We start from the raw sequence: 62,870 nt of genomic DNA on the forward strand, positions 1-62,870 counted from the left end.
TATAGCACTACTGGAAAAAGAGGGATTGTGCCAATTGTGTCGACACATCCATGTTCCATGCTTAGCAAAGCATGCAGCCTACATCAGTCATCCAATATAAATCAATATGTCATCTGCGTAGTAGTAATTTATGGGTAACCGTATATCATATATAAACAATTTTTAAGGTCCTATTTTAACAATTACCAAGAAAAATTGTGACCAAACAAATTAGGAATTTCAGAATCCTAATATGGTGAAACCATGAGGTACTACTAGCCTAATATATTTTCTTTTGTCAGTAGCTGAAAATACAACAACCCAACCCAACTGGACTAAGGAATTTATTTGCTGGGTCACATAACTGAAATCCTGACAGGTGGTTGACTTTAAGACTTAAACAAACGAGGTTATTAGCACCCGACTGTTCTGGATCTCTGATTAATGCTTCCTGTCACAAGGGCTTCATTTTTGAGGGAGATGTTCTGTCCTTAACAGCAAAAGACTCATAACCTCCCCGCTAAACAAGCTAAAGAATACATGTGACTCTCAACCGGTTGATTCAGTAAGCAACTGTTGGTCTGACAGACAAATATAACAGACAGACAGATGCTACATAGATGGTAGGTAAATAGATGACTGATGATAGCTTATAAAAGACAGAAACATGACAACTAGGTAGAGAATGGAGAGAAGATAGATAAATAGATTATAGAAAGAGGATGGGTGGACAGGAATCTCTAGTTGAGCCACATGTCATTCTTACACAATTGTTTAGGATCAGATGTTCCTATTGGGGTGTCAAAAACACAAGGTGGGTTCGCCCACTGCCACCTCCTTCTTCTGCCACTCCCGGGCTTCTTCAGTGTGGACTTGGTACCTCTTTTGTGAAGTGGCAGCTGAGGAGACTCCAGCACTGACTGTGGCCAATGAGAACCCCAAGGAAGGGTCAAGGCTGAGATCAATAATCATGTTAATTTGAAGGCAGCAAGGCAGGATGATTCTGTGGTGCAGAATAAGGCATGCTGCATGAAATTAAAAAAAAAAAGGCACCATCCCACACTAGTGCCAGCTGCTTTCTGGCCCCTGTAGTCCTGCCACTTCTGTGACTAACCCCATGTAGCAACCGCCCATCTCACGGTTCTCTTGTGTGGATTCTGCTCACATTCCCAGCTATCCACTCTCTGTGGTAAGCAGTCACAAATCCCTGTAACCTGGTAAAATCAAAACTCTAGAGGCTTGTAATTTATCAATTAGATTTATATCAGTAAATTCTCACCCCACAAAATGTACCCACAAGGAACTCAGAACCAAATGATATTGAAATAAACTGCGTATCAGGATAAGACAAATTGTCCTGTAATTATCCCTTATAAGATACTCATCGCTACCTGTGGCTATTTAAGGCCACACGGAATCTGGATCGTCTTTCTCTTCCTCCATCTTCCTTCCTTCTCTGTCTCTCCTGTCTCTCCTGCCTCTCAAAACCTCTCAGCTGGCCCTCCTTTTCTACTGTCCAATAACAGGCTCTAGCCTTGTTTCACGTGCTTCCCGACAGCAATCTACACAGGCACGCGCCACTTAGTGAACTAATGAAAGTCTATTGTGAATGACAGTGTTCGTCAATGAGGCAGAGCAGATTCTAGTTTGATGGATGACCAGTCAGTGACAAACACGCCTGCAGAGTCGGAAATGGAGGATGAAGATATGACTGGTGTGTAATACATTCTCAATTAGAGCTGCAATTTTTTTCACGCTAACTACTACAGCGTACTTTTCTCTATTCCTCCATTTCCCTGTTCCCATTTCTATATTGTTCATAAAGTAACAGGAGTATGTGAACAAGCATATTGCTCTTCTTTTTGCTTTTTCTTCTTAAACTAATGGCCAATGTTCTGTTTTGGTTGACATCAGATGGGGACAGTCTGGGGACAGTACCTGTTTTGTGGAAATATCCCCCTACTTCATCAGTGGCACAGTCATTCAGTTCTTATCTCAGATTCCAGAAAGTTATCTTGCTCTCAATGTTTTAACATAAGACATAACAACATAAAATCCCACATACCTTGTTTAGTTGGGGAATTTTAATGTTTTTCAGTTATCATTCTAAAACCAAGGACAATTTTTATAACTTTTTTGTACGTAGCTGTTACATGTAGGGCAATCTGTCTTTAAGTGGGAATAAATTACTCTTGAACAAAATGATTTCAGTTTCCTCTTCAAGTCAAGTGTCTTGTTGTTTAAATAAACTTCTTGTTTAAAACAAAACAAGGTGAGAAATTGATCATTACTGTCAGATGGACCCATATATGTTGGCTGTGTCAGTTATCAAGGTATTGTTTGTCATTTCTAGGTCTCCTGTTCTTTCTCTGTCTATATTGTGCAGTCAAACCCCGTGAACATGTCTCATTATCTGGCAGATGCAGCCCCAGGTCTTGTCTTTAAAAGGCACTAGAGCCATTCCAGGGCTAATGACCTTTTATTCCTACTTCGAGTGTGATTCAGTGTGTGTGTGTGTGTGTGTGTGTGTGTGTGTGTGTGTGTGTGTGCACATGTACAGCTTCTTGCTTGAAGAGCAGCACTCAGGGAAGCTCACCCACCAGTAAGTTCTATTCCTCAACCCTGGTCTCTGGTTTCCTATTCATCAACCTTGGCAGAGAGCTAAAGTTCAGCTGGGAATCAATACAGCTAGTGAATTCCTCACTATCCACTGAACCACATGCACCCTTATCATGCATGATACCCAAAACCCAGTCTGAGGCAGGCAGCCTTCCATGTTTTTTCTTTGGGGTGGGGGGCTTGCTAAGCCTTGGCATATCATCCCAGTTCTCTTTTATTTGTTCCTAGTATTTACTCTTCTTAGTTGGTAGTCAATAATCCTTTACACTAAATATTATTCTATTTGAATTTCTGCTGTGGAGTCTGTGCCCTAATTAGACCCTATCCACTACACTGGTATTAAAAGCACCTGCGTATTTACAATGACATCGACTACACCAGAAAAGCAGAAACAATCCAGCATCGAGGAAATTTCAGGTCCCCCACTTACATGAACAGTATGCCAAATATTTTTCCAAGATTTGTAGAAATGTGGAAATGTATATGGCAGGCTAAATTTTAAAGTAAATTATGAAGCAATTATGCAAAATAACCCTTCTGTATTTTCTAGGATGCTACAGTTATAAAGCCTAGGACAATTTGCTTCTTTTCCTATTTAAAAATGTTTTAAAGTAGTACCCATTTATTTTAATTATGGAAACATAGATTACAGAATGGCTAATACTAATAAAAATTAGCCAGCGGAATAGGCTTCTAAACTGGGTTCTGCATTAGCTGCAAGCAACAGAAAATTCCAAAATAAGGTTCTAAAACAACAGTGGGTTTGATTTTTCTCTTCTACATTTAAAAGGAACCATGACAGCAGCTAAGTCTAGCAGGGCAGCTTGTATTGTTAAGGACCCATGTTCCTGCCTTGAGTTCTGCCCTCTGTGGCTTCTCTTTCTAAGAATAGACATACTGAGTTCCAGATAAGGCGCGAGACGATGAAGGAGGAAGGGGCTTTTTTCAAAGTTATTTCAAATAAATTTTGTACGTCATTTAAAAAATCTCATCCTTTGAGTTAGCTTTGTTGATAAGCAATTTCTGCAACTAAGTTGGAATAGAAAGAGAAGTCGTTGTGAAGTCTCACAGCACTTTGAAACTATCACTACGATTTGGCCTTTAAAATAGACTATACATTATAGAGAACATTTAGATTGACAGATAAAGTTGGGAGAAAGTCCAGATAAGCTCTATCTTCCCAAGCACATGCTGAGCCTTTCCTGATGTCAGCACCCCACCAGCCTGACACTTGCTCTACCCTGATGGACCTGAATGGGCAGCTCAGCACCTCTCAAGCCCAGAGTTTACAGACGGGTGGGTTCTTTCAGATCATCACTGACGTGCACCCAAAATTATGGTCAAATACAACACGGCTGCGCTATTCCAAAAGATCCTCTGTGTTGCGACTATTTACCTCCCTTCCCTCTAAACCCTGCCAGTCAGTGACCTTTTCCATTGCTCTGTACTTTGCCTTTTCCTGAAGGTCAACATATGTTCACACCTATGCGCAGTATGCAGACTGGCCTCTTTCTCTTAGTAACGGTCAGTAATTTTCCTGTAGTAATTTACCTAACCTGATATAATTTCCTCTTAGTATCAAACGATAATCCCCATCATGTTACCACAGTTGTTTATTCAGCTACTAGAGGATATCTTTCTTGGCTGTTTCCATGTCTTGGCAATTATAAGCAAAGATAATATAACATCTGTATGTAGACTTTTTGTTGGAGTTACATTTAATTTAATAAATAGCAAGAAACACAAAAGTAAGGCCCACTTAGTTTTATGATATGCTGCCACATTGTCTTCCAGAGTAGCTGTGTCACTTTTCATTGACGTCAGCCCTGGGTGAGCATTCCTGCTGCTCCACAATCTCACTAACATTTGGTGTTGTCAGTGTGCTGAGTGATGACTTTTAAAATCACTTAGTGATCTTACACTGGTGTTTTAATTTTTACTTCATCATGTGACCCATCTTTTCATATGTTTAATTTCTACCTATTTAACTTTTTGATGGATGTTTAGTTGAACATCTGTGGATCAAATTTGAACAATTCTGTGAAATTGAAAATTAGGTCATTTATGCTCTTATTGTTGAGTTCTAAGAGTTCTTTGTGTGCATGTATATGTATATGCACACACGAGTGTATACATATTTATGCTTATTTTATGTGTGTGAGTCCAGATTAGCTTTAATTATTTAATTTAACATAACCCAGAGTTATATGTGAAAGTAGTCTCAGTCAAGAGTTTGCTTAAGTCCGATGGGCCTGTAGGAGTGTCTGAAGGGCCTTGTTAGTTGATACAGAAGGGTCCAGGCTACTGTGTGTAGCATCATTTCCTAGACCAGTGGTCTTGAGCTATTTAAGAAAGCTAGCTAAGCATAAGCCAGCAAGTAATGCTGCTCATTGTCTCTGCTTCAAGGTTTTGCTTGAATTCCTGTTCCGACTTTCTTAATTCATGGACTCTAATCTGTAAATTGAAATAAGATGCCCCCTTCCTTTGCTTTATTGATTTTGATTAGATGAAAAAATTTAGCCTCTATGTAACTCGGGCTGGCCTTGAACTTGTATGAACTTGCACTTCAGATCCTCCCGTCTCTACCTCCCCAGTGATTATCCACCACCACAGCCAGTTTGTGAGTGGTGGTTGTCAACCCCAATAGTTTTTCCATTCAAGGCAAGCTCTTTATCAACTATAATACATCCCAGCCCCAGTTCTTTGTACTTTTTGGATAATAGTCCTTTTCAATGTCTTTTACAAATATTTTGTCCTAATGTATCACTTGACATTTCATTCTTTCAGAGCAGAAAGAAAGATAATTTTTTTACTGAAGCCATAATCTTTTTCTTTTTTACGGATTGTGTCTTCCAAATTGCAACTTTAAAAAATATTGGATTTTGGAGCATAGACACAAGCATTAAACACACCTTAGTTTTTTTAAGAATAGGAAAAATAATGTTTGTTCTTATATCAAAATAGAAATAAAGTAGAATTCAGTGATGAATATTTGGGGAAAAACATCTAAATAGTTCAACATGCTTCTATGTTATACCAGGTCTAGAAACTGCAAAGTGTTTTGGACTAAATGAAAATAGAACTCAGCAAAAATTTGGGGTCACAGCCAAAGCATTGTTTGCAGGAACATTTATAGCATGGAACGAATATGTTGAAAAGAAGCACATCAAAAGTAATATGTAATTCCACCCCAGGGAACCCAAACAACAAAGACATTAATTGCAGCCAGTAGAAGAAAAACAAATAGTAAACGTGGGGTGGGGGGAAGTTAAGCAAATAAAGAGAAAAGGAAAAATAATGAAAGCAGCTGCTGATTCTTTGGAATGTCAGTCAATTTGATAAACCTTAGCCAGGCTACATGTTACAGAAAGGGCGACAATGAGTAAGAACGGCAAGAAAAGAGGCTGCTTTAATATTGGCATTACATACAAGTATGTGGATGAAAAGCTCATTGAGTCAGCAGTGAAACTTTTAGAATAGTATGTCAGAGGTTTCCAAGTTTATTAATATGAGGTTAATTGTGGGCACCAACCATAACTACATAGAAATTAAATTGAACCTATGATATTTAAAAAGTAGTAAAATGTATTCATACATAGAATTAATTCTTAGCAACGCATAAAACAAATATAAGGCTTTAATATCTAATGTAACATTTAATGTTTGTTTTTTCTGTGGGTGTCCTGGGGACTGGACTTAGGCAATTTGCACTATAAACTGTTGACATACACTAAGCCCTGCCCTTAGCCCAACACAAACTAGAGACTAGACTGGACAACACTATAAAACCATCTTTTCTTCCTGACTTACTCTCTAAAGTCAATGTAACCCCAATCAACATTCTAGCCCATTCACTCACCTCAGGAAATATATTGAAGGTATTTATAATTTGAGTTACAAAGCCAAGCCAAACTTTGCCCTGTGGTAGATTAAGATGTCTCACAAAACAATAATAATGAAAATAGGTTTGACACTTACCACAGAAATAGAAACAGTCAATGAAACAAATAGAATAGAGAGAAATGACACATTGTCATATGACAAAAGAAACAAAAATCCCTCTCAGTTCATAAAGAAGGAACCTTTACTCATTGGCGGTATTAGCTAAAACAGATTCACTCTATAGAAACCGTTCAAGATGGATCTTCTCCTCTCATCATCTATGAAAGTACAGCTCACAAGTGATGGCGGAACCCACAGAACAGTCTTGTGATTTACAGAGGTTAGAGGATTTTACTATAGGCATAGCTGGGGAGGTACCTCAACTGGGAAATTGCTTGCTTTACAAACATGAGGGCCATCTCCAGAATGCGTGGAAAGAAACAAGGTGAGCTTCAGTGTCAAGAAGTTCATTATCTCCATAAATTCCATAAACCCCAGCTCTTGCACATCCAACACCTTCTGACCTCAACCCATACCCACTTGTATGTGCCCATGTCTCCACATAGGCTCATTCAAATACATAATTAATAGTATATTTTGGGGACTAGGGACATGGCTCAGCAGTTAAGAGTACTTGCTGCTCTGGCAGAGGACCTCGGTTTGATTCCCAGAATCACAGCAGCGTACAAACAGCTATGACTTCGGTGGCAGGTCTGGTGCTTTCTTTTAGCCTTTGAGGGCACTAGGCACATACATGGTTTACAAACACAGGGAATAAAAGTAAGTAAAATCTGTTCTTAAGGGCTGGGTATGGTGACACATGCCTGTGGTTCAAGCACGGGGAAGCGAAGACAGGTAGATCCCTGAAACTTTATGGGAAGTTTTGAGCCAAAGAGACATCAGTTTCAATAAAACCTAGGTGGAAATTATTTAAGAGTAACACTGAAGTTGACCTCTGGCCTTCACATGCATATGCATACATGGGGACCCCAACACATGTACACACACACACACACACACACACACACACACACACACACACACACACCAGGGCTTCACAAACCCCAAATGCAAGTTAATGTGTGGGAATTATGGACCTGACTGATCAAAGAGTTTGCATTTGATGTCTGACACAGTATAAAGCTAAACAGTAGCCGTAGAACGTGTATTTCTCAATCTAACATGGGAAATAATCAGTATTTATAACATAGAAGAGAGTCACATGAATCAAAATGGAGTTGGCCCATGTCTTTGCCTTGAGAATCTTAGTGCTGAATCTATACCCGGAGACCTTTAAAGAGGGCTATGAAGCTAGGAGAGGGCTCGTTGTAGGGTTACCCAGTATCAGGGAAAACAGCCTCTTTATTGACTGTGGGCAATGCCGATGGAAGGTTTGATGTGCTAGGACAGCTGAAGTTACAGGCAACAGTTAGAAGTCATGAAGCATTTGATAAAAGCCGGGGTTGCAATGGAATCATGGATAGATCCTAACTGTATAGGAGTAAGAACTACAAACAAGCAAACCCAGGCATTTCTATTTCAGAGTAGAGTAGAATTTTCTTGAATGGAATGCTCACACATAACACTATGCATATAAAAAGGACATATCAAAAGCACTCAATTGGTAGTCTAAAAACCTCAAGGAAGCAAATGGAATTAGTGTACAAAAAAGAATGAAAGAAACTCAACTTCCGGGCCTTGATGAGTTAGGATGTTGATAAACCATAAATCCTGTAACAATTGCTTCCAAATAATAATTATTTTTTAAATTTTGTTTTATGTGTATGAGTGTTTTCCTACATGTATATCTGCGTGCCACATGTGTGCTTCGTGTGTACTGAGGCCAGGAGTCAGAGCCCATGGAACTGGAGTTAAAAAGCCATGTGGGTGCTGGGACTTGAACTCAGGTCCTCAGCAAAGATAGCCATTGCTCTTAACTACTGAACTATTTCTGCAGCCTCATAAGATTCTTTCTAAGGGATTTCCTTCAGCCTTATTTTAGTTAGAGTCCATTCAAAAGCAGCATCGCCCGTTATTCTTCTGACTCTTTAAAGCTGTCCCTTTAGGGGAGGTGGTCGCTGAAAAATTCAATGTTTGTAGAATGATTTTTATGCCAGATGGAAACAAATGTAAATTATTTTCTGAGTTAAGACTCATGTTTAAGCTCTCTGGAGAATGCCCCAGAATCTTTAATGATCCCTCTCCAAAACTCCTGATGTATTTTCTAACATGCATTGTGATGGAAAATGAGCAAGACAATAGCATTTTTAATTTCATGGAAGAGAGCCTTGAAAACTAGCATTTTTAATTTAAGATCAAGAGCGTTTACTGTTTGGAATCCCAGGAGGAAAGCCTGCTGCAAGCTGATGGGTATGAGTGAGTGTGTGCGTATACGTGTGTGTGTTGAGTGTGTGAGTACATGTGTGTATGAGTGAGGTGTGAGTACACACGTGTGTGTGTGACAGTGTGTACAGGCAAATGAGGTTGATCATGACAGCATTTTTGTTGTGAAATAACTTTTGTTAATGAGTTCCACCCATCATTCGGGACGACTGGGAAGGAGCTTTGCAGATAGTGTGGTGCAGATAGTCTAACAACCCGACTGTTTCTAGCTGACTTTATCTGTCACTTGATCAATTGTCTCTGTTTTAGGTGATAAGAAGTCCTGTTTTGCCCCTGGGCAGATGGCTTAGTTAGAGGGAGAGCCTGCTGTGCCAGCAGGAGAACCTCACTTAAGTCCCTTGCACCTTTCTAAAGAGCTGGGCTAGCCTGTGCCTGCTGGTAACCCCCATGCTGCTGGGGACAAGCACAGGAGTGTCTGGGGCTTGGAGCCAACAGTCTTAAGTCCAGATTCAAAGGTAACCTTGTGTCAAGGAAATAAAACAAAGAGTGGAAGAGCAGAACAGCTCATGTCCTTCTCTAGCATCTTCGTGTTTTTGCACAGGGATTCATCAGTCCCCATATGCGCATGCACATATATGTGCACATGCGCTTACACACACACACACACACGCACACACACACACACACACACGCACACACGCACACACGCACACACATGCACATACAATCACGTTTTACCTTTATCCCTTAATGCTTACTCAATTCTATCAGCACAACTCTTGTAAATTCCATTAAAACTTCTGAAGTTCAGATACATCTATGTGGACTTACAGTTTTATTTCTTTTAAATAATGAATGCACTCTCTTAATTCAGAGTTAAAGTTAAAATTTGGTAGATTCAATTTTGTACAGAAGAGCAAGTCTAAAGTTCTTAATGGTCATTACATTATTTATGTGAAGGACTACCTGGATTCTATCCACGAGTCTTCATTAGAATTTTTAATTTAAGATTCCTTATTTATAATTATTTCTCGAAAGGAGAATTCTCCCACATTGTTATGAGCACTGTGTGTTTTTACGTTACTTTAATTTTTTTTTGTTATTCACTTTACATCCTGCCCACTGCCCCCTCTCAGTCACCCCTCCCTCAATCCTTTCCCCTCCTCTTCTCCTCTGGGATGGTGGGGGCTCCCTGGGTATGTCCCTACCTTGGCACTTCTAGTCTCTGTGAGGTTAGGCACTTCCTCTCCCACTGAGGCCAGACAAGACAGCCCAACTAATAGAACATATTCTAGACAGGCAACAGCTTCTGGGATAGCTGCTCCAGTTGTTCAGGACCCACAAGAAGGCCAACCCCCAGTATAAAAACCTTATATATATATATATTTGAGATTAATTATTTCTTCAACATATAAATAATTTGATGTATTGAGGATTTATTAGGTACTTATTGATAAATATCAATTTATATGTCAATCAGATCATTCTTTTACAACCATAAATATATACATTTTCTTATACTACACCTATGTACATATATATATGTAATTTATACATGTATATGTGTAGTGTCTCTCTGTATCTATTCTACAAATGTACAAGTATAGACAGGTGCTAATTCTCCTGATGCTGGCGGCTGTGAGCCTCCTGATGTGGGTATTGGGAGCTGAATGTGGGTCCTATGTTATAGCAATGTCTTAGTCAGGATTTCATTGCTGTGAAGGAACGACATGACCAAGGCAACTCTTATACAGGAAAACAACTTGGGGCTGGCTCACAATTTCAGAGATTTAGTTCATCATGGTGGGGAACATGGCAACATCCTGGCAGGCTTCATACTGGAGAAGGAGCTGCGAGTTCTATCTCTTCATCTGAAGGCATCCAGAAAGAAAACTCTGATTCCACATTGACTGGAGCTTGAGCATAGGAGAAACCTCAAAGGCCACCTATGCAGTGACACACTTCCTCCAACAAGGCCACCCCTATTCCAATAAGTCCACTCCTCCTCACAGTGCCATACCCTATGGCTAAGTATTGAAATACATGAATCTATGGGGGCCATATCAATTCAAACAAGCAAGCACATTTAAACAATGAGCCATCTCTCCAGCCTTAAAGTTAGAGGAAAGTGGAGCACCCATCTTTTCCTTAAGCTTTGAGACAGGGTTGAATATATATAGCCCAGGTCAGCATGAGCTCTGAGTTCTGATTGTGCAACTTCCACCTCTGGAGTGTCTAGGGTGCCAGATTTCAGAATCCCAAGCAGCATATTTTAGGTGGAACTAGGGATAGAACTCTGGGCCTCTGGGCCTCTGGGCCTCTAGACCAGTAAGACCTGTGGTGCTCTAGACCAGCTAAGCTACATGACCAACTGGTGTTTTTATTTAAAATTAAATTATGCTCTCAAAGTAATTTTATGATCTGTGTTTTCAAAGGGTCATTACCATCTTAACCACTAACCTACAGAATAACCAAGGATCTAATTTGTTATATTTCTTTCTTTGGTGTTGTAAGCCAGTGATTAATTCTGTCTTCCCTTCCATTATGAGATTAGGAGGCTCTGAATATTTTGGGAAACATTAGGGCTAGAAGATCCCAGAAAGTAGAGGTGAGAGATGGGTAGAGGTGTTCTCTTAGACAGGACCAGCAGATGAAGATTCTCTCTTCAGAGATCTTGGGCTCTGTCTGAGTTGAGTAGAAAAGGTATGTGGGTTGATCATCTGTTTGGAAATTGGCAGTAGGGTTTTCTGCACAAGGCAAAACTGGATTATAAGTGTTTCTAAACAAGGTTTGATATTCTTCTGAAGGTGAGAAAGACTATAAGGGTATGACCCTAGACATACATTCAGGTCAGATAACCTTCATTCTAAGGGATAAGGCAGCTCTGGTAGCCTACAGAGCAAGTGATGAGAGTCATCATATCCACTTTGGGAGAACTACAGAAGCTGCTGTAAGAATTGAAGTGGTGTAGAGGACAAGGCTGGCCTAGTCCCCACAGTGAACAGAGGGCCCATGTTGCCAGATCTTCTGACGTCCATGTATCTGCTCCATCAGCAGTTGCAATTGAATCAGATTGGAGGACTGTACAACACGGAATCCTACAAATACCCAAGACCCCAAACTCCTGCTTTATGGGTTTTAGGATTAATACAAAGAAAACTGATTGCTTTGTCTAATGTACTTTTATGGCTATCTTGGCTAGCTATTTGTTTTAAAATCTACCCACTCTCTCCTACTATTGTCTCCACCTCTTTCCCTCTGCTCCTCTCCCCTCCTCTTCTTTCTTATATCTTTTCTCTCTCTTTTCTCTTTCCTTTTTTGTCTTTGAAACAGAAAGCATAATTTCACTATATTATACACAGAAGAAAAATATCTTAAGTAGAAAGTCCCTCAGGCAGGAGATTTTATGATTCTGTGGGTCTCAGAAGTGACTTCATGGTGGAGCTCTAAGGAAATTAAATGAAGGTGTCATATCATTTTACTGGGTTGACTAAACTCAGCTTGTTTATTAAACACTGTTGGAGGTGATTCTGAGCAGAAGAGATCAATTTAGATTTATCTTGAAAGCAGATGAACAAGTGACATCTGGCTTTGTCATTCTTTGACACATGAAGGAATCATAGTGATAGCTGATTGTAGTTTAAGACCTCTATGAGGTGTGTTGTACAAATAGTACAATGTAATACTGTGTAAATGCTATATGGATATATTATTGTATATAGCAACTTGACTGCCTGTTTACTTGATCAAATGGTAGTCTAAGGGTTTATGCAATTTTTAGTGCAATTTACATTTACATAGGTGAAGGTTAAATAAAGCACATAAGCCTCTGTGATGTGGTTAGTGTTCTCATATAATCAGGCCTTAATAGGATAAAATTAAGTGGCCATATCTTAGCAACCCAAAGTACCTTTAGACTTTGTCTGCTTCATTATTTCTTCCTAGGTCCCCTTAAGACTGTCTTTGGATGCAGAATCTAGGGTTGGTTCTCCGAGTCTCTGCTTCACAGATGTCAGGCCTCTCAGCCTTTATAAACATATTAGCAAATTTCTCACAGTAGATCTTATCTGTCTGTCTATTCACCCACCCACTTACCTATCCACCTGTCCATTCATCCATCCCATCCATCCATCCATCCATCCATCTACCATCCATCCATCCATCCATCCATCCATCCATCCGTCATCTATCTATCTATCTATCTATCTATCTATCTATCTATCTATCTATCTATCAAATTAGTTTTATTTCTCTGGAGACTCTCGACTGAGATATCTTGTTATGCTCCTGTCACAGATGATGAAATCGATGCTTGGAGAGTACAAGCCTGTACTACAGATAAAATTCAAGTCCATTTGATTTCACTGTCTGACCACTGAGTTTTCTCTCCAACTTCCTGTGGACATGAAACTTAGAAGAGATAAATCCAGAATTACAGATCAATGAATCCTTCCTCTAGTCCTGACTTCCAGTTTTGGCTTCAATTCCCCACTTCCACTCTCTACCATGTCTACTGTCATGTTCTCTGGTACTTGCTCTTGGATGGAAATCCTCAGTACAGAGTATTACAGACTGTCTAACCCTTTCCTGACTGACGTATATTAGATCCTGTGTGGGCAGGACTGTACTGCTGTGGAGTCAGTCCCTTCTTGTCCTTCATCGTCTGCATAAATACACAGGGGAATCACTCTCTCTATGTGTGCCCTCTTGGAGGTTATCACCTAAGCAGTATATTTGGTTTTCAAATCAAGTCATCTATAAAAACCAATTTGTTAGACTAATAAATTCAATTCTGAGTCACAAAGCACTGCAAGAGGGTTGGAGCTCTGAAATCTTATTTTTAAACAGTTCATCTGCAGCCCTGAAAGGAAAAGCCCTTTCCGCCCCCTCAAGGGTAAGATTGTGTCATTCCTCTGATTCATATTCATCTTTCAAGATACAAGGTTTTTCATAGTTCTCTTCCTTTTGAAAGTAGGCGTCTTTTTTATATCAAATTTAAACAATAACTTCACATCCTAGTGCCTGACTGTTTCTAGAAATCCATTACATTTCACAAAACAAGTCATCAAAGCATACAGTCTTGTACAATTTCCATTTTAATATCTCTACCTGAAATTTGGGTTTATATGACTATAGTCCAAAGCCTAGAATATTCTGAATTTTGTACACTGTTCTTTTCTAGCAGGAACACCTATTTGGCAAAACATGCTTTTTAAATTCATGCTTTGTTTTTGGCAAATGCAAAAAAAATAAATCTTAAAAATTCCCCACTTCTCCAGGGCTTTGAGTTTGTTAGAAAAATGGGCGAACAAGATCACAAATTGCCTAAACTAAAAATACAACAAGAAATTCATTTTGAGGAAAGATTTATGAGGCTCTCGAGGCCTTAAGGAAGCTGCAGAGTGCCATCAATCACCAGTGGGGTTTGTAGCTTTTTTTCCCCTCCTCAATCTGCTTTGCTTAAAATGGTGATGAATTATGCCTTCACCCCAATCATGTGTGCTGAGCCATTAACTCCATTCCTTTATAGGAAGAGGATGCTGTCTGTGGCTTGTTTATATTCTCATTTATTTTATGTTAGGGAGCAATTTACTTCTTAGGAAAGGCGTGCTAATGATTTTTTTGAGATTTTCTTTCTTCATGACTAGGCTTCATGGAGAGCAGGTAAGGGATGGAATTTTTCATTTAATCCAATCATTAGCTGGGCAGTTGAGATTCCTCTACCCTTAGTCTTTTTTCCTTTGCAGAAGATAGAATAGCATCTCCAAGAAGGTCCTAAACGGTCAATAAGTTGCTGCCTACAAAGGTTTTAGGCCAGTGCCTAACATGCTAAGCCTCAAAGAAAGTTACTTAAGCCTGCAGGAAGCACTTTCAGATGTCTCTCTTTGTATGATAGCATTCTTGTAGAGGGGAGCATCTTCTCGAACCAACTCTTTGGTTCTCACAGTGTGGCAGTTTAATAGAAGAGGCAAGAGGAATGTTATCAGCAAGTAAGACTTTCACTAGCCTCTTTAATTATTGTGAAGCCATGCTCTGAAATTGCCCTCTTTAAATAAAGGCAGGGGGCAAGTGAATAGACTAGATACAGTCAATGCCACTAATTAATTTAATGGCTTGGTGACTATAGAAAGGTACATTCATGCAAAATAACAGGAAATTCCAGGGAAATTGTATAAGTGCTTCTTTTAGTGTAGCATTTGCCTATACTGCAGTTTGCGTAGAGCAGCTTCTGTAGATAACAGTCCAAATTATGCTTGGGCAGCTTCTCCTTGGCTTATGTCTATAGGGTCTCTCATTCTGAGTCTTTTAATTAGGGAAGAGCTTGGCTCCAGTAAAAAGAAGTTGTCAACTCTATTTTCTTTATCCAATGAAGCAAGTTGCTTTACCCAAAATAAATAAATACACACATAAATAAATAAATAAACAAACAGACAAACAAACAAACACCAACAGACACCAACTATAAAGTGGAATCATCTTTAATGGTCTCGTATGTTTAATTTTGTTCTGTTTTGTTTCCAAGGTTTCAGTCTAAAGGTACATCCTGCTTCAGTTTCTTTCCTGGGAATGTGCCTCCTTAGTGTATCTCTGGGTCCCCTTTTCCAAGTTGTTCTGCACGCAGTAACTCCTTGGTTATTGACTGTGTGTTCCATTGGCCCATCCTACTTCCTCCAAAGAAAGAAAACATTTTGTGCCTTTTCTTATGTTTTGCTTTAAATTTAGGAGACAGGGACTCGTGTAGCCAAGAATGGCCTTTAACTGGTTATGCATTAAAAGATACATTGAGTTCCTGACCCTCTTGCCTCTACTCCTTAATTGCTGAGATTATAGACATGTACCACAATGTCTGGCTTTCTCCGAGTCTCTGATACACACCATAGACTCAAAATATCTATGAACTAAGCAATGAGGATATTGGCAACAAACTGTAGCCAACCTATAAAGCAGAATACATTTGGGCTCTTTGTACCCTGATGTTCATTCCCAAGAACTTTCACAGAGTAGCACATACCCAGCATTAATAAAATAAATGCTCTTCAAGAGAAGACAAGAAAGGATCAAGCTTGAAGGAGGATGCTGCCTCCAAGGCAGATGAGTAAGGATTAATAGGTCAGACTCCAGACTCTCCCCCCAGTGATCTAAAGAGAGCTCTCACTTTTCATTTCTTCAGATGGACAAACATTCACAGCTTGTTTCTCACTCTGCTGGTAAAGCCATGGGGAAGCAGGTTCTTCCACACAATGCTGATAGGGGTGCAGAGTGGTTTAGCATCTGTGAAGAAGAGGAACTTGCTTCTCTGTAGCAGGCTGTACGCATTTGCCTTTTAACCCACATATCAGTCCCATTGCTGTAGAAAGGAAATGGCTGAGAACAGCCTGTTTAATAGCACTGAGTGGTTACTCCCACATCGCTGCTGTTTTGGAGTCATTTTCCTCTTGTTAGCATGGTTCATAGACTTTAAAACGTATCAATTATATATTAAATATTATTTTTATATTATATGTTATATGGTAAATGCTATATGTTACAAGTTACATGTATTATAGTTTATAAAACTTATGTGGTTGACTATCAGACATTATTATTAATTTATTTTTCTATTTATTTTTTTAGTGTGTGTGTGTGTGTGTGTGTGTGTGTGTGTGTGTGTGAGCATATGTGTGGAGAGCAGAGGACCCCTGTGGAAGCTGATTCTCTCCTTCTACCACCTGGGTTTTGTAGTCTGAACTCAGGATGTTAGGCTGGGTGGCAAGTATCCTTATGTGCTGAGCCATCTCACTTGCCTGGCCATCGGGTTTATTGTCTGTTTTTTAAACTGAGAGGGGTAGGGGAAAAGAAGAGAAGTGAATTGCATATAGGTATTTGTTTGGTTTTCTAGTTGTTTAACATGTGAAGGTAAATACAGTGCATTGTATACCCAACCATTTGTGGAAGGAGATTATATATTCTATAACCTCTCTCTCTTTCTCTCTCTCTCTCTCTTTCTCTCTCTCTCTCTCTCTCTCTCTCTGTGTGTGTGTGTGTGTGTGTTAACAGGCACACACATGGCACAACACTGGTGTTAAAGGATAACTTTGAGTGTTATTGCTGTCCATCTTTTTTGAGACAGCATCGACCAGACTAGCTGGCCTATGACCTTCTGAGGATTCTGTTTTTGCTTCCGTAACACCAGAATTATAGACGCATTTGGTTTTACATGGTTTGCAAATGTTTGGAATTGTTAAATGATCTAAGAAATTGTTGCCCAAAAGCCATTGCAACTTACTTGCTAGAATCAGGAGCAAACAACGTAAATGCATGGTAAAACTGTGAAGAATCAAGGAAGCTAACACTCTTCTTTAAGCAGGATAAGCCCTGGTTACTATTGGCTGAAGCACTGTGGGTAGGGACAGCACGCCCTGCGGTGTGAGTTATCCTCTATTATCCGGCCTTTCATTTTGCTCTCTGAAGTTTCTGAGGGTTTTAGAGTTAAACAAGATTTTTAATGTATTCATTTCTTCCCTTTCTTTATCTTTTTTTCCTTCTTAGTTCTAGAATAATTGCTTTTTGAAGAGAAAATGTCAAGGAGTATCAGGGGATGAAATGCTGATTACTGAGTGGTTTGGGTGCTGTGGTACATCTAAGAAATCAAAAGTCTCTGGGGAGCCTTCTCACCTTTTGTGGCCTTTACTCAAAACAAGGAATGGAAAGGTCTTGCATGATCAAACTGAATCTATCAGAGTGAGTCACATTCATGAAAATATCTTCTTGTGCTGTAGAAACAGGATATCACAGGCAGAGAAAACTAAAGTTTAATTAAGCTGTGGTATTATCCTCAGCTATGGGGATGGAAAATGGTCTGATTTCAGGCCACAGAGTCTTCTAGAACAGAAAAGCGTAGCCTGACTCAGAGGTGGAGACCAGTACAGTGGATGCTCTTACAAACAAGTTGCCTTTCTACCTCCAAAGCGCCCGCAAGTTCAGAGAAACCAATGCTAAGATTGTGTCTTCATACTTCCTCCACTCAGTCACACAACCGTGGAATCTGCCCTGACTTCAGATCAGCTGTCTGGAGCTCTAGAGCCTAACACTCCAGGCAAAGTTGAGCCTGCAAAAATCTGGAGTGTTCCCAGAAATGTATCACATTAACTGTCTTTCTTCACACTGTATTTCTTATTTTCTTATGCATAAGGACCATTTACTGATCAGTGTTTTCTTGTCAGAGAGTCCTACACCATTCCTCACTTTCCCTTCCCCATATTACAGAATATATTTTCAAGCACTAAGCCAAAATGTTTCATGAGGAGTATTTTTCTTAGATATAGAAAGAAACATCTTAAGAAATATTATATGAGAAGCTGCAGTTACTTTTTTCGGTTTCCTTACCTCTCGTCCCTTTATTGTTTAGAAATGTTTCTTCCACGGTCTCTTTCCTTCTCACCTCCCTGATACCTATGGGTGGTGCCTAATCTTTGCCTTGGATTCATCTCTTTTTAGTGCTCATATCTCTCTAGTTCGGTGGAAAGGGACCAGCAGATAGAGAGTAGATGGCACACTGATTTCCTTAATGCCACTTCATAGTGGAGCATGGATGGAATACACAGGTTCATTATGGTTCAATGAGAACTATAATTGTTTGGCAAGTTTGTCCACAACCAAACTGAATCTATCAGAGCAAACCATACTTATGAAAATATCTTCTTGTGTTGTAGAAATTTATCTCTTAAAAATATTTTATTTCTCAATTTTCAGTTTTAAGGTCCATTTAGGCAATATGGTATGGATTAGAAACATCTCAGACCTAGCAGGCTCCAAACTGCCAAACCCACATGGGTAACTGAATTCTGGGATAGTCCTGTGAGTAATGCCATAACAAGGGCTCGTGACACAAAAGTACCTTCCACAAGAGTCCATCTATGGAGAGCTTTCAAGTAGCGTACATTAATACTACAAGAGCAACACTCTCATGCAGGTTACGATTGAAGAAGTTGTCATTGTTGGCTTCAGATTGTCTCTCTCCTCCCTCTCAACAAGCCAGTGCCTTCAGGTAGACTTTCTATCTATGAGAAGAACTTCATGAATGGCCTTATGTTGCCTGAAGCTCAGTGACTTTCTTATGCCATTGACTCGACTTTGTTTTGCCACAGGCTTGTTGGATTGTCATGGGAAGTCCAAAGGGCCAAGCAATGATTGGTAGGTAAATTGTTTGCTCCATAAGCATGAAACATGGAGTTCAAATCCACAGCAATCTCATTAAACCCAGGTTGGCTTGGTAGCCATACATAATCCCAGAATTCATAATCAGGAGATTCCCTGGAGCAAACTAGATAGATAGACAGACAGACAGACTAGCAGGAACTGATGGACAAAATGGTGAGCAATCAAGGATGACATGTCAGCTTTGGGTATTTTGAGCACATAAAGACAGTTACCTCTTACACACTTATGTATTCACACACTTGTGAACATATGCACATATATGCACACACAAACATGCATGCATGCACACTCACACACAAATGTAAAGGCAAATTTCCATTAGTGTCCCCGTCCCAAAGGACATGTTACCATTTTAGTTTACTCATTCTTGTAAGCAAAAGGGAAGCACTTAGCAATAAGCAACAGCAAAGATTTGAGGCCAAAGAATTAAATAATCATATCTAGGAAGACTCACAGGGCAGTGTGTGTGTGTGTGTGTGTGTGTGTGTGTGTGTGTGTGTGTGTGCTGGAGTAGATTTTAATGGGAATGAACCCTGTACAGTCCAGGTACTTGAAACCATGGACTGAGTAGGAATATGAGGGAGGGGACCAATACCAGAAATATGGTAGCAGTTGAATGGACAGAATTTGATAAGTTTGATAAGGAGGTGAACAACAGGAAGTTGGGTGCAAAGACTCATATTTCATTCCTAATGTAGATGACTAAGAAGATGCTTCTGGAAAAATTGTTCATTGGAAGGTGGGGCTGAAATGGGTAGGGACTTTTAACCTTTCAAGTTGAGAAAAAGTGGGCTTCTGGTACAGTTGTATGAACCACCTTAGAAACTAGGTATGTTTTCAAGTTTAGGTTATACATTTGAAACTCCCTTGTGTCAAAGCAAATGCTAACATTGCAGGGAAGAGTAAGGGGATGTGAGTGGAAATCTAGGACAGTTGAGGGAAAGAGAGTTGTATAGTCACCTGGTGCATATTCCTGTGAGTGCTTGACTTGAACAGGAAACTGAGGTCACACCATGTGTTGGTGTTACTGTGGACATTAAAATATGTTTCTTTTCCTTGGTCCACAATGATATTAAGAAGAATAATAGCATCTGGAGAGTTAATTAACTCTACATTTTTACTTTGTACCAAATAACCATGCAAAGTTAGATGCTGTGTCTCAGACGGCAGTTACAGTAGTAATTATGGTGTGCAGTGATATATTTAGAAATAATAGATACTCTCTCCTTAAGCATAAAGAAGGAAAACCTATTTAATCTGTAATTTGGATTCTGTGAAATGTTGGATGAACCCTCTCTGAAACACCTCTTACTTAGAAGAAACACACACTGGTGCACACATACAAACAAGACAGCCCATCTCACTCTTGAGTCAGGTTATAATCATCTGCAAAGCTCTAAAATAGGAAGATGCACATAAAGGACTTCCCTTCACCCTGCTCCTTATTATCTGCTTCCTGGTATTCTAGGACAATGATGTGTGGACACGAGAGATGAAAGATTGAAAAATACATTTACCTTAGTTAAGTTGATCTTGACTCTGTACACCACATGACACATTTTCATAAGGAAAAGGCATGTTATGATTTCTACTATGGTATGCTTATCTTTTCAAAGTACAAGAAAAATGAAAGGATTCTGGTATTTCAAAGATAGGGAAGGACAAAATTGATGGCAGAACCATAAAAATAGCTTAGGTATCAAGCCTTTCTAAAACTTAATTTAGGTGCCAAAATTTGGTGCATTTTGATGAATAATACCATTCCATTCAAAAGATCATCTCTGCAGACAGGTGTGGACATGGAGACTTAGTCCTTTTTGGAGTGAATATCTCTAATCATGGATGCATGAAAATTCTCTTGGGTTCTACATTAATTACTAATGCCTAGGAATTTTTCAACTTCTACCCACTTAGTTGGTTACTCAGATTGTGGAACAAACAAGGGTCCCTTGGTGAGAGAGGCATAAGCAAGGTAAAGGAGATGTGTTTGTAGTAGGCAGCTTTTCCAGCCCCATCATTGACCTGGGTCTATTTTTGGTTTGGTTTCACCTTTCCATTAAAGAAGAAAGCTTTTTAGATTTTTAGATTAAAAGCTTTTTTTGACTTCTATTGCTAGGGCAACTCCAACATAACCACTCAAGATTCTGCCCAGGGTCATACACATGCTTTCAGCATTGCTCTAGGGAGCCTTTCAAAATTGGAGAAGCTGGATGTCAGTAAAACTTAAGGCCCAAACAATTCTGCACCCTGACTGTGTGATACCCTTCCTTGTTTATCCTAGAGTTACTGTCTTGGTTTCAGTGAACTTCCAGATCAAAGACCTGAGGGCACTACATCAAAGATTTGATGTCAACTGTGGTAAGAATGTCCCCCATAGGCTCATATATTTGAATGATTAAGTCATCAGGGAATGACACTACTAAAAGATTTGGATGGGGGTGGCCTTTGAGGATTCAAAAGCCTAAGCCAGGCCCAATAGCTCTCTTGCCTGTTGCCTCTGGAATTGGACATAAAATCCTCAGCAATTTCTCTAACACTATGTCTGTTGTGCATGCTTCTGAGCTTCCCACCATGATGATAATGGACTAAACCAGAGCATCTCTAAGCATTACCTAATTAAATGCTTTCTTTTATAAGAGTTGTCGTGGCCAGGGTATCTCTTCATAGCAATAGAAAAGTGACAAAGACATCACTATATCAAAGATGGAGGACAGAGAAGAATCCAGTAAAGATCATTCTTTAGCTAATGGCATCCATTTTGAATTTGGACTTACTTAGAACCTCTTCTTTTTTTGTTTTCCCCTAGGAAATGGAACTATATCATTTACTTTCTCTCCCAAAATTGCATATTCAAAAAGGACACCTGTCTAATTTAAGTAATTATAATTAGAGGAATCTTATTTCAGATTAATGGTACCACCAATAACATCCATGCCTGATTTTGGTGATGTAATGTATGTGATTTGGGGTTTAACATGGTTTGAATAAGAATAACTCCCTTAGATCCATGTATTCAAATGCTTAATTATCAGAGAATGTGAATCTTAATGGGACTGGAATGATTAGGAGGAAGTGTATCACTGGGGCTGGGCTCTGAAGTTTCAAAATCTCATACCATGTTCGTTCTCTCTTGGCTATCCCCAAGAATCAGTAGCTCTCAGCTATCCCCCCCCAAAAAATACATGCCCTATCATGATAATAATGGGCTATAATTCTGAAACTGTAAGCAAGGCCATCATTAAATGCACTCTTTTGTAATAGTTATCCTGGTCATGGTGTTTCTTCACAACAATTAAAGAGTGCTAAGGCAGGGCTTATCTTAGATGTTAGAATGTGTTAAGAGCTTGTAATATTAGTAGTGGGCAAATTAATTTTGCATACAATATGGACATAAATTATGGGACCAGAGGGTAGAGTATTAAGGGATGTGCTGTGTTTTCCTCAACTTCATATAATTCCCAACCCATTCTGCCTTGGAGTCTGGCTGTATTTGAATATAGGACCTTTAAAAATATAGCTGAGGTAAAACGAGCTAATATTTCTGGACCATAATATGGTAGCTTGTGTCCTGATAAGAATAGAGGAGAGCATAGCATCGCAGATGGAGAGCAAGGACATGAGGAAGAGTAAGGTCATCGGGAAGCCAGGGAGAGAGATCTGGAGGGATGAAACCTGTCAACACCTAGAGCCTAAATTACCATCTCCAGAACTATGTGGAAATTAATTGCTGTTGTCAGATATCTAGTATGTGTGTGCTATTCAGTCCTAGCCAATAAGCACAACCAATGGGAAAACCTAATAGGAAGCTACTATTTAAAGTACCAGGCTGTACTACCAGAGCCTTACTGTTGAGAAGAGAGGATGTGGTTTGTTTGAACTTGGAGTCTCACATTGTTACTTGGACCCAGATACTATGGTTGATGTCCCTATTCTTCATGAGAACACATCATCAGCCTTTTACTTGAGATCCTTTCCAAAGAGTGGGACAAGTCTCCCCCCAATGGCCTCTCACTTCACATTGTCTCCTCAAGTTTGTTGTTGTTTGGTTGCTTAAATGATTGTTTCAAAAAATATGTTGTATTTGGGAGGCAGATTGGCTTCATATTCATGAAATTACAAGGTCTTATGAGAATATTTTTCAATCGAAAAATAAAGCTTCCTTAGGAGAATGGTGTGGTGGCATGGCTGGATAGAGGTAAAGGCAACTCAGAGCTAGATGTCTCTTACATTGAAAGATATGTCCACTCTGACTTTTAAGCTTTGAACAGGCATTGCGCCACTGTAACATGCATGGGTCCTTCATGGCCTGGTGTTAAGAGGTTTAATTTTTTACAAGAAAAGACAAAAATCAGAGAGATGTTCATTAGGCTCAGTGTGTTAGAACATTTACTGTACAAGCAAGAAAACCTGAGTTCGGATCCCCAGCACCCAAGTTAGAGTCTAGGCCATATCCATGCACATCCTGGCAACACTACTGGGACTCAGTGGGCTATTTCCAAAAATATTTAGAAAGAATAAGATGAGGTGGAAAATATTAAAATTGGAGGGGAATACATTAAAGGGAGTCCAGAGAGGAGTGAGAAAGAGGAATGAGAGGTGTATGTGATCAAGATGCATGATATATATGTATGAGATTGACAAAGAATATTTTAAAGCTAGTTGTGGCCGTATATACATGTATAATTCCAGCAGGACTGCTGTGAAGACGGAAGATCTTAGAAGATCTACCAATCCAGCCAAAATATTGAGCTGCAAATTCACTGAGACACCCTGTCTACATAGAATGTGAAAAACGATAGCTCAAGATATGTAGTGTTCTTTTCTGACCTTCACATTCACATTCACAGACACAGGTATATACATGTGTATATACCTCATACATACATAAACATATGTACATAAATGTATACATATGACACAAGCCACACACACACACACACACACACACACACACACACACACACACACACACACTTTTAAAGAAAGGCAAAAATTCTAAACTCATTAGACAAACAAGCACTGAGAGTTCTTGTCCAGAAAAATGATCTCACATGGATGATGTATTAGTGAGTGACTCCTCTGAGGAGAAAATGCCAAGAGAGTTTATGACAGTCATGGGAGTATGATATTGGCTGTGAATCAGGTTTTTGATCTTTTCAGCTTGGCTGAGGCCAAGGAACTGCATGAATTTTCATTTTGTTGGTTAAACCAAGTTCTCTGTTTATTGTTGAAGAAGGAATCTTTAAATAGCTGCACCAGGGTGCTGGCCTAGTGGTAAATGGGAAGGCTTAGTTGCTTTCAGTTGTAGGTAAAATTCATAGCTGTTTAATCAATGCCCAGTGATCAGGACCAACCATCTGAAAGAGCAATATATTCACTGTTTAAGTATATAATTTGATAATCTTAGTCAATTATTTATGCTATTATAAAAATTGTCACCACAGCTGACTTTAGTGTTTGGTTTCTTTTACTGGTCATGTTTTGAAGTTCAACTGTGGAACAGCTAAGTTTCACTATTTCTGTTAACTAGTGTATTAACCATGGTATGAATAAAACATATTTGATACTGTCTTTATTTAATAAAATTATATTCCTCTGTTTTTTCAAAGAGTTCTATATGTATGGCTAGCATTCAGTAAGTGCCATTATTTATATAATGTCCACTCAAAGGATTATCTTTTTAATAACTAAGTTTTGGGATTCCATGGAGGCCAAGATACATGTTTACAATGAGCCTCCCCAAGTTTCCCCAGGATCTGAGGGCATCAGAGACACTGATGGTTTAATATTGACAGAGCTTGGTATAAATTCACACACTTGATCTTATCATGAAGACCATTATCCCAACCTTTTCAGGCAATATGGCACTCTGCCTTTAACTTTATAGTCTTGGAGTCCATGTTCTTGTCTCCAGGAAGCCACCTGAAAGACAGTTTGTTCTTTCGAAAGATACAAAGAATGGAGAGACACGTTAACATCTTTAGCTAGACATATTGACTTCTTCCTCCTTCTGTCCTTCCTATCTCACACAATAACTGTTAACGATGTGTAGTCAGTGTTTAACCATTCAGTCCTGTAGCTAAGATCTACAGCTACATGTTCTTTCAGCAAATGCTCCCAACCTGTGCCCATAATGGTTGAAATAGTGAAGAAAAGCTGTTTACATTGATAAGTCACTTTACACATGCACTACTGATATGTTTAAATGTAACTGCATCATTTACTGTGGATCTACTCTTCTTGACTATCTTACTGTTTTTGTTTTGTTCTGTTTTGTTTTGATTTGACATTGAAATGGTCTTGGTCAAAATACAAAAACCCTTTGAGCTCAAGAGTACCAGATTGACTTGACGGTGACAGAGAGAACCATGGGGCTGGAAGACAAAGTGACATTGACATCCTTTCTTCCCATGCAGGACAGGTTTCTTGTCCATCTCTTCCTAACTGAATATTATTTCTTGAGTGAATACTTAACTATATAAAATATTCACATGCATACCTGGCCTATTCTCTTAATAAATGGTCATTTATTCTAGGCCTTACATATCTCATTACTTTTTCTTAGTTGATGACAAATGCAAGAATACGTCTGAATTTTAAACAATAGCCCTGACATTGAATCCACAAGCCAAAATGCCTGTTTGAGATGCTTGATCTTGAATGTCTCATATCATCCTTTAGTTAAATATGATTCTGGGAAATTACAAGGAAACCATGATTTCAAGCTAGGAAGGACACAAAATAGAGTAGATACAGGGCTTCTGTAAGAAAATTTTATTTCTGATCACACTGAGTGAAAGGAACGGCAAGAATCTGATTCTTAGATAAGATAGTACATTTGAAGAAGACAAAAGTGTGGAAAATTCACCTAGACTCAAAATATAGCTACTCCTTTTTTAAAAAATCTCTGATTCTTACTGTTTTAGTCAACTGTATTCTTTCGTGCTGTGTTTTCTATCTGATTTGTATTCTATAATGTACAATTACTACTTTATATATAAACTATTTAATGGAAGTAATATACTCTAAATATGAATGGTAACAATTTGAGAAACTTCATGAATACAGAATTGAAACTGCCAAGGCCATTGTGCGAGACCTGACCAGCTGTGCCAAGTTCATGGCTTTTCATCTCTCAGTACTTTCTACTGGTATCATTCTTATTTTCAGAATTACTTGTAACCAACACTAAATCTTATTCTTCCCTGTTTCTGCCTTATGTCATATAAGGGCATGTTGTAAAAATTAATCTGAATCTTTGCTGGAGGAACATGAACCTTTCACTGTACACTTTACCTAACTACCATTATAACCTTTGAATGAATTCAACAATGAGTCAACATGGAGGATTTTATAGTAGATATCAAAATAACTATATTATCATTAAAGTACTTTTACTGTGATTACATTTTTAATTGCACATTTATTTAAAAGTCATTTAGTTACCTGAGTGGTTAATCTTACAGAAAAAGCAATTGTATGTCTATGATTTTCTTAATGTAATGGAGGGGACAGATGTTGATATGATACCAGTCAATCGTTGAAGAACTTTGTTCTAATAACTCATGGCTTCTTATTTTGTCACCTAATTTGAATAATTTGATTATTTTACATGAAAGAATAAGTACATATAGAAACATTGAAGACTAGGGTTGGGGATTTGGCTCAGTGGTAGAGCGCTTGCCTAGCAAGCACAAGGCCCTGGGTTCGGTCCCCAGCTCCGGAAAAAAAAAAAAAAAAAAAAAAAAAAAAAAAAAAAAAAAAAAAAAGAAACATTGAAGACCATTCTCCTTTCTTACTCTAAATAGTAAAAAGCCAATTACCACATTTGGGCACAAGCTTTGTCTCCAAGCGAATACCAAAAACGCGCTTCAGGACTTCTTCTATTTCTTCTTCCTTCAGAGTCTTAAACTCCACAAGATCTACATTGTCCTTATAATTGAATTTCTTATGGATAAGAATGGTGCCTACTAAACCATGGACCCCTTCTTGGGTATGCAGGGAGCAAAGTGATGTGTTTGTCATCACAGATGTTGGAGATTTCTGGTAGTATGCACTCACGTTCTGGAAATCTTCAATCGTTCGAGGTTCAAGAGTAAAAGAGTAGATTTTTCTATGTTTGTTCTTCTCAAGAAAATTAGAATCAATGAATTCTTGGTTTGGAACAAATTCTTGTCTTTTAGTTTGTCCCAGATACCAAATTCCATTCCCTTCTGTCAAGTGGAAGATGGCAGGCACCTGAGGCTGATCCTTTCCAGATGTCAATTCCAGAGGCTCCCACATCTGGCAGGAAAATGGGAATGCACTATCTACAATATATTTTTTGCCACTGATGGTCACCTGTAGTAGAAGGTGAATCATAGTGTTGCTATATTTGCAGGTTGGAGGGCTATAAACACATCCTCCTAACATTGTGACCTCAAAACCTATCATGGTCAGAGCCCAGTAAAGAAGATGATTGACTTGAAGACACCACCCACCCCGCTTCTTCTTCACAATGTGATGAAAAGTGGCCTCTAAGCTCAGTTCCATGGGTTTCCCACAATGGATGTTCAAGTTCTCAAAAGGGATAGCCCGTATCTGATGCTGAAGGATTTCAGTTAATGTTTGCAAGTCCAGTTTGTTCGTGGACTTCTGATAACCAATTCTTTCAAAGTACGCTTCAATGTCCATGGTCTCCTAAGAGAAGGAAATCAAAACAATCAAATGTTGCCATCTGTACTTGGAGTTCCTTATTACGGTTATTTACCTCTTAAAGTTATTTAAGAGAAAATGTAAACACCTGAATACAAAATTAGCTTTAGATATGTGTCATAATAATTACTTAAAAGTGGTTAACCATGTCAGTAAACCTATAGAGAAAGTTTATTCATTTCTTCTATCTTTCAAGTACAAGAAATTAGAAATCTAGATAAGATGATGAAGCAAATAGTATGGTGAAGATTTAGATGTGATTTTCTCTGTCATGAATTGAAACTGTCTTTTATCCCCCACTAGTTCCGGCATCGCAGTGCCCCAAGATATCTGGTAGATAACTTTCTTACACTTAAATCACTACATGAAAGAACACGCAACACAATAACCTTTGATCCAATGGATAAGATATAATTGCCCACCTAAACATACAAAGCCCTGTACACATCCATCCCTTAAGAACATTCATAACAACCTGTGAAGGTACAGCGTGGAATCTTAACGTCAGCCTCCATGTTGTCCCGCAGCTACTCTCCTATCTCCTCCTCCCTCTTCCGTTCCCTTCTCCTCCTCTTCCTTCAAACTTTTCTCCTGCCCATCCTTCCTTCTTGTCCAATGACAGGCCTCATTCTATCCTCTACCTGCGTTACCTGTAAGACATCATCCTACAATGAATGAACAAGGGTTTCCAATTGATGTGCATTAAATATGCCTAGAAACAGTGCCTAAATAAATAAATAAACCCACAAAAAAACCCCAGGAATAATTAGTAAAGGAACACTGGTCCTTTATTGTTCTTGATGCCCTAGAGAGTTAAATTGATATGAAAGGAAAGCCTAGACTAAGGAATTGCCTAGATCCTATTGGCATGTGAGCATGTCTTTGGAGGAAACAGTCTTGCTTACTGGTTGATGTAGGGAGTCCTGGCAACCTATAGGTGACACCACCTATAGTCTAGGCTGGTGGTCCTAGACTATATAAGAAAGCTGGCTGAGCCTGAGCTCATGAGTAATCCAGCCAGCGATGCTCTATGGTTTCTGCTTCACATCCTTTGCAATCTTGGCCTGATTTTTCTCAGCCATGGACTGTAATCTAGAAACTATAATCTAGAAACCCTTTCCTCCCCTAACTTACTTTTGGTCATAATTTACTTAACACAGCAACACAGATAAAACTAGAACACTGACCACTCTGTGCCCTATTCAGAAGTTGGGGTGTGTATTCTCATAGTGATTAGTGCACTCAGGAAATAACTTACTGAACATTCACTAAGCATTTCCTACTGATTTAGTGCTGCAGTGACTTTCTGTATGTTACAGTATATTGTTGTGATAAAACACCACAACCAGGACAGTTTATTTGGACTTACAGATCCAGAAGGGTAAAAATTAATAACCATCATGGCAGGCAGGCATCAGTGCCTATGATTATGGTAATATAGAATTCATTATTAATTATTATTTAATATTAAATATTAATTAAATATTCTTGAATTAAACATGTTTAAATTCTGTGTTAATTAAGCTGAGATTTGAAGTAAAATGCTGAAGGTACTCAGGAAGCAATCTCTCGGAACTGAACAGAAACAGCATTAGCATCCCAGGCTGGCGTGCAGCACCTCTGTGCAGGCATAGTCCTTTCCCCTTCACCTTGACAATTAACCTAGAAGACTCAGAGGAAACAGAGTGAGCATATGTAGAGACCCCACTGACACATTTCTGAAAGTGTACCTGTTCTAGTTAGCCTAACACAGCTTGAATTGAAGTACCTTGGAATGCCTGTTCTTCCTAGTGCAAATGATGGGCTAATTAAAACATGACTTTTCTTGAAAACAAAAGGATAGTTTTGAAAGCTAAATTATAGAGGATCTAAATTTCATGACACATGCGTGAGGTGATCATCTGGGTCCAAAGGTAAATGTGTGGAAGGAAGAATGATGGAGATGTTATCTTCATCTTTTTCATTTACAACATGTGTTCTCATGTGATTTTCTTGGTTTTTGGTTTGGGTGTTCCCCCCACCCCTAAGGAAACTCCTTTCCCACTACACACACATGAAGTTTTAATGGGCATCCAATAAAGATGACTCTCCCAAATTCTCCCAAAGGTTGACTGCCCAGGCTATGTGGTTATACATGAAGGCAACTATGCCCCAACAAGCCAGATTTGGTCACTGGTTCTCAGTAAACACAATAAAAGAGCTAAGTTAATAGTGAACAGGAGACAGGGAGATGTCTTCAACATTGGAAAGAAGGACAAAGAGATTCAACTCACCCTCAAGTCTATTTCCAAAGCACTGACATGAGGTTTAAGCTTAAATAGAAGACAAGATATATAAATCACAAGGGGCAGCGGTGTCTCAGCCACACTCTCCTGCAAGGCTCGTCTTGCCCACAACATTCTCTCAGCAGCAGTAAATATGCTGCATTGGTTGCAGATTCTTTCTCTGCCTTCCCCCAGAGCAGGCAGTCATTTCTTCTCCCTGAAACTCCTGATGGGATTCTAAATCCTCGAGGACCATTGCTTTAACAGTCTGATAGCCAAGAACCGGACATGTGTGTGTCATTAGTACATCCCCATTTCTGCCAGCTAGGCAGGTTACATTATTATCCTTGAAGGCTTTAACAACACAAGTCCAATTACCAGAGATTCACTTGGAGTCTTCTATGTGCACTTCAGGGATTTTTGTTGTTTTCGAGAAGAGTTGCAAAAAGCCAGAAACTTGCTTTACTTGATTTGAGTGTGGTATTTCTGCTTCCTATTCCTTCTTTTCTGCTTGCTTTGTTCTCATCCAGACTGCAGGGTGCTGAATCACTGTGCATTAACACCACACTCCAGAAGCCAGACAAGTCTGTCCTTTAACTATCTGGACAGAAGAGAATTGACTGGGCAGGCCACACTCAAAGACCATTAGCCAACAGTTCCTAGTGTTCAGACCTACAACTCAGAAATGGCTCTAACACAGCTTCCAGTGACAAAGGAGGAAGAACAGGGTATTCCCAGGGATCCCTAAGAACAAATTGAAAGGAACAGAGTGTTCTGCTGTCCATAGCTAAGGATGGCAAAGGCCAAACGAAAGTAAATCTCTGTCAGAGGGTGGTGGAAGAGAAGATGGTTTCCAGTTCTTTCTGAGGGACAGGTAGAACAAAATGTTTTGCTGGTGAGGCAAAGGGAGGAAGGTCTAGGGAAGGGAAATAGCAATTCTAGAGAGATCCAGGGAGTTATTGTCAGGTGTGTACAGAGCCGGAAGCAAAGTCCTGAGCAGAGGCCATGGCACCTGGTCTTCTGCCTTTGTAGGAGCATTGCTCTCAAAAAATTCTGTTCTGTGACCAGGGGCAAAGCAACTGATAAAAACAAGCATGACAATAAGATCCAAAACCAAACCAAAACAGAAGGACAACAAAACATATCTTTACAGTTGCTGGAAAAGCCCCCCCTGCCTTCTGCAACTAAACCTCCTTCTATGGGGAATTGTCAGGGACCTGGGGAAAGTGAGCAGGTTTGACCCTTGTCTTTGGTGGAGTCCAGAGATTCCAGAAATTGGGGTGGAGGAGGGGCAGGTACCTGGTTCCTCATTACCTCCCCTCCTAAAAAAAACACCTGTCTGGAAGCTACATGGCCTCTAACCCCATAAGTCCTCATTGTCAAGAACTGAAATTACGAAATCATTTAGAAGATGGGCTGTAGTTTGGTCAGAAAAGAGTTTAGGGTCTCCAGCCTTTTTGACTTCTTGGCCTTGAGGGATGATCATGGAAACCTAAGATCATAAGGAGAGCAATAGGTAAAAACTGCCTAGGCAGTTTTTGGAAGAGAAACTGAGCAGGAAAACTCTGAAGTATCCTTGGCAGAGGCCCCTTCATGAGATAATAAATAGACTTTTATCTCCCAGAAGGTTCTATTCCCCAAACAGTTACTAGCAAGTCTCCACAGCTAAGCCTGCCTGTGTCTCCACTCTAACTGGAGAACAAATTGTTCTATGTCTTGCCATCTTTTCTCACTCAGAACCCTAGCACACTTTCCTGGGCACTCATACCCTAGCACGCTTTCCTACGTGCTCAGACCCTAGAACACTTTCCAGGTACTCAGTGTTTTCTCTGTTTCTCTGAAACCTCCACCTGCCTTCCTATAGTCGCTTGTCAACCTCCATGTACAACTCAAAAAGCATGACCTGCCCCTCCATCTCCTTCTTCCCTTCTAGCAGCTGCCAAGATGTTCCCCTGGTCTGTCTTGTTCGTTTTCTCTTAAATGTTGATAAAATGGTCTTTGAGTTTCTTTCCAAATGAATTTGTAAATTCTTGTACTAATGAAACTAAGAACCCAAAGAATACCCCAGCATCCCTGTCTCATTGGTTTTGTTCAGCTAGTATTTTATTAACACTAAGGACATTAGTCTGAATTTTAGTTGTCTTCCTATACACTCCATTTAAAAACCTATCTTCAAGTCACTTGATACCTGGTGCTAGCCCTTTGGCATCTACAGCTCTAGTCAATTTCTTTTGTTTTCCTACTTCATAGTCTGAGATCGTTCCTGAAGGCTCCCACTGCCATGTGCTTGGGTGGGCTGAATAAGCCAAATTAAGGCCTCCATGACAGCACATCAGCTGAAGATGACAGGAACTAGAGCATCTGTGTTCCTCCTGGTCTAGAGGGCTTGCCTGAGGTACATCCAGGACTGTTTCCCATGTGATCCAAGCTACCAATCATGAACCATTGTTAATTCTCCCCTTACCACCTCTGTCCTTCCTTTCTTACCAGTTCTACCTCTCCCTAAACCATTCTCTCTCACCAGCGTCTTCCAGCTGCTACACCACTACATCAGATACCCATTTTGAAATGTAACCTATTTTCCTTTTTAAAAAAATTATTTCTATTATTTCAATTATGTGTATGTGTGTGGGAGCAGTGGGGGTTGCATCCACATGAATTCATGTGCCCAGAGAGGTCAGAGGTATGTGATCCTTCCTGACCTGGGTTTATAGACAATTGTAAGCATGATGTGGAAGCTGGCAATTGAACGTGGGTCTTCAGAAAGAGCACTATGTGCTCATAACCACTGAGCCATCTTTCCAACCCATAACCTATTTTATCCCATTTCCTCCCTGGCTTATCCCCCTGCCTTTTCTGATGACTGAGTAGAGAGAGTATTACATAATACATCTATATTTTGGACAGACAGACATTTGAGTTGTTCACAAGCCAAGATTCATTCTGACTCTGAAATGCAGGCCATGAACTTAGATTATGGGCATTTGGTATCAATATTTTATCAAGAAGAGACAAGAAATGAGGGTGCACCCAGGATTTCAAGCTTGAGGAATATAAAACAACACAGAGAATTTCCACCAAATTCTCATTTGCTACCAAAGCTGTAACTGACCTTATGTTCATCCATTGAAGACATGTGTATTGAAAGCTTATTCTCACTCTGGCATTGAATTAGATAGCTAAATAACCCAGTTATGTCTGAGGAAGTAGATATGCAGGTTTATCCTATAAGCACCTAATTGCTCCAACATTTGAACTGAGATGTCCATGAAGAATCTTTGTTTTCCCCTCTGGCAAAGTGTGCTGGGAAGTTAACAGTAAAACTGGGAGATGAGCAAGAGTCTAGATAGAAGCATGAAATTACTATGTTTTTCTTCAATTTTCATAGTTTTAGCTTATGAATTTTAATGAAGTAGACACTAGTGACAATAGAATGTGAAAATATGCTGCATGCTCATAGCATATGAGGATTAGAATAAACATGCTGTATAGCTGACTTTGGTATAAAGTTTAGAGCTGTCAGGACTTAGGCTTTATTATTATTAATTTTGCATCATGTTTTATTAATTTTTGATAATTTCATAAATATATTTTAACATATTCCCCATCCCCTTCTATTGCCATCTTTTCCTGCTGCCCATAGTCTCTATAGTACTAACATTTACTTTTTCCATTGCTATGATAAAAATACCTGACCAAAGCAACTTAAGGAAGGGTTTGTTTTTGACTTACAGTCCCAGTGTGTGCATCCACCATCAGGAAGCAGAGTGAAGAAAATGTGTGTTCTTTTACCTTCATCTTCTTTATGTAGTTCAGGAGCCTGATCCACGGAATGGTGCCATCCACATTTAAGGTGGATCTTTCCAACCTGAAAATGTAATCTAGAAAAACCCCTTACAGACATACCCAGAGATTTGTTTCCATATTGATCCTAAATCCCATCAACTTGACAGTCAAGGTAAACATCTCCACCCCTTGTCAGTTTGATCCATCACACAGCACTTCAAACTGTAACATGAGTTCACCTCTGCTTCCTAAGATTTCATTTCTCCTCAAAATACATTTAGTCTATCTCTGTAAGAACCCATAAATGTTAACAGCTAAGTCTACCCAAAGATGAAAAACAATCTCTTAGTTATGACAAAGATATTTTTAAAACCCTACCTACATACTTTTATCATATAACTATACAGAGTAAACATCCAAAATCAGAGAGAAATTTGGGCATAATAAAGAATGATCAGACTAAAACAGGGCCAAAACCCAACAAGGAAACCACCAAATCCTGCAGCTCCATGTCTGACATCTGGAACTCATGTAGAATTATCTGGTCTCCCAAAGGTTTCAGAAGCTCCACTCCTCTAGCTCTGTGGTCTGCAGTACACATAATTCTTTTGGGACTGGCTTCACTCCATGCTTGCAATTTTCCTCAGCAGAAATTCTCCAGTCCTGGCATTGCCGACACACTGGGATTTTCAATGCAACTTTTGCTTTGCATTCTCAGCTTCATGCAATATCCTCTTAGACTCTCCTTGTAGATTATCTAACCCTGTTATATATTGCTTGGCCTTGGTGGCTCTCTCAAATATTTATTTTCTTTTATTGAAAAAATGTTTTTATTCACTATTTTCAGATTATGGATTTGCCTCCCCCTGCTCTTCACAGTTTGTCTTCATCACCCCACCTATCCTGCTTGTCCCCCTTTTTTTCACTTTCCTTAAAGAAGAAATTGGCATCTAAAGGATCACAATCAAATAAACTACAATATGATAAAGCAAAGTGAAACAAATCAGTATAGTACGACATAGCCAAACAAGAAAAGGAGCCAAAGAAAAGGACAACAAATGCATATAGATACAGAACACACACACACACACACACACACACACACACACACACACACACACAGAGGAATTTCATAAAAAAACAAAAATTCCCTTCAGTCTGGCATCACACATATTTGTAAAACTAGCACTATATGGACTAAGTTCTGCCAGCAGAATTTCCATGAGCCTCCTTGGACTACACTTGTATCAGCCTCTGTGCCTTGACCCTACGAGATATCCTTTCATAGGCAACTGCTTTCCTGTAGCTGGGGAACCTACAATGGCATCTTCTTCAGCTTCCCTCTTTTAAATAGATTTACAGTTTCACAAGCAAAGGGTATGGGTTTAGCCAGGCTGGTGCGATGGAATTTTTAAAGGAAGAAAGCTAGGCCATAAATAGTGTGCTTGAATTGTAAGGATGTAGATTTGGATTTGGTAAGGAGGTCAAGCATAAAAAGTAGAGTTTAAAGATGCCTAGACTATATCTGGTGTGGGTGACCTTGAGACAATAGTACCATCATCACCAGGAAGGTTCACTAGGAGGAGTTGGCTTGAGGCAAATTGATGAAGTGCTGGGATTCAGACATGATTTGGCTAGATATTCAAGGTATGGATATCTGATTGACAGAGTGACACACAATGTAATAGAAGTCAGAACTTGCGGCATTCATTTTGAAACAAAGCTGCCTCAAATCCACTGAGTACAGTGTGCAAGAGAGTACAAGTCAGATGGAGAAAGGAGATTTCTGTACAGGGTCAACTGGAGTTCTCATGAATGTGTTACTGGTCAGTGTAAAACTAAAATCCACCTTCTTCAGTGTTACTGTTGTCATTAAAATGAACTAGATTCTTAATGCTTGTTGGCTCATGAAAATATTAAAAATAACATTACTAAGCCTACATGCTTAATTTTGTACCAAATAACCATTCAAAGTTATATTCCACTTTCACAAGATGATATTAACCTCAGTAATTTTAGAGTTCAGTGAAATTTTTAGAAATATAAGTATTTCCAATGCAAATGGAAACTTAAGGCTGGGAGTCTGGAATCTGTGAAAATTCAGATGGATCCTCTCCCAAAAAAATTACATACTGAGAAGAAAAACAAATCAAGGTATTTATCCAGACAGAAGTCATGTCTCGTTACTTAATCAAGCACAGTTTTGCACATGGTCATGTTCATCTGCCAAGCAGTTGGGAAAAGTAGAAAAATGTATAGTGAATGATACTTCCACAACCTCGTTCCTCATGATTGGGTTGCTGACATCCCACAGTGTGCTGAACACAGTCTTTCTGTCAAGCAGGTTCAAACCTTAGTGATTTCAACATTTCCGCCTGGGCAATTCATGGTGGGAGGACAAACTGTGCTCCCCAAGCATTATGGGATGTTTCTGATGTTTCTGGATGTCAGTCACACACCATGACTGTAATAGATGAGAAGCTCTGGATGCATTGCTAATATCCTCATGGAGAGCAGTAACCTAAAAGATCACTAGTGTGAACTGCGACAAACATTGAAGAAAAGAACAGGGGAGATGGCATTGGCTAATTAATGTCGTTGAAGAAGACTGAAGGATGGATGCTGAAGGAACATGACAAAAGCAGCTACCTGGGATGATAAGATGAAGGATGAAAGGATGACCTTTCATTTGTCCAAGCGTGTATTCTGTGTCAGGCGTTACTGACTGGAGATAAAGCTTAATTTGGGTGGATGTGTCCTGTGCGCATTTGTAGATTATGCTGTCTTATGGGGGGGGCATATTCTGGGCATCCTATGTATAACCCAAGCTTCCTGTTTAGACTGGCTATTCCTGGCTTATTCCACACAATATGAGATGCCCACTTCATGAACATCACAAAATGTAAGAAGAGTGGGCACTGAGTCTAGTGCCTTTACAATCCTCTTCGTTGTGTAACCTTAGCAAGGCACTTGCATTTACAGGGTTATTCCTAGACTGGAACATTTTGTAATCCTGTGAGGAGGGCTCCTATTCCTTCCTTATAGTTCTATGGTTTCTTTTTGTGTGTGAGAGAGCAAAGTGAGTTAATATATGTATGAAAGTTAAAATAATATTGAGACTCTAAAAATTAGTGTATGCATTGCCCAAGGTCACATACCAGGAGTGCTCACAATTCAGCTCTATTGTGTGTTATAGAATGATTTCTGTCTTTCCTAAACTCGTGTCTATAGTCAGATCAAACCCTAATAAGACAGATGTGGTTTTGGAAGCGGATAATGGGTGGAGTTTACAGGAGTTTGAGGTACATATTAGAAAAAGAGCCTATTGTCATGTAGACTGTTAGCAGGATGTGGACCACATACTGCTTCTGTTAAAGCCTGGGGCAAGTGCAGGGAAGTAATCCTAGCACAAAGTAGGATGTGACTTTCTGGAGTTCTACTGCAGTGATTCCTAAAATGGAGATACTGGGGGATGATAAACTGGGATAGTCATTGGAGACCCCTATTTTCCTTTTTTAGCACAACTTGAGAGGACAAGGGAAACTCAGAAAGGAAGCCAAAGCATGAAGATTTTAATGCTCTCAGCCTGACCATATTGAAAATAATGAGAATGTGTGTCCTGTAGAGAATAAATGTAAGAATAATGATCTATTATTGCATGCACATATGTATTTGTATATTATGTATATATATTCCCTAACATAGCTGATTAAGCCCATATTGTTAGCATTTTGTCTAGGCTACACCCCAAAGTTACCTGGCAACAGCCAGGTGTGCCTGACTCACTGTAAAGGGGGCTACTGGACCCTCCTCTTACTCTTGCCTTCTTGTTCTAGCTCTGTCCTCTCCCTCCTGCTCTCTCTCTCCCCACTTCCTTCCCCTTCTCTCTCCACTTACTCTACCCCATGCCCCCCCACCGCTGCCTTTCTCTGTCTCTACTACCCTCTCAACTCCCCTCCCCATGCCCTGAATAAACTTTATTCTATACCATCCTGTGACTGGTGCTGCAGGGGGAAGGGATGCCTCAGCATAGGCCCACAGAGGCACCCTCTTCCCCCTACACCTAACTGCCCATCCACCAAACATATTTTTTCTCCCCTTACCTTTTTATAAAACACAAGACATATAATGCTACTTTGAATGGGTGTTTTCAGGGATGACTCTACAACTAGTTGGTGTGCTTGTCCTTATGTTTTAAGTAAAAGGAAGGCTGGTACCAAGAAGTCATAACTTCATGCTCATTAGAATAAAACCACCTGGGGGCCTTGTACCTAGCAACACATTGTGACCAAATGCTATTTGGCATTTTAGAACTAGCATATTTTGATTCTGTATTCATAAAACCTGGACTTAAAATAAAACGCAGGGAGCCCTGGGAATATTGCCAGTGAAGGGACTAAGTGAAAACTCTCAGCTTCACATCGATTTGCAGCATCTCCGTTGAGTGATTGGCAGCTTCTTTTCAGCTCAGTGTCAGCATGGCAGAGCCCTTAGTGTAAACAACTTTAAAGCCCACCAAGTCTCTCCTTACCTGTTTTAATGGAATATAGGTTGACCTTTAGTTTTAATTCAAAACTCATAAGAGCTTCTATAAATACCCTAGAAATGATAGGAAAGACAATTTTAGGAGATAACACCACTTTTACTTCTTTATTTTTGAAGATATTTTGTGGCTCATAAATTATGAAGGGTGTTGGGAGAGAGATGGAAAAGCCATAAGCTGGCCACCTGAGTAGCACGGGGAAATACGGAGAGGAGAATGGTAGAAGAGGATGGAACATCATGAGCTTAGAGATCTGGGGAGCCACCAAGAGTAAATCCAGAAACGTCAATCAACCAGATGGTTAAACCCATGGTTATATGAAGGAGTAATGAAGCACATTTTATTGCCTCAATTTTTATTGATACATTCCAGACATATCAACACTCACTAGGTCAGTGAGTCAAGCTTTGTGTTAGTTACTTTTCTTGTTATAGGACCAAATTCTCAAAAGAATAAACTTAAGAGTTTATGTTCCCTCCCAATTTGAAGGGTTCTAGTCCATCATGGCAGGGGAAGCTCTACAAGCAGGAGCCTGAGGCAGCTGGTAACATCGCATCTGCAATTTGGAGACCGGAACAGAAAAGAATTAGTGACCAGTTCTCTTTGTCCTTTGATCCCATCCCATGGAAAGGTGCTGCCACATTCAAAGTGATTGCTTTTCTCCTACTTAAACCTTTCTGAAATACCCTCACAGACACACAGAGATATTTTCTAGGTGATTCTAAATCCAGTCAAGTCGACAAAGAAAATTAATCATGTAGACCTGATCTTTATGGATTAAAAAAATATTAAATAAGATCTACCTCATTTTGTGTGTGTGTGTGTGTGTGTGTGTGTGTGTGTGTGTGTGTGTACCTGCCTGCAAAGGCCAGAGGAGGGCATCAGATTCCCTGGAGCTGGAGTTACAAGTGGTTGTGAGCTGTCCAGTGAGTATGTGGAATTGAACTCTGGTCCTCTCCAGAGAAGTGCCCTAAACCACTAAGCCATTTTTTTCATCTAATTGTTCCTTTTTAAAATATCAGCTTTATTTAGAGATATTGAGGCAGAATGATGAATGTAGATTATATCACCAGAAAGGGATACTATGTGATCAAGGAATCTATTATATTCACTTTCTCTAGCTTCTGAAAAGATTGGGGAGTCCAAGATAAAACCTGGGCAAATGCCTTACCAGTTACAGTAAATTCAAGAGAGAAAATACTTGTAGAAAAGTGGAACTACACAAATATGGAAATGACTAAAAGAAGGAAAGACTATTGTAAGTCTGGGATTAGAAGGTAAGGTTTAACATATAAAAATAAGATGTGGAAAAAGACAACGAATGCAAGAATGAAAGCAAGACACATCACTGAGTCTTTACAGGCACCTCGCAGTACAGCATATAAAATGGGCTCAACTATATAGGGCTCAAAATTATTGTGATGAAATTGTGCAGTTTATGGGGGATTTAAAATCAGAAAATGATGTAAGGATATAAACACTGCAAGTACAAAGGTAATGAATAACTACGTTCTCTATAGACAGCACAGTATCATGCTGAATCACAAGTTCATGTGAATGACAAGCTTACACCCACACCTAAGGCTCAGGGATCATTGCAGGAGATGGGAAGGGAAGATCATAAAAGCCAGAGGATCAGGAACTTTGCCATGAGATTGTGTCTCCTAATAACATGTGAAACTACACCAGTAAAGTCTCAGCAGCATGGCCTCCCAGATATGAGCTGAACAAGGGTCACACCAGTAAATGACCAAACAGCATGGGGAAAAGCCCAGGAATCCACAGCTCTTTACAAAGAACTATGGACAACTGAGCAAAGTAAGGAAAAAAAGAGGTGGCCTTCTCAAGAGAAGAGAACACTAAATGATTGTCCAATGGCACATGGCCAACCCTGAAAACATAAATATGAGTAGCATTATATGGATTCAACAGACTATACTTTGTGTGTATGTATGTGTATATATATGTATATGTATATGCAAATACATAGATGCATGTGGTAACAATTGATGAAAAAACGGGCCATGAATTTGAATGAGAGTGAGGCAGGAGGAGGATTATGGGAGGACTTGGAGAAAGGAAAAAGAAGGGAGAATGTTCTAATTGAAATAAAATATCAATAACAAACAAAAAAGACACAAGTTTGATGTTCACAGAAAGGGATGACAAGGATGACCAAGTAGCAGCTACAGCCAAATCAACACAGACCAGACACGGGGATGCTCTCATGGAGCTTCCGAAGAGCAACACTCCCTAATGGGAGAGAAAAATGTGTGAGAGCAAGGGAAGGACTGCAGAAATCAGATCTCATAAACAAGAAAGACAAGATTCTGGGCAAGTATGATTCTATGTGTTTGACATTGGAATATATTCTAGTTAAATTATAGAAATCCAAAATTAAAGAGTTATTTAAGCAGCTGGCAAAGGAAAAAAAGTTCCTTTGTACGAAGAAAAAATCCATCTGGCAACAAACTATTCCACAGAAAGATCCAAAGGTGAAGTAAGGGCACCGTGCCTCTGAAGGACTGAAAGAAGGTGTCGCCCTGGAGCCCTATTCTGCTAGTGTCTCACTGAATGATGAAGGTGGCGCCCATACGAGGACAACCTAAGCATGAAATTACATGAGGAAACATGAAAAATCTGACCTTTCCTGATGATGCTTTTTTCATTAGCCAGTGGATGAATAAATCCAAAGGAAACCCAAGAAAGAAAGAGGCCACAGTACCAGATCACAAGATTAAAAGGAGGGGATAAGAAGCCCTTGGTCCTGTCAAGGCTGGAACCCCAGTGTAGAGGAATGTCAGAGTGGAGAGGTAAGAAGGGGTGGGTGATTGGGGAGGGGGAAAACCCTCATAGAAAAAGGAGGAGGAGGATGGGATAAAGGGGTTATGGATAGGAAACTGGGAAAGGGGATAACATTTGAAATGTAAATAAAAGATATTCAATTTAAAAAAAGAGATGATGAACATTGTGGAAGTTGAGCAAGCATTTATTTTATGCAGCAGTAGAGATTAGAAAATCAAAACAGAAATATTAAGACTGAGAAAGACCAGAGAAGACCTGACCAATATCATCAGCATTAACATTTGGTCCATTCAAACCATGAAAAGCTTAGTGCAGATAGCAGTTCATCACCAGGGAACATAGGGATAAGACTCAGGAAGACGATAGCTTGTTGGAATGCAGTCTGTAAGTCACATGGATCTATGAGTTTCCCTCATGATTTTCTGTGATCATGCTTGGCTTATGAGCTTTTTATCTAAGTCCTCTGTTCTCCTTCAGAACCACTATGAGCCTCCACTGCCCTCTTTTCCTGAGAAATGGAAACCATTCAGTGTGCTTCTGGAAAGCGTTGGGCCAATGACTTACACAAGGCTTTGAGAGCAAAGCTACTTTACATAAAGCCTGTACCAACTTTTGAATTATGATAGATAGATAGATAAATAGATAGATAGATAGATAGATAGATAGATAGATAGATAGATAGATAGATAGATAGATAGGTAGATAGATAGATAGGTAGAGATAGAAATGACTTTTCCCCCCAGAATCCATAAGAGACTCATGTGTAGGTACTTGACCTGTCAGGAATAGGAGTAACTAACTTAAGCTATGTTTGCTGTGTTTTTGAAAAGCTATGTGAAAGAAAGTCAAGGTAGACAGGCTGAGCCCCCTTCTAAAGGAATTTACGAGCCATTAGAAAGCATGTAGCTTTTTCCACAGATCACATGGATGCTTGCTCACTGCTGATTGGCCACCATTCACAGGTGGGTCAGCTGTTGTGATTGTCCGTCTGAACTGGCATTTTAATCACAAATTTCCATTTTAATGTATTCTAGGAGAATAGGCTAATGGACAGAATTTAAGCCTTCAGGATATCTTCAGCCCTCTTGGTTAATAGTAATCTCTCTGTCTCTGTCTCTATCTCTGTGTGACATAGACATATACCTTATATGTATATGTATTTTATTTATTCAATTTAATTTGCTAAGTAATCTTTTTCCCCCAAATGGAGTTATGAGCAGATGTGTAATGCAGAATTAAAGGCAAACTGGGCCAAAGGAAAGCCATCTATGCTGTACCTGAAGACTACAAGGAGCCCAAGTGCAAATAAGAGGGAACCAGCTGGCATCGCCTATGTACGTTCGTGTTTTTCTGTTACTACTAAATAGAATGACAGAGAGAGCTAATTAATGGCTCCTGACAGTCTCTGTATATGTGTATTTTCTATCCTTTCCCATTTGTTTCTTTGGCCTCTCCCACCGTGAAGGGCATTAGCTTCCCACTATATTGATACTATAGATCTATTCCCTACCAAACCAGCCCTTGACCATCTAGATGAGAAGGGCCTGAGAAGCTGGTCATTTACCAGCTCAGCAGCAGCAGTCATTATAGCTTACAGCAGAACTGCATGTCAGCCCTGGCTCCCTGTGACTCTCTTCCCTAACCAAGCATTACCATGGGCCATTTGCAGATGGCAGGAGAGTAACTGGAAAGGGAAAGGAACTACAGATGAAGAAAATAAATCCCAGGGCAGGGCATTGACAGAGAAAATTAGGTCTCCTTAGAGGATAGGATGTTGTCAGCTGCTTAGCGTCTGAGGAAATTCAAGGAGGGGCTAAAGAATGGTTTCAGAGATGAGCTAAGCAATGCACTGTCCTGGGCATCCTGCCCAGAGCAGACATAGCACTTCCTCCAAAGCAGAGTTTCAACGGGCTTCTCGCTTCTGGTACTCTTTGCACCTCACTTCCCTGAGTTTGTGTAATCAGTGTTGAAGGGTAATCCTCTAATGTCAGTAAAACTAAAGCAGTTGATTTTTGTGTCATTGAAAGATTGTGGACACCCTTACTACTACTACTAAGATTTCTTACAACTTCACCATTTTCCCCAGGAACACCTTTACACCCTACAATAAATAAATTCACTAGAGACATATGTAAGACCATAAGATTTCTTATTAACTAATATAAGATGGATAGAGTTTGCTATCCACCTGTCCTCTCTTAATTAATTGTATCCTTTCAAGACAGAATCTGTTGGGGACATATGATAGTGAATACGTCCATTAAAATTGCCTTTGGTTGCCCACCCTAGAGATTTAAGGTTACCCCTATTCCTAAGACTCCATGCGTTTCACACACAGGATCCAGAGAACCCTGAACTGTATCTGACCAGAATGCTGCCTCCCTGAGGAAGAGTTTTCATGGTACCAGAAGGTACCATGCGAGCTTCCAAAGGAAATAGGCAGCCAGCAGTCCTACCTAGCTTTGATTGATGCCTATGAACCACATCAACAACCAATAGGGCATGATAACCCTCCGACCACACATACCTTTGGTGGTAACCAACAGCTCTCTGACTAGACTTAATACTCATTCAAGAATACCCATTCTAGAAGGTACTAGAACCATAGCTAGTGAATTTCGGCCTTCGAGGACAACCTACAACTGCTACTTTACTAAACCACCATAATTTCTAACTACATTCTAATTATTTGTCCTTACTCTCACAAATAACTGTAGTTCTAGCCCCTATCAAGAAAACTCTTAACAACAGAGACCATTACAGTAAGCAAGAATGCAACACTATAGAGCCCAGTCCCAATAGATACGTCAGATAGACTCCATGAGTAACTCCCATTTTCCACATGAAGAAAAGGAGTTTAGAGGAGCTCAGAGACTTGCTCAGGTCCTCATAGATAAATGGAATGTCCTGTGGCTGTTACTTGTCACAGGACAGTTTGAAACAAGCCTGTTAGAATCACTGGTGTGCCACAAAGTATTTACACCAATACTTTCTAAGCATGTGCCAATCAAACATTTTGATCAAGTGAATTTGAAGTTTACCTGGTTTCCTTTTCAGATAGGAAGAGACTCCAAGTTAATGTGTGCTACAAGTGAGTCAGGGAGTTTTGCTTGGGCCTGTATCCAGGATGTAGGCCAAACGCTGTCCCATCTCTTCAAGTGTGCAGAAGAGCTTTAACTCGCTGTGGGCTCCTCTTTCCATGAACTCCAATTACAAAAAAAAATCTTCAGCTTTTTGCACATGGTAGCTATTTGAGCCCCAGGTTGCCCAGTAGATAGTTCTTCAAATAATCTCACCGAAAAGAAGAAGAGTTTATATTATCTCATGTTTCGGGCTGTGGGGAATGTGTCATTTGGATGCCACATTACTCTTGCTGCGTTGGAGCCTGAGGTCAAACATCCTATGTCTTTCTGAGCAGGTCCAGCATCCCAGAGGAGGCAGAAGAGAGAGATGGAGGCTTCAGGGTACCCTCACTCCTAACTTCCACTCTATTATTTACTGCATATAATAAATAGTCTCTCTTTTCATTTTTCTTCCTTTTGTTACAAAACTCAGCATTAGAAGACTGACAAGAAGAGTAATTAACTAGAGAGATAGAGAGTGCTGAGGAAAAGAAACTGAGTTTGATTGAGGATGGGAGCAATGAGGAGGGAAGCGGGACATCTCCGTACTTCCTTCCGTTCTCTGGAAAGGGTGAACTATGGCCTGAAGATTGGTAGGCTCCACCAGAGAATCAGCATTTTACCAGGACCTTGAGTGTGATTGCCTAGCCTTTTCACCCCAGGAGTGTGAACTTGAGTGTGACCGCCTGGTCCCTCTACCCCAGGACTGGAATATTGTCACAGCACAGGGTTTTCTTGTCTTGAGGACAGAACATTCTTTCTAGCCAAGCTTCTGTTCTTACACTGGTTCCTAGAATTAGCACGCGTGCGCGCGTGCGCGCGCGCGTGCGTGCGCGCGCGCACACACACACACACACACACACACACACACACACACACACACACACACACACACACAGTTCTTAGGACTGCAAGGCACCAGTCAGGCTCTGAGTTTGAGAAAGAGAACAGAATGAAATCCGATGGATTACAGCACACACTGCATCTTACCTCACTCTATTTACTTCTCTACCCAAAGGCAATGTGTAATGGTTGAAATGGGTACATGTATGTGCGAAGGACATCCATACTCTTCATGTCGGCTTATGGTTTTGGTTAACATTGATGACATTGCTCTTTAACTCTTGACGTTGCATGGATCTTTCTCTCTCTCGTCTATTTTAAAATCTGTCTTTATGATGCAGCTAATGCCTTGTGCTAACCCTCTGGCAACTACAGTATTCTAGTATAAATTCTCTGCATATGCATCCTGGAACTCTCTAGATCAATGGTTCCCAATGTTCCTAATGCTGGGACTCCTTAATGCAGTTCCTCAGGTTGTGGTGACCCCTAACTATGAAATTATTTTCTTGCTACTTTATAATTTTGCTGCTGTTGTGAATCATAGTGTAAATATTTTTGGATAGAGGTTTGCGAAACAGGTTGCGACCCACAGGTTGAGAACCAGTGCTCTAGCTAAAGGTCTCCATTGCTATATGCTTGAGTAGACTGAATACACCTTCAAATTATGCTCCCTGGGACAGCACCTTAACCATTGATGAGATGTTAACAGCTGCTGTTGGGCTGCTCAAGGCTATTCAGGGTTGTCTCCCAGGGCTGTTCAGACTTCTTTTCTTCACAGGTAATCTGTCAGCCATACACCCTGTTGTGTATCCTGAGACTACTTTTAATCCCTTAGTTCTTTTTATTCAGACCAGGTGTCATACACAATTGCTTCTCCCTAGGATCCCCACCCCACACACCAGTACCACCCTAGTGTTATGCAAATACACGAAATAACCCACACCACAACATATCCTATTGTTCAAGTACCTGCTTTTATTTTTCCCTTGTGATGCTCAGAGGTCCGAGGGGGATATCATCTAATAACAAAACTCCATTTTAAGTAGCTTGGATACTGAAATCCACAAACAGAAAAGCTGGGTTATAGGGGAGCAGAGACCTGGTTTATGGAGCAGAAGACATTCTCTCAGGTTGTAGGCATGTGACATGTTATCAAATTTAGTCAAGGAGGAAGCAATAAACTGGGAAGGGAACTAGAATTGTAGGCTCAGGGGAAATACAACACGGTGGAAGAAAGTCGCCATTAGCTGCTTATCTGCTACCCCAAACCACTGACATCGTCCACTCATCCATAGATCAAAGCACAAAGTTTCCATCTCACTTCTGAGGTATCAAAGCCACAGACTTCCCATATGACTCATGGTAGCCCCAGTATTTGAACTGATACACACACACACACACACACACACACACACACACACACACACACATTTTTCCCTCTGATGGCAAAGTATCTAAATAAATTTAAGGATTTAAAGGGGAGAAAATGAGAGTAGTGTGCAGTTTTAAATCTACTGTTTTGCAGGTGACAATCCACATGACTCAGCAAAAGGACACACAGAATGCACCAGGAGCCCACTTCCTGGGAGGATTAGCATCAAAGAACAGCACTGTAGGACATTCTACAGCAGAGGACTGCCTGGTCTGGCCTTAGTGAGAGAAGATGCACCTAATCCACCGGAGACTTGAGGCCCCAGGGAGTGGGGAGGCCTGATGGGGTAGGGGTGGGGGATGGGGATATCCTCTTGGAGATGGGTGGGGAGGTATGGGCTGAGGAGTGGACGGTAGAGGGGGTTGACCGGGAAGGGGGAAAAAGGTTCTGAAGCTTGGCTTTCTAGAAAAGGTGAATTGGCCTGGGCCCTGTAAAACAGAACATAGAGTACACAACTAGCAGATGTGGTCTTCCGATAACAGATATCCATGATTAGATTATTCTGTCCAAATGTCAGATGCCCCCCCAACCCCCAACTCCTTCTGCTAGGAAAAGATTTCAGCAGGAGCAAGAGCAGCAATGGCAAAGGGCAATAACCTGGAGAACAGGAAGCAGAAACAGAGTTAGTGTGGTGATGCTGAAAGTCAGGAGGAGACAAAGAGGCTGGCAGCCCTGAGGTGATTGAATAGTCTGAACACAGAATCAGATTTGAGAAGGAGGTGAAGCAGAGACTATAGATACCTGTGGTACTTCTGACTGTACCACAGTAGAAGATGCTGCTACTGACTGGGACAGGTTCATGGAGAGAAGGAGCTAACTTGGGGTAAGTTGATGAAGTGCTGTGTTTTAGACATGACATGGCTGGATATTTAGTTTTGGATGTATGACAGACATTAAAGTTACATAGTACAGGTTATGGATAAGACTAATGCTTGGGACATTCCTTTGAGGTCACCTCATTCAAAACCTTTATTTGGGGGAAAGAATGGCATGGTGAGGAGGTGAGGGAAGGGATTTCTATGAACTACCATCTGGTGTGATTTCTGGCCATTCAACCAACATGAAACAGAGGTCACACAATGTGTTGGTGTGGATGCAGACATTAAAATGAACAGGTTTATTTTCGTTGGTCCACAATGATATTAAGAGGAATAATAACATCTAAGGCATCCCTGGACTATACGTTTTTACCTTATCCCAAACAACCATGTAAAGTCAGCTGCTGTGTTGCAAGACAGCAGTTACAAAAGTGTCCAGTGCTATACTTAGAGATAATGAACATTTTCCTCTTACATAAAGAAGGAAAACACATATAATCCCTGAAATTTGGATTCTGTAAAATATCTGATAGATTGATCTTCCTTACTGAAGGACTACTTACACCGAAGAAAAGCAGGCCAGTACACATATACAAACAAAATAGTCTGCCTCGTTCCTTAGGCAGGAATGAGTTTATGTGTGGTCCTCGACCTCTGCAAAGCTCCGAGTAGAAAACTGTGTAGTCTATGAAGCCCTCTCCTTACCCTTCTCCTCATTACCCATCCTCTGATATGCATTCCTTTGGGGAAGTACATTGGCTGTACTGATGTCTAAGGTTGTGTTAGACTTGTGAGACCAGATGTCTGACCAGAGGATAAGTTTTCTGCCCATTAAGAAATGGTTGCCTTAAATATGAATACCCCTGCAAGATGCTTCCAGTCTTTGTGTAGAAAGGAGCAGAAGGCCATAGCACTGATTCGCTAGGAGTGTTTACATAGTAATTTGATGGGGAAGGTAAAAATAGAACGAGCCAGAGTAGCTGTGAAGAAGAAGAGGACACTACCCTTCTTGCTATGGGTGGGTATGCGTGCGTGCATGCATGCGTGCATGCGTGTATGTGGTGTATATATGTGTGTAATTGGGATATTACCTATCATACAGAGATATGGTTCATAATTACTTGATGCTTCCCATGATGCATTTGTAGACAATTATGTCCTGTGTGTGGTGAATGGATCCTGTGGACTGCCTTTATACAACCTTGGCTTCCTGTGGGTGAAACGTGAGCTCTTGGCTTCCTCACATGTCTCTTCCACTGTGTCAGGAGGCATGCACTTCATGAAAGAATGAGTCTTGGTGGTTAACTTGGAGATTTCTTGGAGAAGATTTGAAGTTAAGAGTTGAGGATGAGGTTTGGTTTGCTCCTTTTTGTGCTTGGTAACACATGAGGGGACAGAGAGACTTGAAGAAGCTACTGTGAGTTGAAAACCAGGGTGAAAGGATTTGGAAATTCTTTGCCTATCTCTGCTAAAATTAGGTGAGGGAATATGTTCTAGAGGGAACTCAAAGGAGTGGCCCAGGTCCTATGTGCTGAAGAAATGATGACTGTGACTCCCAGATACAACCAAATATCTCAGGGCCACTTTCTTAAGGTCAGTGTCACAGTAACTGCTTCTGGAAAGTCAACAGTGATGCCATCTGGTGGCCCGGATCTTAAAGATGTGGCCATTCCTTTTTTTTTTTTTTTTTTTGGTTCTTTTTTTTTCCGGAGCTGGGGATTGAACCCAGGGCCTTGCGCTTCCTAGGCAAGCGCTCTACCACTGAGCTAAATCCCCAACCCCCAAATGTGGCCATTCCTGATGCTGAAAGAAAGAGAACAGAGAAAAGAGGAGCATTCATTCTTGAAGCCTAAAATGCAGTGGACTTTCCTTTGTCTTTGAATTTGCTTAGAGCATCCTAATTCTTTCTCTCCTTTTTAAAATGGGAGTGTCTACATTTTTCACTCTTTGTGCAGAAAGCAGACGATCTGATTGTATGGGTTTATGACTGAACTGAAATTTTGTGTCAGGTAGAATCATACCTCAATGCTACCCACATTGTAGACGATATCTAAGTCACACTGGACTTAGCTTTGATTTGGGCATGCGTTGAGAGTTCTGTAGATACTAGAATATGGGGAATAGGTTTTGTAAACAAGAAGATAATGAATTTGGGACAAGTGCTAGAGGGCAAAATATCATAGGTGGAATTATGACCATGCTCAAACACAAGTGCTGAAGTCCTAACCCAGCCCCAGCCCACCTTAGAAGCTGATGATATTTGATTTAGATCTTTAAAGAGAAAACTAAGATGAGGACGATGCTTCTTATTTAGCCCTCATAAGGAAATAAAACCACATATAATAAGAAACTACCACTTGAAATGGCCATCATAACAATGCAAAGCTCGTTCTGCGTATTTGGCCTCACAGAATCATCTGGGTCCTAAGATACTGCTGACATCCACCTTTTTCATTAAACTAGCCCATCAGCTTGAAATCTTGAAATCTCGGCTTACTGAGAAGCTGGGTACAGAAGAAAGAACCAACTCAGCGTTGACTTTAGAAATGGCTGCTATTCCTTCCATCAGTAAACATGCATTCTCCGTGACACCAGTGTTCCCAGGCATCTGCTCACTGTATTATTGATACCTCATGGCCTGATTAACTATTAAAATATTTAAATGAGTCCCAGACTCCAGTTTCCACTTAATAAGAATGTAGCATTTTAAATTCCTTTCTGTACAGGGAAGACAGAATCCAATGATTAGAAAGCAAGTGGTGAGCTTAGCCACTGTTGAGATGAGTGTTCACGCGGATGAAGAATTTATTGGCAGCTTCCCAGAGGGAAAGTGCTAGGAGCTATTCTGGCTGAGAAGGGGTGTGTGTCCTTGGTTATGAATCAAGTTTTAACCCTTGCTAGCTGGCTAGGATCAAAGCATTTTGTGAGTCTTCATTTTGTTTGTTAAAATAAGCCCCATAATTATTGGTCTATAAAATTAGTCCGTTTTGGTGCTACCTAGCAGGAAGACTGGAGGGTTTGTCTTACGTTTGATGTAGAGTTTACAGTTCTTTATCAATGTTGGCCAATTAGAACCACCTCGTATACATGATGCTTGTTTCACAGGCAATTTTGCTCTGAGTGTAATGATCATTTCTTGTGCCACATTTGATATATTAAGTGTGTTTGTGTGTGTGTGTATATGTGCGTGTATGTACATGCACATGCATGCGTGCCACATATGTAAGTGCCCACAGTGTCCAGAAGAGGGCATCAGATCCCCTGGATTTGGAGTTACAGGTAGTTGTGAGCCATTTGGTATGGGTACTAGGAACTGAACCTGGGTCCTCTGGAAGAGCAGCAAGGGTTCTTAAGCTCTGAGCCACCTCTCCAGCCTCCATATATGATCTTTCCTCACTTAGATTAATATTTGGAAGTTGATTCATAGTGTGGCTGGTATAGCACATACCTTTAGCTGATTAAAATTGAAGAATTTAATACCTTTAGTCATATATCCAAGTAAGGAAGATGCACTCATTTTTCTATCTCTCAATCAGGGTGTGCTTAACACTCAATAAAAGCAAGAACCTCCTCACATAGGAGTGGGAGATTACACAAAGCAAGCAGGTACACAGCACCCCAGTATGGGTCTGTAATCACCACACATATTAAATGCAATTGGATTACTGGAGAAGGAGCTGCAATTTCTGCCTGGGAGACCAGGAAAGTGTTTTCACAGAAAATACATATTTTTGTGTAAATATGAAAACAGCTTTGAACTTATTTGTATTTTTCTGTTCCCTTGCTGTCTCCTTCATGTTAGAAAAACAAGTCAGAATCAAGAATGAGGAGCGAGTTGGATGAGGAGAGATGGGTGGAGGGGCTGCAGTCTGGAGGCGGCATTCTGGGAAGTTATGAGAGAGGATATAAATGTGGATAAGGGCCAAGTTTGATTTCAGGTTTCAGACAGCTTGGCTCATAGTAATCCTCAGAGCTCAGACGTCACCTTCCCGTGGAGCAGCCTGTGAGGTGCCAGTCAGAATTAATCCTTGTCCTCTGCCCAAGATGGAATAATGCGTGTGTGACAGTAAGCAACAAATGTTCTGAGGCAGCAGAGCGCGTGGCCCCCTCTCGGTTTCCTCTCAGGAGAAGTCGCGTTTGCTTTTTTAGTTCTCATCTCTCACGGGACCCAACTCAGGAAGTCTAAGCTGAGGCTATTTGATCATGCCACCATATAGGATATAGGTGGACCACCCGGGGCTACCCACAGTGCGGAGTTGAAACAATGTTAGGAGTTCGCAGTGTATTGAGAGAGGTGATTTTCGGTATCTTAGGCTCACTAGCTGCGTACTCTCTGAGTGGGTGACAGCCAAGCCTGTCCATCTGATACGATCCTTTCATGTCCGGGTTCCCTGAAGGCTGGCAGTTCTTGTGACAAGACGCTGAAGTGCAGCAGCCCTGCAGGCTCTTCTATGGCATTCGTCCACAGTCTGGTTTCAGTCTAAGGATTAAAAACCTTCTACACAGTATCTACCGACTCCTTTCCCTTAAAGGTGGGTTCAGCACAGGCACCTTGGTGTCCATTTCCCCCAGTCAGAACTCTCAGGGGAGGCTGACCTTGTTTAATACATGGCCCATACGAGGCAGCTTCCTTCTCTCTTTTTACTGCGTCTTAAGTCGCCCCTTCCCAGCAGTGCTGTCACACAGAGCACTGTGGGTAGCCCCGGGTGGTCCACCTGTATCCTATATGGTGGCATGATCAAATAGCCTCAGCTTAGACTTCATTTAATCCTCTACCTGTTTAGGAACAGATCCTCTTCCTGGCTCTGGGTTTGTGGATAGGACAAGAAAAGTGACAATTATCTAACATCATCATGGTAAGGGCATGACCTGGAGATCTCAGAACAGAAATTTAGTTATGTGCCTGTGCATTTCTCATTTATTATGCACAGCTCATGAGTCAGGTTGTGGCTGCAAGAGCTAGAGAAACCCCACATTCCCAACAGGTTGCGATCTGGTTGAGACGTGGGCAGACAGCTTGGTAATGAACACAGTCATTTCAGAACTCTTTGTTGCAGTGGATGAGAGCTGACCATGCTGATGGCTCCTCAGGGGATTTATCTTTGGAGCTACCCCTCCCTCTGCTCCTGGCACCACCCGGAATTATCTGGGAATCTGTGTGCTAGGACATTCTTTCGACAAAGGCCTGAAAGTAAGTCAGCTTCTAATGATTTGAGAGCTGACTTGAGCTCTGATTATCTGCCTTTGGGTCTACATTACCTATGCTCCCTACTTATCCTATCTTGCTTCACTACTTGGTCAAAACAAAATGAGGTCCCTTTCCTGGAAAGGTGTTCCTTACCTACCTGCCCTATCGCATCCCCTGCCTCCTGGAGTGTGCAGTAGGACTGGGATACACCAAGAACACAGGCATCCTCGCCTGCTTCTTTGCTCTTACCTTCTTTACCCAGCTGGATGTTTACTGCCATAGCCTCTTTCTAGCGCTCCTTTTGCAGTCCTCTGTAACTAGCTGATAGCAGAAACCACCAGGTTCATTAGCATCTCTTTCTGTGCCTTGTTCTTCCACTTCTAAAACTATAAATCTGGTGGCTGGAGAGCCAATGGACGTGCAGTGTCTTGTGGCTAATGGATACAGATTGTGTTCTCTGATCAGTGGGAACTGTCACAGGGAAGAAATGTATGTATCTGTTCATTTTGGAGTGGAAGGGGACCATAGCAATCCTATGTCTATGCGTTGTTGAGAAGAAAGAAATTCCAAGATGAAATGCCCACTTGTATCTAGAATCAAATGGACTTAGCTGGCCTTTTGTTCTAAATAGCTTTGGCGGTTAGACTGTGGTGGAGAGCAGGTGACTTCCCTGTGGTAGATAACTGTTAGACCTATGCCCCCATGCCGGAGGTGACCCGTCCGAGACTGGTCATGATCATGGATGGTGAGAGACCATGAATATAAGCAGCTTTCTTGCTGTCATGCTGAGACACTTTCATGAGGAGAAGCAGCAGATTGATGGAGGTCAGAAAGTCGCATCAGCAACAGAGATAACAATAGCAATGGACATCTGCGTCTGCGTGTGTCTAAAAATCATGTCTGACTGAGAAGCAAAATAAAAAGTTGGTGTGTGTGTATGTGTGTGTTTGTGTGTATATGTGTGTTTGTGTATGTGTGTGTGTGGTGTTTGTGTGTGTGTGTTTGTGTGGTGTTTGTATGTCTCTGTATGTCTCTATGTGTGTGTGTGTATGTGTGTATGTATGTATGTGAGTCTCTATGTTTGTGTCTGTGTATCCGTGTATCTGAGTGTCTGTGTGTCTGTGTGTCTGTGTGTATCCAAAAATCATGTCTGACTGAGAAGCAAAATAAAAAGTTGGTGTGTGTGTATGTGTGTGTTTGTGTGTGTGTGTTTGTATGTGTGTGTATGGTATTTGTGTGTGTGTGTTTGTGTGGTGTTTGTGTGTCTCTGTATGTCTCTATGTGTGTGTGTGTTTGTGTGGTGTTTGTGTGTCTCTGTATGTCTCTATGTGTGTGTGTATGTGTGTGTGCGTGTCTGTGTGTGTCTGTGTATGTATGTATGTGAGTCTCTATGTTTGTGTCTGTGTGTCTGAGTGTGTCTGTGTGTCTCTGTATGTCTCTATGTGTATGTGTATGTGTGTGCATGTCTGTGTGTGTCTGTGTATGTATGTGAGGCTCTATGTTTTTGTCTGTGTGTCTATGTGTCTGTGTATCTGAGTGTGTCTGTCTGTGTATCTGACTGTGTCTGTGTGTCTGTCCAAAAATCATGTCTGACTGAGAAGCAAAATGAGAAGTTGGTGTGTGTGTGTGTGTGTGTGTGTGTATGTGTTTGTATGGTGTGTTTGTGTGTCTCTATGTGTCTGTGTCTGTGTGTGTCTCTATGTGCGTGTCTGTGTCTCTGTGTGAGTCTGTGTGTATATCTGTGTGTGTATGTTGTGAGTCTCTATGTCTGTGTGTCTCCATGTGTGTGTGTTGTGTGTCTGTGTGTCTGTATGTGTCTGTATATGTATGTATGTGAGTCTCTATGTCTGTGTGTGTGGAGAGATGTGTTTTAGTAGGTAGGAGATATTTGTCAATGCTTTCTAAGTCCTTGTATAAAAGGAATGCAGGTTGATTTCACTTGTAAATGAGACTAGAGCATCAGAATAGGTGACATTGGCAAGGCAAAGGTCATTTCTTCTGGTACCTGTCTGGTTTGCACAATATACTTTTCCTTTCAGAAACTGTTGGACAATAAGCTTTCTAAGTAGCAATTGGAATTCATATCTGACAAGGATGACACAGTCCAGGGGCTGAGAGCTAGCTTCTACAGTGAGTTGCAAAGAAAATTCTATGTGCTTGGAATTTGAATTTCATTCGTGCATTTGTGGCCCAAACAATTAATCAACAGGCCTACATTTATTAAGTCCTGGGTTTTATTTAGAAAAACAAAAAGCAACAAACAAACAAAAAACCACTTGCTCCTTCCCTGCCTTGCAGCTTAAACCAAGGCTGCCACACCGGGCACCTCCCTGTCACTTTATTAGTATTAGCATCACACAGGATCACTGCTACTGAGACAGGCCTGTTCCTGCCTTAATGAGGATCTCTTGGTTTTCAGTTTTGCTTTTCTTTTAACCCCCATCCGTAGCAAAATGAAAAGGAAGGGCCTGGAGGTGTGACTCAGTTACCTGGTATGCATGAGGCCTAGGTTCAAACCCTAGCAAAAACAGACAACGAGCAAAAAGACCTCAGCAATAGCAAGAGTATCAACATACTTCCTCTGTGCACACAACAGAGTTTTGCCTCTTCCTGTTATTGAGAGTGGAGAGCTTTGGTCTTGTCAACCACTCCTTTGAGGAACGCCCCTCCCCATCTTGCTGGAGTAGGTTGAGGCTTTGGACAAACCGACTGATTAGCTGCATAGAGCACCTAAGAGGTGTGAAAGGCCAGTGACAATGGGGAAGAGGGAAATGCTGGTCCCATTAAGTGCAGGTTTCCTTCCTCGAGCAAATCACGCATTTACTTCTATCTCATGCATCATTCAGCAAGCGCATTTTGAACACTGCTGTTTGTCAAGCACCGCAGGTCAGAGCTGGATGCATCCGTCCATTTACTTAACAAATATTTGCTTAATGTCTGGGAGCTAAAGCATGAATTAGGCAGAGTCCCGGCTTGATGTGAACCTAGTTGATGCCTTCCTTGAGAGGAGAAAGTCTTTCAATGCTGCAATCCTTCCACAGATTTGTTTATAATACTTCAATCATACATGAGCTACACATATTTATGAAAGCCTCAGGAGATAGCATATGCACAGCAGACACTGTAATTCTGCCTTCCCTTTACCCCTTGTTTTAAAGCTTATGTAAGCGTTTGGGCATCTCCACTAATTTCTGTGGTTAAGATTGTCGTTCAGAATCTTTTGCGTTGCACAGAGGTTTGGGTTAGTATCTAGTTAGTAAGGAACAAAAGACAAGGTAAGGACTTAGAGCCTAAGGAAGAAGAAAGCGATCAAAACCACAGATTCAATGCCACAGTTGCGCCTTCAATGAAGCTCTGGATTGTGTTGATTTATTGTAAAGCATTTTTCAGAATAAGTTCGAAGTATGAAAAAAATTCCTACATAATTTAGAAGGTAGTTATGTTGACACTATATACTAATGACTCAACTATAATCGTCAGAGCCAGGCTAAAAAACACTGAAAAATAAAGCAGCTAAGAATGATGGACAGGCAAAGCCACTGCGTGTTCTAGGGGTCCCATGAGAATAAATAGATTCTCACTTCTTGAAGTGTTAAAGACAAAAGACAATTTCCAGGCTGCTCCTAGGAAGCTTGCTTTCCAACTGTAAGAATGTTGCCACCCATCTTTTATATAGGGTTATTATAAGCTCGTTTCTCATTTCCACTCACACCCACTATTTTTAAGAGATAAATCAAAACCAAAGTGCACACACACACACACACACACACACACACACACACACACACACACGGTTAAACTCCCCAGTCCTCTAGGCCTGAATAGAGATTCTAAGCTTAGCTGCTACTATATCCCAGTGTGCACTGGGTGGCCCTTGCCTCTTTCCAGCATCTCCTTTCCTCATCTTTCTGTTCAGTCATGACAACATCCCTGATTTACAAGCTACTAGGTCAGCAGTTTGGGCTTTGGAGTGCTTCATGCTATCATCTCTTGTTTGCAATACATCGTAGTTTTTGTTTTCTGTCACAGGGTTTTTAGTAAATACACACAGGAATTTGCATTGGTGGTATAACAGGACCAGGCAGTAATACCCCAGGAGGAACTCCCAAGGGGAATTCTCCATCAGTGGCAAACAGGAACTGATGGGAGTCCCTTCTCCTATGGGCAGACAATCTGGAAGGTACTCACTGATGCTCCTTGTAAACAATAATTGCAGTTAGCCCTTGTTGTCAATAACACCAGATTTACTATAGGCTCTGATTGGTTTTCTTCTTTCCTATCCCTAGCCTACCTAGATTGCTGGTGTCACTTCCCAAACTACCTGTGTCCAAGTCTCTGTGTGTTACTATATGTACCCTCATGCTCCTCAATATGCCTATTTTCTTGGCTGGCATTTCAAATTCCAGTCCCTTCTTTTCACTTAAGCAGAAGGTGGCTTGGGTTCCAGGCACTAATCTGGGAATTTCTGCAGAGCAGAGCCTCACTCTATCACGTTGCCTTCTTACTTGCATAAACTCTTACCATCCTCTTTGCAATGAAACCCAATTTTGTGACTTGCTGTCTGGGATATTATGGTGTCTCCTTCCTGTGGAGGTGGTATTCCCTCACCCTAGGGGTGTCATGCAACAAGTCATTCATTTTATTGGCTCCCATTGAACTGGACCCTCCTAACCAGAAATAGTTCTTGCATTAACTTTCCCACTCCAAAAGAATGTGACAGAGTGTATGAGGTGAATCCTGAAGCCCAGAGAGTTGGAGTGACAGCCACTGAAACAACTCCCATAAACCAAGATTCAGTTTTAATCAAAGAATTACTATATGTACCCAGCTGGACTTCAGAACTATTCTGGGTTGGTGGCTAACAGATGTTCCTGAGTAAGTTCTTGTATGAATAAAAGCATGTGTGGTAGTTAGCTTATGTTTGTTTTACTGTTACTATTTTGGATGTTTGAAGGAAAAATAATTTGTTCCAGTCGGTAACCTCAGGGTTTGAGGTCAAGAATCATGGCACTTAAGGTTTGGGCTTGCATTACTACATTGGAGGGCTTTCCTTTATTGGACTTGGTGACAAGATACTGACCTTCCAGTGTGAGTCTCCAGCAACAATGCAAGAGAAGGTGTATCTTAGAGTTTGAAATGAACAAACAATATCTTGTGTATAAAAGGAATGTAAAGGGGCTGGACAGATGGCTCAGCGGTTAAGAGAACTGACTGCTCTTCCAGAGGTCCTGAGTTCAATTCCCAGCAACCACATGGTGGCTCACAACCATCTGTAATGGGGTCCATTGCCCTCTCCTGGTGTATCTGAAGACAGCAGCAATGTACTCATATAAAATAAATAAATCTTTTTTTAAAAAAGGGAATGTAAAAATTATTTCTGAGTAGATGATTATGGAAGGGTCTCCCAAAGCTGATTCTAAAAATGCAGAATCTAGAACCTTCTATTTGCACATCAAGAACGATGACTAGCCCCCCTCTTATATCCAGAAGACTTTATATGGCCATAAAGCCAATAAGAATGTAGCAGAGACTATGACTTGTGACTGTGAAGATTGATGATAACTGCTTTAATGGACAAAGGATGGGGAGAGTTCTTAGGGGCTTCATGTTGTGCAGTTGATTGAGGTGGTAAATGTATAACACCAGGAATTTTCTAAATGCTAAAACATTAAGTCCTTCTATAAAATAAGTAATGAAATGTTTTTCTGGACTGTGAGTTTCATCACAATTTAAAATACTTATTATTGCCAGGTAGTGGGGGTATACACCTCTAGTCCTAGCACTAAGGAAGCAGAAGCAGGTGGATCTCTGCGTGTTTGAAGACAATCTGGTCTACAGAGTGACTTCCAGGAGAGTCAAGGCTACAAAGAAAAACAAACAAACAAACAAACAAACAAACAAATACCCCCCAGCCTCTGCTCAAATTATAGGTGTTGGAGAGATTGTTCAGTACATAAGAGTATGTACTGCTCTCTGTGGTATCCTAGCACCCGTATTGGGCAGCTTATAATTCCAGGTCAAGGGAATCTGACATCCTTCCCTGGCCTTCATGACCATCTAAGTCCATATGCAATTATCACATACACACATAATTAAAAATAAAATAAATATTTTAAAATTACAAATTATAAAAGGGATGTAAAAGTAAAAGGGGGTGATGGATTAGTAAAAGAGGATTGCTGCCGGCCCACAGCAGCTCTCTGCTCCGAAACCCCTTGGGAGAGAGACCTCACCGCCTGGTCAGGTGGGCACTCCTGAGGCTGCAGAGCGGAGGAGACCACCAACACTGCCCACCCCTGCCCACATCCCTGGCCCAAGAGGAAACTGTATACGGCCTCTGGGTTCCCGTGGGGGAGGGCCCAGGAGCCGCAGGACCGCTGCGCCTGAGACACCGCCGGAACCTGAAGGAACAGACCAGATAAACAGTTCTCTGCACCCAAATCCCGTGGGAGGGAGAGCTAAACCTACAGAGAGGCAAACACGCCAGGGAAACCAGAAGAGACTGCACTCTGCACACATCTCAGACGCCAGAGAAAAACACCAAATGCCATCTGGAACCCTGGTGCACGGAGGCTCCCGGAAAGAGCGGCGCATATCTTCCCGGTTGCTGCCGCCACGGAGAGGTCTTAGGCAGCACCCCACGAGCAAACTTGAGCCTCGGGACCACAGGTAAGACCAACTTTTCTGCTGCAAGTGACCTGCCTGGTGAACTCAAGACACAGGCCCACAGGAACAGCTGTAGACCTGTAGAGAGGAAAAACTACACGCCCGAAAGCAGAACACTCTGCCCCCATAACAGGCTGAAAGAAAACAGGAAAACAGGTCAACAGCACTCCTGACACACAGGCTTATTGGGCAGTCTAGCCACTGTCAGAAATAGCAGAACAAAGTAACACTAGAGATAATCTGATGGCAAGAGGCAAGCGCAGGAACCCAAGCAAGAGAAACCAAGATTACATGGCATCATCGGAGCCCAATTCTCCCACCAAAGCAAACACGGAATATCCAAACACACCAGAAAAGCAAGATCTAGTTTCAAAATCATATTTGATCATGATGCTGGAGGAATTCAAGAAAGACACGAAGAACTCCCTTAGAGAAACACAGGAAAACATAAATACATAAATAAACAAGTAGAAGCCTACAGAGAGGAATCACAAAAATCCCTGAAAGAATTCCAGGAAAACACAATCAAACAGTTGAAGGAATTAAAAATGGAAATAGAAGCAATCAAGAAAGAACACATGGAAACAACCCTGGATATAGAAAACCAAAAGAAGAGACAAGGAGCTGTAGATACAAGCTTCACCAACAGAATACAAGAGATGGAAGAGAGAATCTCAGGGGCAGAAGATTCCATAGAAATCATCGACTCAACTGGCAAAGATAATGTAAAGCAGAAAAAGCTACTGGTCCAAAACATACAGGAAATCCAGGACTCAATGAGAAGATCAAACCTAAGGATAATAGGTATAGAAGAGAGTGAAGACTCTCAGCTCAAAGGACCAGTAAATATCTTCAACAAAATCATAGAAGAAAACTTCCCTAATCTAAAAAAAGAGATACCCATAGACATACAAGAAGCCTACAGAACTCCAAATAGATTGGACCAGAAAAGAAACACCTCCCGTCACATAATAGTCAAAACACCAAACGCACAAAATAAAGAAAGAATATTAAAAGCAGTAAGGGAAAAAGGTCAAGTAACATATAAAGGCAGACCTATCAGAATCACACCAGACTTCTCGCCAGAAACTATGAAGGCCAGAAGATCCTGGACTGATGTCATACAGACCCTAAGAGAACACAAATGCCAGCCCAGGTTACTGTATCCTGCAAAACTCTCAATTAACATAGATGGAGAAACCAAGATATTCCATGACAAAACCAAATTTACACAATATCTTTCTACAAATCCAGCACTACAAAGGATAATAAATGGTAAAGCCCAACATAAGGAGGCAAGCTATAACCTTGAAGAAGCAAGAAACTAATCGTCTTGGCAACAAAACAAAGAGAATGAAAGCACACAAACATAACCTCACATCCAAATATGAATATAACGGGAAGCAATAATCACTATTCCTTAATACCTCTCAACATCAATGGCCTCAACTCCCCAATAAAAAGACATAGATTAACAAACTGGATACGCAACGAGGACCCTGCATTCTGCTGCCTACAGGAAACACACCTCAGAGACAAAGACAGACATTACCTCAGAGTGAAAGGCTGGAAAACAACTTTCCAAGCAAATGGTCAGAAGAAGCAAGCTGGAGTAGCCATTCTAATATCAAATAAAATCAACTTTCAATTAAAAGTCATCAAAAAAGATAAGGAAGGACACTTCATATTCATCAAAGGAAAAATCCACCAAGATGAACTCTCAATCCTAAATATCTATGCCCCAAATACAAGGGCACCTACATACATAAAAGAAACCTTACTAAAGCTCAAAACACACATTGCACCTTACACAATAATAGTGGGAGATTTCAACACCCCACTCTCATCAATGGACAGATCATGGAAACAGAAATTGAACAGAGATGTAGACAGACTAAGAGAAGTCATGAGCCAAATGGACTTAACGGATATTTATAGAACATTCTATCCTAAAGCAAAAGGATATACCTTCTTCTCAGCTCCTCATGGTACTTTCTCCAAAATTGACCATATAATTGGTCAAAAAACGGGCCTCAACAGGTACAGAAAGATAGAAATAATCCCATGCATGCTATTGGACCACCACGGCCTAAAACTGGTCTTCAATAACAATCAAGGAAGAATGCCCACATATACTTGGAAATTGAACAATGCTCTACTCAATGATAACCTGGTCAAGGAAGAAATAAAGAAAGAAATTAAAAACTTTTTAGAATTTAATGAAAATGAAGGTACAACATACCCAAACTTATGGGACACAATGAAGGCTGTGCTAAGAGGAAAACTCATAGCGCTGAGTGCCTGCAGAAAGAAACAGGAAAGAGCATATGTCAGCAGCTTGACAGCACACCTAAAAGCTCTAAAACAAAAAGAAGCACATACACCCAGGAGGAGTAGAAGGCAGGAAATAATCAAACTCAGAGCGGAAATCAACCAAGTAGAAACAAAAAGGACCATAAAAAGAATCAACAGAACCAAAAGTTGGTTGTTTGAGAAAATCAACAAGATAGATAAACCCTTAACCACACTAATGAGAGGACACAGAGAGTGCGTCCAAATTAACAAAATCAGAAATGAAAAGGGAGCCATAACAACAGATTCAGAGGAAATTCAAAAAATCATCAGATCTTACTATAAAAACCTATATTCAACAAAACTTGAAAATCTTCAGGAAATGGATAATTTCCTAGACAGATACCAGGTACCGAAGTTAAATCAGGAACAGATAAACCAGTTAAACAACCCCATAACTCCTAAGGAAATAGAAGCAGTCATTAAAGGTCTCCCAACCAAAAAGAGCCCAGGTCCAGATGGGTTTAGTGCAGAATTCTACCAAACCTTCATAGAAGACCTCATACCAATATTATCCAAACTATTCCACAAAATTGAAACAGATGGAGCCCTACCGAATACCTTCTACGAAGCCACAATTACTCTTATACCTAAACCACACAAAGACACAACAAAGAAAGAGAACTTCAGACCAATTTCCCTTATGAATATTGATGCAAAATTACTCAACAAAATTCTGGCAAACCGAATCCAAGAGCACATCAAAACAATCATCCACCATGACCAAGTAGGCTTCATCCCAGGCATGCAGGGATGGTTTAATATACGGAAAACCATCAACGTGATCCATTATATAAACAAACTGAAAGAACAAAACCACATGATCATTTCATTACACGCTGAGAAAGCATTTGACAAAATTCAACACCCCTTCATGATAAAAGTCCTGGAGAGAATAGGAATTCAAGGCCCATACCTGAACATAGTAAAAGCCATATACAGCAAACCAGTTGCTAACATTAAACTAAATGGAGAGAAACTCGAAGCAATCCCACTAAAATCAGGGACTAGACAAGGCTGCCCACTCTCTCCCTACTTATTCAACATAGTTCTTGAAGTTCTAGCCAGAGCAATCAGACAACAAAAGGAGGTCAAGGGGATACAGATCGGAAGAGAAGAAGTCAAAATATCACTGTTTGCAGATGATATGATAGTGTATTTAAGTGATCCCAAAAGTTCCACCAGAGAACTACTAAAGCTGATAAACAACTTCAGCAAAGTGGCTGGGTATAAAATTAACTCACATAAATCAGTAGCCTTCCTCTACACAAAAGAGAAACAAGCCGAGAAAGAAATTAGGGAAACGACACCCTTCATAATAGACCCAAATAATA

The 62,870-nt window shown here is 40.5% G+C and overlaps 1 protein-coding gene across 1 annotated transcript; it reads right to left on the reverse strand.

Moving 5' to 3' along the window:
* Positions 1 to 25,861: 25,861 nt before the first annotated feature.
* Positions 25,862 to 51,810, reverse strand: Nat3 (N-acetyltransferase 3). The gene is given in 3 exon segments (NM_001013052.2): positions 25,862 to 26,661; positions 26,798 to 27,702; positions 51,650 to 51,810. A coding segment is annotated over 1 exon segment (873 nt). The 5' UTR covers positions 27,697 to 27,702; positions 51,650 to 51,810; the 3' UTR covers positions 25,862 to 26,661; positions 26,798 to 26,823.
* Between the last annotated feature and the right edge of the window lie 11,060 nt (positions 51,811 to 62,870).

The sequence above is a fragment of the Rattus norvegicus genome, chromosome 16 (genome assembly GCF_021556685.1).
Source record: "Rattus norvegicus strain SHRSP/BbbUtx chromosome 16, alternate assembly SHRSP_T2T, whole genome shotgun sequence".
NCBI classification, from domain to species: domain Eukaryota; kingdom Metazoa; phylum Chordata; class Mammalia; order Rodentia; family Muridae; genus Rattus; species Rattus norvegicus.